Source organism: Opisthocomus hoazin, chromosome 7 (genome assembly GCF_030867145.1).
Source record: "Opisthocomus hoazin isolate bOpiHoa1 chromosome 7, bOpiHoa1.hap1, whole genome shotgun sequence".
In the NCBI taxonomy this organism is placed as follows: domain Eukaryota; kingdom Metazoa; phylum Chordata; class Aves; order Opisthocomiformes; family Opisthocomidae; genus Opisthocomus; species Opisthocomus hoazin.
This window is the reverse complement of record NC_134420.1, coordinates 25923278-25995366: the sequence shown is the minus strand read 5'-3', so window position 1 is coordinate 25995366 and position 72089 is coordinate 25923278.

The following is a 72089-nucleotide window of genomic DNA, read 5'->3' as shown; positions in this document are numbered from 1 at the left end:
TGTTTTAAAAAAATCAATTGAAATACACACAGAACTGGAAAGCTGTCAAATTAGTCAATAGCATGTCATTAGCTCAGCTTCTCATGCTAGCCTAGATCTTTATACAATTGCTTGCAGGTTGAAAGCGGCAAATGCTAGTTTTGAACTCCCCTTATTAGACAATATATTGAGTGTTATTTGTTTCTTGAATCCATTTGTTCCCTGTTGAACTTTTGCACTTTTTTCGGGACATCATGAATATTTTAATGCCTACTAAAAGATCACTGTGCACACAGCCAGTCTCCAGAGATGTCAGCTGATTTCCAGTCATCCTCTGGTTTAAACCCCAGAAATCACAATGCGCAGCAAATGTGTAAAGTTTCATTAAAAATATGGTACGAAATAAACCATATTTGGTCTGGCCAGGATGGAGTTAACTTCCCCATAGCCACCCTCATAGCACTGTGCTTTGTATTTGTAGCTAGAAAGGTGTTGATAACATACCAGTGTTTTGCCCACTGCTGAGCAGTACTCGCACAGCACCAAGGCTGTCTTTCCAACCCCTACCCCCCGCCCAAAGGCCACTAGGCTGGGGGTAGGTAAGAGGTTTGAAGGGGACATAGCCCAAACAGTTGATCCGAGCTGACTAAAAGGATATTCCATACCATATGAAGGGTTGTTCAGCAACAAAAGCTAAGCGAAAGGAGGAGAAGGGGACTTTCATTACTAAATTTGTCTTCCGGAGCAACCACTGCGCATACTGATACCCTAATTCCCAAGAAATGGCTGGCCACTGCCTGCTGATGGGAAGTACAGAATAAATATTTTTGTTTCCCTTTGCTTCTGCATGCAGCCTTAGCTTTTTCTTTATTAAACTGCTTTTATCTCGACCCATGAGTTCTTTTTCATCCTCTTTTCTACCCCCCAATCCTGCTGAGGAGGGGGCTTAATAGAGCAGCCTGGTAGGCACCTGGTGGCCATCCAAGGCCAACCTACCGCATAAGCACATTACACATTTTGTAGGAAGTATCTATTCAACCAGTATCCTGCTTTTAAACTTAATTCAGTTTAAGAGTCTTTGAAATGGTAAGAAAAATTAATCTCTAATGTAAATCCATTAGCTTCGACTTACACCAGCAATGGATTTAATCCATTGAATATAATACTTCTCTGAAGTAGATAACGAACTTTCTTCTTTGATGTTTACAGTGTTTATGTTTCCTATTTATTACCAGCAAATGCACGGTTGTGACTTAGTGAAGAAGATCCAATATTCACAATTGGGAAAAATTTGTTTTATAAAGTCCAAGACAATAGTTCTGAGAAAACTAAAGTGATTTACCCCTGCACTACTTTTGGATCTTTTTCATTAAATGACCTGCCTGTATCCAATACACAAGGTACAAAATAATATTGTTTAATATCCTGCGTACCTTATTGATTTCCTATGCAATGCTAACTTAAATCCTGTGGTGGTTTTCCATTCGCTCTAGCTGATCATCTTGTACGTTGTATAGATTTGATACTTCTGTCACATACTTTAATTGTATTTATGTGTTTATGAGTTGCCATTGTATTTAGGATTTTTAAAAATAGGAAATACTTAGCAATAAATACTTCAAAGAAAATTTATTCAGTAATTAAAACAGATTATTTTCTGAGATATTTTAACTTTGATATATCTTGGTAGTTTTATAATGAGCTTTTCTATATTTATTGTTTGAATCTGTTGAAGAACTGTGATTATGAGAATCATAGCACAAACCTGAGCAGATAGGCTGCTGATTACACACCTGTTTCTCAAATTCAGAAACAAATTGTTTTATCTTTACTTACAGAAATGTATTGCATATGCCTATATATTCATCTGTATACACAAGTATACACTTGCACACACATATATATAATATATATTTCAATGTAAATATGTAATTCTGAGGAATCAAGCCAAATTTAGAGTGACACTTTTCAGTTTTATCACAAGCAAACTACAGAAGTTTGGAGGGCTCTTTCTTTATTGATGTTCTACCTTGCAGGGTGTGGTTCATACGTGTTAATTAAACTGATATTGAAAGGTTATTTTTTTATTAAAGCTCCCAAAACAAGACCTTGCCACATGTTATCAAGCATCAGTAAGATTATGAAGTTTCTACACCTAAGATAACAGTTTGAAATTTATGAATACTTGTTGAAAAATAATAGGGACATAGCAAGTTTAGGATTATACTATCACATCTGTAGCTCTAGGTTGATTCTTTAAATGAGAAATTGCTGTAAAATTTTAACACACCTTCTTTTTAAGATTGATTTAGAAACAAACAGAAAAACCCTCTGCAACAAACAAGCAAATGATTAACCAAAAACAGAATTCAAAACAGATGCAATGCAGATAACTTTAGACAGGGACACCTTTTTATCTCCAGATAACTTTTGTCAAGAACTTTCCAAATGCAACTTTGCAGAACACTGTAAGAGGAATTCAAGTTTCTGATAAACGCCTCTTCACTGAGCTTTGATAATGATAATGGTGATATTTTTGTGGTGTACCTAATTCCCCACTAGGCATACTCTTTTGGATACTTCATTCCCAGAGACATAACTCTGTGACACTTCTTTTGACGTGAGCATCTGTAATGGTGGGTTTTGAGTTCTTAATTTTTTTCTAGGAGATTATATGAACTCAGTTTAAAACTAATTAAACACAGAACACTGAACAATTTTCATGGAATCATGGCTCCGTCATTAAAGGCTTTGGCAAGTTTTAAAATTTGACCTTAAGATGGACGTTTAGCTCATTACTGGAATTCAGAGCTGGATAGTCTTCCAAAACCTAGGCTGACCATGGCCACATTCAGTCTTTTAAAATACATAATCCATGGCATTTTAATAGCAGTCTAGAAGTTCACACACTAGATCTTCAAAGTTTCAGGTGGGGTCAGCTATTAAATGTTACTTCAAGCAGTAGCCAATTCAAGTACTCATGTCAGCTGAAGATGTGACTCACAACATCTAACTATTCTAATTTAATTAATCAAATCCATGAAAATACTAACTAGAAGCAAAGCAAACCTCCAGTTTGTGTTGTCAAGAGAATTAATAGTTAAGACTGAGATTTTTCTGAGTGCCCAGGCATCCCTACACGTTCAAATGTGTGCAATATACACTCAAAATTAGCATTAAGTTTACTTTTCTCCCAATGACCTTCAGATAATGTCCCTCTCATTTTAGCAGTTTCTGTCACATTGCAAGAACAGAAAGAACAGAAAAAAGAAGAAAACAACTTCACAGTCAGCCTCTCAGAAGCAGCCTCTGGTCACAATAAATCCCATCCTACTTATTTATGCCACTGGATTTAGACAATTCCCTCTCACCACTGAATGTTAAAAAAAATTGCCCTTATATTACCACCAGAGCAGTAAAGAGAATAACAATTATCCAGCTGCAATGTATCATTTATACACAGAAATATATACTATTTATATTACTGTGAACACAAAGAACTTCTCTTCCATAACTGCATACAATCTATATGGAGAAAATAAATAAATAAGTAAAACCCAAGCCTCCTAATGATATACAAAACCTGGAGCCAGAGGTCCTGCAGCCAAGCACAGAGACATAGATGTAACATAGCTAATCCCCAAGGACTCTGCCAAAGGGGATCCTTACATATCAAGCGTCACTATAGCCATACATTTGCCATCATTTCTGGCCTCAGCTATGGGAGGTGTTGCTGCAAGAAACAGTCATGCAGAAACATCTTTCTGGAGCAGTGTTCTGAGGCCAGAGGCAGGCAGATACCCTGTGGCTTGCTTCAGCACTCAGTTGGTCCCAGGGTCAGAGGAAGGGTGCTGGGGCAGCACAAGCAGGTGCCCCCACTGGGAAGCCCAGACTAGGGGCAAGCAGGGTGTGCGAGACCACAGCCTCACCAGCAAGGACACCAACCTGCAATACACAAGCAAGCAGAGTGGGGAAGGTCCGCAGACAGTAACCAGTGCCAGATGGTGGTTGTCAAAGCAATCTGCAGAGATGAGTCAAGTCCAAGGTCTACCTGGGGAGCCAGGTCAGCAGACCTAGTCATGACCAGTAAGAAGCACAGCCAAGCGCAACAAACCTGCCATGTAGGACCTCCCAGGGCCCTGATAAATAACTTATCCAGCCACCTGGGAAACCCACCTTGATCTGCATGAAGCTCTGTAGCTAAAGTTTTTTGTGAGCAGCACCATGGCAATGTCTTTCTGTTCTTTCCCCTTTCACTAACACTTTAAGGGGAGAAAATCCAAAAGGGATTATTAAAGACTTATTTAAAATTAATAAAGATGACTTCAACATATTATATGGTCACATATCACTGGTGTTGCAAATAATAGGCAGAATCAGCTACAGTGAGTAGAATAACACTTTAAGTAGATTGGCCCAGGAAGAACACATTGTGTACTCACAAGAAGGAGGAGGCAGCAAAGAGGGAGAAAAGAGGGTTTCCAAAAGCAATTTTATGCTCTGAGAGCCAGAAGCTGAACACTAGTCCTTGGAAAATTCATGTTTGTCTGTTCTCTTTAATAGGTTTACCGTAAGTTTTCAATGACATAATACATCATGAAATTTAAGCTGGAGTTTTTAATATCCAGTTAATGTCTAATGTTATAAGAAAAGAAAGAGAGAAGTGCAAAGTATTGTGACAGAAATATGTATTGCCCCAGTGTCCCTGGACAAGCAGGCAGCAGCACTCTGTCACTGATGTCTAACATCTAATGTATGACAGCTATTGGTAAAGGCATAGTCGGTGCTCTCTTTGTCTATATACTTACTGCAGTGCCAGCAGATGAAAAACTCTTCTTATTTATTTATTAAATGCTTTCTCTTTTTTTTTAGCTTGATGGAATAAAAAAGGCTCTACGGGAAATGAGAATTCTGTTCTTTTCTGCATATTTGTGGCATATGGATAAATAATTAAGAAAATGTTTTCTTTTATCAAAGTGAAAAAGTTAGGAATATCTCAGGACTGCAGCTTCGTAAGAGATTTTTATATAAGAGTTTGCGAAAGTGCCAGACTGAAAAGTTTCTCTTCATGGGGAAGGAATAGAAAATGACAAGTTAATTTCTGCCATTTCTATCCAAACTTCTTTAAGTCTACCTCGAAAATAAACTCAACAAGTGAAAGGACAGCTCTTCTGCCATTAATCTTTCAGGTTTTGACCTCTTTACAGAGGCTGCAAGCCAGGTTGCTAGTCACGTAATATTGTATTTTCCACTATTAGCTGAATTTGGAATACCAACTAATATTATCTACAACAGGAAAGCAACATTTAGTACTTCTAGAAATTAGTCATTATATGAATCACCAACCCTGCACTCTTGCATTCTATAAATCCAAAATAATGGCCATTTGCAGTACAAGTATATGTCAATTTGTATAACAAAGGTATCATACAGGTTTTTTTCTCTCTGTAAATACCATCACTAGTAGTCAAAGAAGTTATCTGTTTCTGCTGGATGTTTTCTGACCTCTGCCCCTTAACTTTGCGTGCTGAAAATGTCATTTTAGCAAGGCTCCCAGAACTGTTAATACTGATACAGTTGTACTGCCAACAACAACAGTAATTCTAAATCAAAAAGTCCCTACTGATAAGATTTTAGTAGTCTCTTCCAGAAGATTTGCTCTCAAAAACCATGTTTGCGATATGTAGTTAAACCTCTTCAGTATAACTAAAAGTAAATAGAAATCCATTCAGAATAATAGTTCAGTCTTACCCTTTCGCCCAGTATAGGCAAAACCTTTCCATGTGTCAGACAGATGCTGTGAGCCTTTAACTCTGTGGTGGGTAAAGTTAGCACGACATGCTTCCTTCAGTATAGGTGAGCCAGTGATGCCACCACTGAAAAATTCTGGTTATTTTACAGAGGCCAGAACACTACACTTTCCCCTTGGTGTTCAAAAATGGGAAATGAAGGATAATTCTCATGCTAAACAAAGCAGCAGACCCTTTCATGCTCACATGTTATCAAAACTTTTAACTATTTTCTATATCAGTTGAAATTTGTCAAGAAAACTCGTGTTTCTATCTTCTTTCTGTCAGAAAACTGCAGACCATTATGACTGTTTGCAACTGTTTACATCAGAAATAGGCAACAGATAAAAAACCCAAACACTTAAACACATTATTTTCTTTTTTTCTAAAACACTCAGCTGCTGCCTGGTCTTTCTGCCTAGCACTAAGTGCATTCCCAGCTAGTTCAGCAAGATAGGTCACCCCTCTTAGGCTTTCTAAGCTGACGTAACACTTAAAATTAATGAAACTAAACAAAATGAAGAAGGTGCTTCTGGTTTGCCTGTGTATTTTTCACTCCAAAAGGTGCTCTAGCTCTGAAACTTTAGTACTTCTGCAGCACCAGTAGCTTGTTCATGTAGTGTTGTTTATGCTCATCAATCCCCACAGCTCTGCTGGCCTTCAAGTTAAGTGGAGAGTGTTATGAATTTTACTGGCTTTAATTTCTAAAAGCTACATTTTGGCGCCTTTTTTTTAGTTGGCTTGCTTGTTCTCCTGGTGAAAAGCTTATTTAACAAGCACAGTAAATATCAGATAGTATTAGAGAACTGATTTGCAACAGATATATACATGTTGTTCAGAAATACCCTGGAAAACAATTGCTTGCCAAAAAAATTGCAAAGTTAGAGAAATATTTCCTTTTCTTTACTGCTTAATGCCAGTTTTGAGTGTCAGATCAAGGTGGTTACCCTGCAGCAATTTATGAGAGAGCAGCATACGTTCAGAAATGAGCCATCATTTCACAAAGACTTCTGGTGACATAAACTGTAGGATCCTCCAATTCCCAGGAACTCCCTTTGCTAGAAGAAAAGTATCAAGTTAGAAAATAGTCAGGACCAGACTATTTTGTTTTCCTTTAAATGGATGTTATATCTTGGGAGTTAAATGTGCACAATGGACTAAAGAAAATATTATTTGTGACTATATTACATGTCTATCCGTGTCACTCATTAAAAACTCCTTTCTTGTGAAGGTTAGGATGAAATAGGCACAAAGACACCCTCGCACCCCCTCAACCCCCATGCAAAAAAAATCAGATGGTAATTGGTGATATTTTTCAGCCTTTTCTAATAAATTAAATGTTTGAATTTGAAGAGCTTTTTCTTTTCTAGGTGAGCCATTTCCTGTTTGTTTATTCTGCAGTGACAGTATCTATCATTAATACAAAGAAGCGGAGCATCGGTAATATCAAATCTAACTCTTCTTTTCTTAAGATAACTAAAGTTTCCAGTATGTTCCAGTCAAATCCAAAACTGACACAGGATGTTTTGTTTTCAAATGTCAACAGATGACAGTGGCAACTTCATGACATTTCCCAAAGTTCATATAGAAAATCTCAAATCTAAAAGGAACAGTCCACAAACTGTTGAGGTATCTGAATTAGTTGTGGTTTGGCTTGTATCAGACACAAGTGGTGTTCCATTTGATTAATTTTATATGCATTTCCACGAATAGTAAAATCCCATGGGTTGCACAGCTCATAGGAAAAGACTAGAGGCACTTTCTCTGAGTAGTATCTACCTATCTCCTTTCTGAAAGAATTCTTACTTCTTTTGTTCTTTTCTTCATTCTTTCTTACTCTGCCCAAACATACTTTCTGTCTCCTGAAAATCTATTTTTTCCCTATACTTGTTAGTATTTTTGGCCTCTTACAATACTGTATATACTGCCTTGGAAGGCCTCTGCATTTTCTGGACATACCTCTTGCTTATTCTGTCTCCCTCTACCAGATCTGTGATTTCATCCAACTGTACAATTCTATATATCTTATCTGAAAAGACTGAAAATTTTGTTGAAAATAACAAACACGAATTACAGCTGGCAATAAATTATCAAGGGTTTGGTTTAGATTTATTTAAGCTTCATCACTAAACAATGCTCATTTGAGACTTGGTAGGCTATTCATTCTTTACTGAAGGTGATTTCATAGTTCGTTTTCCAACTTCCACAGAAACTAACCAACCACTAGAAGGTTTGCAACAGTATAGACCTGTTTGTGGGTCTTCCAAATTTACATTTCCATAGCAGGGTGTGTGGAAGTCCTTTAAGGTCTGGATTTCCTAATCCTAGGTCACGCCATATGAATAGTGTCTTCAGATTCACATGCTTAGGGACAGCCTGAAGCGCGTTCTCATGGATGTCTGGTCATTTGCCTCTCTGGGGCTGCAGATTCTGAGAGATCTGGGCATTATGTTGACCAGTTTTTTCAGGCTGACATAGTAAAGAAGCGAGGGGAATTTCCAAAAAACCCTTTCTTTTTTCCTGTCAGAAAAAAATCCCCAGCACATTCCCACAAGTATTTTGATTCTTGCAAATTACCATTTTTCAGTACAAACTGTGTTCCATATGAAAACTGTATTAAGTCAACTAAACAACAGATAAGGGCTACAGACTCAATTCTGTCATCAAAATAGATTTTTTTAACAAATGTAATATAGTATGACATGCCTTTTTCAACTTCACTAGCATTCTGCTTTGTTGAGTATCAAATGTAATAAAATATTCAACCTTATGATGAAAAGACAGATTGCAACACTCAGAAAACACATGGACCAAATAAAAATTTGTGCTCCAGCATGGCTTTATTCAAATGAATAATCCCAATGACTTCTGTAGTATTATGCATATAAAGATGTCTTTCACAGGCATACATGCATATGAGAAGATTTGAGAGTCTCAAATAATATGAGCTTGTCATTTTCACTTCATGTTTTAAAAAGTTAATTTCATTTAGAATTGTTAAAAAAGTGATTAGTAAAACATTTAATGACAAAATAAAAAATATTTATAAAAAAAATGCAGAGATTACATTTTTTCTGTTAGTTTGAGGAAAACATTCCTTACTTTTTACTCTCCTTTTTCCTCCACATTTAATTTCTGTTTTCAGTGAACAAAAATGGTGAAAGCAGGATGAAAATAAAATCTAAGCAATTAGAAATATGTTTTTTTTCCACGTTTTTCTTTTCTGCTAAAAAGGATATGGTAGACAACAGTTCATCTGGTCTGCGCAGTCTGTAAGGTAATAGTTACAATTCTTTATGTTCAGTAATTACCCTTAAAAAGAGACACAGTCGATATTTACAAAATTCAGTAAATGCACTGCAAGGATCAGCATTGCAGAGTATGACACAAAAGTTCCCACTGGCTTGTGCCCAAGCTTGTTAAATGTTCCCCACCTTTCTTTGCAACTTCAAATGGTATTTCTCAGACTGCAGGAAAATCATGAATAGAGTAAAACTTTTATTGAAACATAAGTGAAACTAAATGAGTGATGAAATGAAGTGTGTTGAAAATTGGGGTTGATGACAGATATTGATAAGCATTAGAGATCTGGCAGATCATCCAAAATTTATCTAAACTATATGAACAACCACATCTAAACCAGCAGAAATGATGTGTTGAAACTTTCATTAATTTTCAAAATGCCAGAGGAGCTGAAGCTTAAATGCTTTTGCTTTCAGCTGGTGCCATTAGGGTAATAGATGATTCTTTAATAAAAAATCCAAATACACAAACAAACAAGCTAAAACCCAGCAGGACTTCTCCAACACCCAACAAAATTAGTCTGCATGATGACAGTTTCTTCCTCCTTTTACACTCTCAGGCTATGTAATTTCTGAGAAGGTTTGCCTTGAGTTTCTACACAATTGCACTATCTTAATAACTTCCTGAACTTCAGAATTGTTTGCACATAAAAATAAAAATATGTTTGAAGGCAACACAAAAAACAGAGCTAAAAAGACTTTGCACAGTTCTCCTGAAATGAACATTTAATTATAGCCTTTCCAATCAAAAAGAAAAAAAAATGGTCTTCATATAGTCCCATTTAAGCATTGGTTATATTCAATGAAAATTATTTCTTTGGAAATTAGTTGACTGTCACATATAAATTAGACTTGTAATTATCTGGTTAGTCTTTCCCTGCAGCACCTTATTGCTTCCTTGACAAATAAAACTTTCCCCTCCTTATCAGGGGGGAAAATCTTGCTGTGGTGGCAGGAGGCCTAGTCTTTCCTTTCCAAATTAACATAAGAATAAGCTAGTTATCCGTAATGATGTAACTTCTTCTGAGATACTAAAAGAAGTAAAAAAATGAATAAAGGTGATCTTAAATAAAATAAAAGAACATTTTAACTGAGCTTATCAAACCTAAGGCTCAGTCTAAAAGTCTGTGGCTATCAACTTTTTTTAAGACCAAACTTGATACAATGGATTCAGAATAAAACAACTTTTCTAGAAAGTTTTATTTTGTCTTGTTTTTGTGTTATACTGTTGAAGATTTGTGAAGTTCTTCTTCATACATGTGCTAAACTGAACCAATTGCCGTGCACATTTTTAATTAACACATGAAAGCAGGCAGATATAGCTTTTTTTCTTAAATTATAAACAGTTTTACTACCATTTATCACTCCATTGGTTAGTCAATCCTTTCAGAGAACATTGGAATTGATTAATATTGGAAATCAGTCTGACCAGGTGTTGGAACCATGTCTTTTTAACAGCATCAACACAAGAAAAGTGAAGCATATTACAAACATACATTGTGGCAGCTACTTTCTTTTATCTTGCTTTACTTCTCAGTAAAGCTCACACAATGTGTATCAGTGACAAACCTAAGGGCTAAAGGAGAATGAGGCCTGAAATACTGAAACAATCAAGCCAGATACATCCAGGTTTAAAGTTTAGTAAATCTGCATCAAGTGATTATGTCCAGGTCCTGCTGGACCACCTGGAATTAAGACCATGAAATTCAAGTGCAATTTTTATTTCAGTTCTGCTGTAATTTTCTGATGAGAAAACTATCTTACCAAAACCTTGTCTCCAAAACAGGAATAATACTGTTTGATCTTTTTGTCCCTTGTTTGTCTTGACAGTGAGCTCCTTGAGGTAGAGATTAGTATTCCTTACAGGTTTACATACTTTTAATAGAGTTATGGTATTGCATTTTAACCCTTGATGTAAGAAAATAGACATCATAGAAGACACTATATACATTACAACATTTGAAACCAGACATTTTTCTAAATTTGTGTTAGTCTCTTCTCCTCTAAGAAGAGTGTATTGGTGTTGGAAGCTGGCTTGAAATGTGTTGACTCAAGAACAATCATTTTCTGTGTCTGTAAAAGTATGAAGGTAAAAATCCAATCTCAAAGGGTAAGCAGAAAAAGATGTATGCAATCCCTTCAGTATTCTGTTGCCAAATTTTTCATGGTGTCAAATATGTCATTTGCACCTACAAATATAATTTATTTAAATTATGAAGAAGAAGAAAGAAAGCAATGAGCACAGAGGGAGGCTATATAAGAATAATTTGGAGCAGTAGGAAGAAGAGATGGTTAAAGTAAGCAAGCTTGAAAAAAGAGCTGTAGAGTAAGCACCTGGATTCCATGAGTACGAACACATGTTCTTAGTTAGGGATGTCTATCTCTAGTCAAGGAAGAAACAAAAGTGCAATATAATTAAAAGATGTAAATAGAATGTCAGCCAAAGTATTATGAAGCACATGAAGCAAGCAAGCCTAAAAATGTAACGATAACTCTCTGCCCCAAAATGACCATGAAAATAAATTAGAAAATTATGTGCACGTTTAAAGAACTTTCCATGTATATATAAAACCAGACTCTGTTCATCCAGTAATAACTTGTAGAGAGAGACAGTTCTGACTTTGAAACTTTAACTCTGCCATTTCTATTGCTAATATCTAACCAGCCTTCAGGGCAGCAAAAGTAAGTGTTGCTTGAAGTTTAAAGTCAGGTGATCTTCTCATAAATTTAAGCAAACTGAGTCAAAAATACGGAACTACTTTTTTTTCTACTATAATATACTATATTCACTAAAAAATTTCAGCCCTTCCTAAATTATTTACCAAATGTTAATGCTCTAAATTATTTAGGATGAAGAGATATTTTTACAGCTCAATCTCTTTTGATGACATTTTCACTCCCACCTTTGAAGAATACCTCATAGCCCCTTGTTAGAAAGTCTCCATAGATAATGATAAAAGCTGGCTGAACTTTCCCATAATAATAAACACAACTGAATATTTGCCAAATTTTGGATTTCTAAAGTTAGGAACTGGAGAGCTAAGTGGAAGTGACTTCCTTCTCTGACAGTCTAGATCTTTAGTTTTTGCCTGTATTGAAAGTACCAAACCTGAACGTTTTATTTTGGGTTCATTTAATTACTCAGATTCTACAAAAAGTTTATTTTTCTGGGTGTCCTGGTTTCAGCTGGGTTGGGGTTAATTTTCCTCCCAGTAGCTGCTCTATTTTGGATTAGTACAAGAAGAATGTTGATAACACTGATGTTTTTAGTTGTTGCTATGAAATCAAGAATTTATTCCTGTTTCTCATACTCAACTAATGAGCAGGTGTGCAGGAGCTGGGAGGGAGCACAGCCAGACAGTTAGCCAAGCTGGCCAGTGGAAATATTCAATACCATAGACATTATGCTCAGTTTATGTATAGGAGTTCGCCGGCGGGCAGAAATCTTTCTTTCTCTCTTGTTTCTGGGAGTTTAAATCCTCTCTTGGCCAGGAGTTCAAATTTTTTTCGGGCTGTAAATCGGTCATTGGGTGGTGAGAAAAATTGTATTGCACATAGTTTTCACAGTTATCATTGTTATTATCATTACTATTTTTAGTATTAATAGTAGTATTAGATTTTCCTTTGTTTCCTTATTAAACTGTCTTTATCACTACCCACAAGTTTTCCCATTTGTCCGTTTCTTCTCCCCATCCCACTGGAGGGCAAGGGGAGGGGTGAGTGAGCATCTGTCTAGTGCATAGTTGCCAGCTGCTGGGTGAAACTACAACACTGGGGAAAAAAATCCAGTTAAACCTGAACAGATTTTTTTCCACCTGTTTTTTTTTTTTGTCAACAAAACTGAAAAGCTGGTTATTTACAAAGTCACAGTGATCAAGTTATTAAATATTGATCCAGACATCCCAATATAATTATGAAAAATATCACTTCTCTTCTTCAGTTCAGTGTAATTTTGAAGTCTTCATCAAGAGGATGAAGCAACATTTTTATGGCAATTTTATCTATTAGAGTTAAAAATCTTGGTCCTGTGAAACTTCTTAGAATTGTGGAACATTAGTTGTAGCCAAAGTGAAGGCACATTAGAGGACAGACTATTAGTGATGTGATAAAGGCGAAAAACAAATGCAGTTGGGCTTTTGCCTCTCAAATTGCTGATGTGCCTAACACCACTGCATCTGTATTACTGCTATAGAGAGTTAGAAACTCTTTTATACAGATTCCTACCAGCATTACATTTCTATTTAGTAATGTTATGAGCACAAAAAACAAACGAAGCAGACAATAATTTCAAACTATGCTGGCTTTGACGGAAAATCCATTTTAAAGCACTAAACTTCTCAGCCATTTGAATGTCAAGATGTACTGCAGATTTCTATCTGCAGTTGTACCCAGGCTACTTTCCATGGGACCATAACATAAGCTGGATCTGTGAAAAGAGCTAGGTAAAAATAACCTTCTGAAAAAATTAAAAAGAAGAGGAAAAGTATTTTATTTCATTATTGATTTGGCTATAACACTTTGTCAAAAATGACTGCATCATAAAAACTAGAGGGGCATGGAACTGAAGTGTAAGCAGAAATGAACAGCCTGGAGTGGGAACTCCTGAACGGAGGTTTTCCAGCAAAGACTGTGTACTTTGAAAATTTATTCTACAATGTTTAAGTTCAATAGCACAGGGAAAAGTTAAAAAAACCCACAAAAACAAACAAACAAAAAAACCCAACAAAACAAAACAAAACCCAAAACTCTGCAGGCTAGCTAACCTCAGCAGCCTAATTTTTCCCAAGACATTGTTATTTGCAGGCAGTATTAGATCAGGCTGAAGTAGTTTAAGAAAAACACTTATATAAGTCTTTCATTAATCTTCAAAAATAAAATTATTAGTGTAGTATATTTGCTGCCTTTTTCAATTTTAAAGATCAGCAGAACCTTTGAATTTCACTTTGTGGTACAACTCTATATATCAAAATCTGTTTTCATTCCTATTTAACATAAAAATCAATGATCTCACTTTAAGAGTGCAGGTGAAAAGGAAACATCACAGACATTTGCTTCCAGGATTTCATTTCCCTAGTATGGGCTGTCTGCCCTACAGAGATGATGTAGACTTGGAAAGTAAAAAGGTAGCTCCATATCTATATAGTTATCAAATTTATATTTAGTGGCTTTTATTTATAAAATGGTCAATGTCAGAAACATTTAAAAATGGTCCTATGAAATCTGCAAATTATGAAAGACCCTTCTTTGTAAGAAAAGTGGTTATCATGTTGCCTGTTATAGTCTTCCTGAGTCATGTCAAGTATAAAACTCAGTTGTAATATTTTTATGTATATCAGAAGTCTATGATGAAGACTGAGAAGAAACAAATGCAAGTGTTCTGAATCAGACTTCTGATTAATTTCTCTGACTGTACATAAAGAGATTAGCCTCATCAACTAGCAGAAAAGTGCCACAGGTTTGCATATTCTTTTGCTTTAAAAGCAGAACTGAAGGGCGGACTAGATTTGATGTGCACTCAAAGAGAAAAGAAACAGCTGAACTTAGCCAGGGAAGATCAGCAGCCAAACAGATTTTCAGGTTTTTGATAAGGACCGCTAACAGTTTCAAGCAATTATTCAAAAAGTAATGAGAACAATTTCACAAGTCTTTATTTGTGAAGACTGAATTGCATTAATAAATTTATTCTTAAACAAAACAGAGTTAAAGAGACACCAACAAGACTCTTTGCTTCGGACAACTTTTCTGAAAAATGAAACAATTCTCTGCTGAAGTTTTAGTAAAATGTTTATTCATTTACTTTTGAAAAGCCTCCAGTAGGACACAGTTTCACACAGATGAACACCCTCACTGTCACATCTCATTCTTTGTTCCTTACAACAATGATATCTTTCTCAATATTGTGTTTTTTTTTAAATACAGACAGAATTTTTTTCCCTGCTAACACAGCTGGCTAATGGATTCTTCAAGAAAAAGTGTGTATAAAATGTCAACAATGGATAAATACTGGAAATATTCAAAGAGACAGTCTCATAAGAGTCCTGACCTGTTAATATCTCACTCTGCATGTGAAATGCCATTACTTTTAGGAAAACAAGTTACGTGTATGTGTTCAGTTGAAAACATTGCCCTAGCAGCTTGGCTCATCCTTTGAACAAGTTTTAATTTGTCCCATTGTAAATGCGAATTTTCAACCTGAAGCAGACTGAATTGGATATTTTCACTGTGGTCTGCCGTTCGTCTTGCAGGAATATCTTTGTGCTAGATGTGTGCACATCATAGGGGTCCCAGGGGTAGTGACAGAGGAGAAAAAAAAGCTCACAAATTGGTTTGGTAGTAAACAGGAATTGCTTCTTCTCTGAAGTAGGACTCATGCCCACAGGAGAAGGATTTATCTATATACATTCATTGATACATCTAGATTATATGTTGCTGCTCAAGTGTGGATAATTTTTATCTGAGTGAGTTAGCTGACCTAGAAAAGAAAGAGGGGCAAAAAGGTTTAGTTTAAATAAATAAACAAATAACCATTTCCACACACTTTTTCTAATTCTGAGTCCCCCTTCCCCCAATCTGTCTTTTTATTTATTTACCTGTAATAACATTTACAACATGTCAACTTTTATTTCTGAAGAAGCCAACTGTTTTTCACTGGTCAGTATGAAAAGCAGAACTATGTTGGAGGTCAGTAATAAGGAGCTTTGTCGTGATAGCATGAAGGCTGCCAAGTCTGGAGTAACACAAGATTATCATCTTTATAAGGAAAAGACAACAGAATAATTTTAAAGGTTTGGCCAAAAAGACATCAGCACCCCTATAACTAGTAGCTTTATAAACTTTTGGTGATGAGCTGTCAGTACGTGCTCGGCTTTAAAAGTTGCTACAGAATGATTCAAGCATCTTTCCCAATTACATCATCAAATACCACTATAATTCTTGCATAATAAGGACACAAAATCAGTGCCTACAAAAATTACAAAAGCACATCTTTGCGGAAGCAATTCAGTGGACTGAGTTGACAGTGACACAAGGCAGTACAGCATGAGAAAAAAGGGATGAAATTGTTACATATGTTAACTGCATTATTATTCTTACTTTTTCTGCAACAATTACATCTGAATTATTAAACTTTTAAGATTTCATTTATAGTACTAATAAATTCCTGGCTTTAATTACATATTAAGTGTGCTTCCTCTTTGTCCATAAACAAGACTGAGTGCAACAAGTACCAGAGTATTTGTTAAACTATGATACAAATAAAACTGGTATCTTTGAAGTGGTGAGTTATGATTTTATGACTTCAGTTAAGTATCCTTTGTGTTACCTGCACTCTTCATACCCAATACCCAAGAAAATGGAATGAAATGTTTTGTTCAAGTAACCAGCTGGGGAAAAAAGTTGTGCCTTTTTTTTTAATCTACACTGTTCTCTTGCTTGTTACGATGTTTTCAATAGAGGCAATTAATTTTATTTCATGTTTCTGCAGTCAAACTGTAATGCAGTAAATACTAACATCTTACTGCTTTGACTTAAAGGAAAAAATGCTGAGCTGAGCAGAGGCCAGAACAAAACAGTGTGCCCAGGTGGCCAAGAAGGCCAACAGCATCCTGGCTTGTATCAGGAATAGTGTGGCCAGCAGGACTAGGGCAGTGATCGTGCCCCTGTGCTGGGCACTGATGAGGTCATACCTTGAATGCTGTGTTCAGTTTTGGGCCTCTCACTACAAGAAAGGCACTGAGGTGCTGGAGCACATCCAAAGAAGGGCAATGAAGCTGGTGAAGGCTCTAGTGAACAAGTTCTGTGAGGAGCAGCTGAGGGAACTGGGGTTGTTTAGTCTGGAGAAGAGGAGGCTGAAGGGAGACCTTATCACTCTATACAACTACCTGAAAGGAGGTTGTAGTGAGGTGGGTGTCGGTCTCTTCTCCCAAGTAGCAAGTGATGGGGTGAGAAAAAATGGCCTCAAATTGCACCAGGGGAGGTTTAGATCAGATGTTAGGAAGAATTTCTTCACCAAAAGGTTTATCAAGCATGGGAGCAGGCTGCCCAAGGAAGTGATTGAGTGACCATCACTGAAGGTATTTAAAAGACGTGTAGATGTGGTGCTTAGGGACATGGTTTAGTCATGGACTTGGCAGTGTTAGGTTTACGGTTGGACTTGATGATCTTAAAGGTCTTTCCCAACATAAGTCATTCTATGATTCTACAGTTAATGTTCTAACTTCACAGAGAGCAGCAGAGGGATATTCTGTGGTTCTCACAGTAGCACTGAGAAGTGCCTTTTGCTTCTGGGGGAGAGCTTTTCTTACAAAGACAGCAGTTTGAAGGTGTTTGCCTGACATTTTTCCTCTGTGTCCAGCACTGTGAAGTTATCGCTTCTGTCCACTTACATATCACTACTGGAGTGCTTGTGCGGCCACTGTCCATGCCACCTCGATCTCTTAGGAGGCTGTGACTGCACAGCCATGTTAGTAATCATGGTCTAGCTGGGCTGCTCGGTGGTAGAGCCAAATTTTCTCTCCCCAGACAAACGAGTTATATACAATTCCCAGCCCTGCAGCTTTGCAAGAGAGTCCCAATGGTTTATGACAGACAGCTGTTTCTGAGCTCCTGTCAGGAGGGGCTTTATAGAGCTATGTTAAATGCAAATGGTGCCTGAAGAAGAGGAGAAATGTGTTAGGAGGATATCAAAGAGTTGGAGTTATCTTTGCAATAAATATTGTGATTTTAGAAAACTGTAAGTAGGTTCTTTTCAGATTCCAGGGAATGAAAATAACAGAGAGAGGAATGCTGACTAGAGTCTAGCAATTCCAGAAAGTAAAGTATTTAATGGTGATCTTGGAAAGAGAAAAAATAGGTACTAAATATCAAGAATTTAGGTTATGCTGTAAATCACTTTACATAGAGAAAAGAGAAAAATAAAAAAATATCCAGGAAATTTTATTCTCAGTTTAGCTAATATTATTAAAAATTATATTTACTTAATAAAAATACTAAATATGTTTGTATTTATTTATATTTATTTATTTATAATTATACTGGAGTTGTTTTCATTCAGCTTTAGCCAAAATGTCCAGATGCTCAGGTCAATGGATATTGAAATTCCCAGACATGATCAAGAGGTGTATAGGCATTGCTTCTCAGAGAGAGTCAGAACTTCTTAGTCTATGTCTTGTTTCACGTCATATATTTGTGCTTCAGACAATTTGGCACTTACAAGCTTTGGGTTTGATTTATTCAGAAATAAATAATACATAGAACTGTTCTGGAAGAAAATCAAATTCTTGTCATGTTATTTAGTAAAATTTTAGTGACTACAAAGTCAGCAAGTTCGTAGAAAGTTAGTTTCCTTGAGAATTTCTAATTCCTCCCTGAGCTTGTGATGTAGGGAACAAAAGTGAATTTGGAAGAGTAGTAGGGTTTTAAGCAGAAATGTAGCAAATCTTTTACAAATATTATAATAGGAATATAGTGACTGCAGCTTCAGGAAGGCTAGAGTGCTGTCAGAATTTCACCAGTCATTCCATTTATATTATGAAATGGGGCAATACAAAGCTCATGTGATATAACACAAGAAAGATTCTCTACCAAAATATCTGGAAGAAATTCCTGAATCACCTGCTGGGGACTCCTACATCACCAACCAATACGTTTTCACATAACTGTCCCTAGCACTGAAACTTGAATCCAGCATTTTTCTTCATAAATATTCCAAAATTTAATTGCCATCATAGTGAAGAGTACACACACTAATTTTGATTTGAATTTGTTTGTCTCAACTATCAGAACTATTGGTTCCCGTAGTGCCTTTCTTTTCTAAAACAAACACTGATGCACGCCGGCACAGAGGCAGTGTGAATGAATGAATGAGCATATCCTAAGGGAAAGATGATTATTATTCATCAGCGTTCAGAGCTGCTAATTAATATTTCATGGGTATCACTCAGACTACGGATATGAAGAAAGAGTCAGTGATGGCAACATGACCCATATCAGAAATACAGATTAAAGCCCCAAGACAATTAGTATCATTATTTTAAACATATCATTCTTCACATGCTCCTTAGGACTGCTCAGAGAGATACACAATTTCTTTCTTTTTATAGCCACAATCAGATAAAAATATGGCTGTCACGTCTACAGGCAGGAAAGAGTGAAAAAAAACACCCAGGAAGATAAATAATATTTAAAAAAAATGACAGATTTTGCAGTTGATTTCCACCTCTTACGGTGATTCAGACAAATTAATATGAGATATAACCTTCGTATGAAGGCTATATATCTTTTATGGGATGAGTTTAGTAGCGTTCTATTTCTTTGTACAATTTTTGCTAGCACTCTAAACTACTCCACAAACCTTTTTTCCTAGTTACTCTTTTCTTTTTAACGTCAAAGTTTATATAAGTTTTCTCAAATTAACTCATGCAAAATTTCTTGTGCAAAATCATTTGAAAAATACACTCATGGGCACTTTTTTTTAAAAAAAATACATTATGGATTGTTTGTTCTGTTTTGTAGGTATTTGATAAAAACAAAAACTAAAAAATTGGTGTGTTTAGTGATTTTCTTACCAGGTGTGTTCTTTCAGAAAATTGGAAACTCTTAATTTTTAGAAGTGAAATAAGGCTGAAGAACGCAGAGAGAGAGAGAGAAACGAGAACATCATACAAGGGAGTCTTATTTTTTCTTCATTGATGCTCACCTGTCTAATATGCACCTCTTTCCCAGCACATTACGTTTCAAGAAAAAGAAACATCTATATCAAGATTGGCTGATTGGATTTGTTATTTTCACACATTTTCTAAAGAAAGCGTCCCTTTATGCATAGTTCTAGCCACAGTACGTTGAGAGCAGGGCCAAGTTCATTCAAAAAACTGTTTACTGGGCTTGAGTAAATTCTTCTTTATCTCTCAAAACGGCAATATGCAGGAGTTAACTAGATTGTTTTTGTCATAGAATCATAGAATTGTTTAGGTTGGAAGAGACCTTCAAGGTCATCGAGTCCAATCATTAACCTAACTGTCAATACCACCCCTAAACCAAGTCCCTAAGCTCCGCATCAATAAGTCTTTCAAATACCTGCAGCGATGGTGCCTCAACCACTTCCCTGGGCAGCCTGTTCCAATGCTTCACAACTCCTGCAGTGAAGAAATTTTTCCAAATATCCAATCTAAACCTCCCCTGGGGAAACTTGAGGCCATTTCCCCTTGTCCTACTGCATTATTTGGGAGAAGGGACTGACATTCACCTTGCTATAACCTCCTTTCACTTGTCCTTTGAAAGCATCTGAATGTTGATCAAAAAGTTAGAAAGTTGATTACTTCAATTTTGGCATGTCACTGAAAGCCTTGACAGAGTTGCATCTAGTGTATCTCAGACTCCTATTTGCCTCTGTAGCCCTGGCACCTTTGTTTATTTATACTAACAATAGTATACCGGATTCCCTTTTCTGGAAGGCTGATTTCATGGTCAACTGCTCCTACATAGTTCTGCTGCATCATGGCAAATGCAATCTGTAAGGGGATCTTATCCCTTGTGACTGAAGGAAAGTCTTTATATGAAGTGGTAAAAAGAAACAAATTTGTTTGTATAGATGCACACAGAATACATTTCTTCATCCTCAAAAGAGGCAACTTTGGATCTCAGACACTTGTGGGGGTAGACAACTCTTTAATTTTTAGAAGAAAAATTACATGAAAAGTGACATTTCAGGTGCACAAACACACACCACTCAATTCAAAGCCAGCAGTTTTGTTAGGTTTTGGGGTTTTTTTTTACAAGGACTTTAAAATGATTTCCAGTTTATAATTAATTTTTGCTGTGATTTCTCTAAGAAATTACAACTATTTGAGTTGTAAAGCAAAGGAAACAGCTGTGATTCAAGAATGATTGTGCTCTACACTATCAAAAATCAGAACTAGTACTTGCAGTAAATGTCTTTGAGCATTAGGCTAGTTCTGTCAAACATATATTGTATACAAATCTCTGCAGGAAGACTTGGACACAGTCATCCTAGCTTTGCTAGAGCAACAGCATCGATAGCAGCTAAATTTGGGGCCACACCTTAGCCACCCATTACCAAACGAAGCTCTAACACAAAATCTGTGTTATCTGACTAAAGTCTCCTCTAGTCCATTATTCATTTTATTAGAACTGAGTTGCTAAATTTTTGCTTTCAGGAGCTCATTCCAAACTCAGAAGGCAATGGTGTACAATATTTTTTAGAAACATCTAGTATCTTTTTTAGAAACATTTAGTATCTTTTAAAGTTTGCCTGTGAGAGATATTGTTCTTGCGTAATAGTAGAAATATACAAATGAATTTTTTAATCCAAGCCATGCAAATGAGCAATCTTTCACAGCCCTAAGGCCACTGTACTTTAACTAACAATTAAAAAAAACCCCACAACCACAAATGATTCTGCTAAACATATGTGAAGAGATTTGGGTGGTTTTTTTCCCCAAAGAGAGCCTGAGGGACTGGAGTCAAACTCTTAAGGTGGACGAATAGAAGGAGCAGAACATCCAAAAATCCAGTTCTGCTCAATTTTTGATTACATGGCTAAAATTCAGCCCTGAATAAAAGCTAACACTAAAAGATGGAAAGTTAAATAAACATTAAAAAGAAGGGATATTACATATCAAGTATTTCAGTCTTACACAAAATATTTATGACAATAAATGAAGACTGAAGAAAAGCTGTTTTACTAGAGAAACTTGTCATGTTTTGCGGAACACAGAGCCTGGCATCCAAAGAATATGCAAAAATTAACATATTTTAAAGTAGCAGATTGTCATTGACAATGACTAAAAATTTTAGCCAAACCAGATCTCATGGACAGAGTTCCCTTTGCTTTCAGTTCTATACTTTTGTTTTTGTTTAGAAGAAAAAAGAATATATATCAAATCCTTGCAGATCTGTAATATTATAAAGAGAAATTATTTCCAAATGAAATATCATTCACTAAGATATGTAAAATGTTTGGGGATTTGTGGGTTTGCTGGCTGGGGCTTTTTTGTTACATAAAAGCATGCAATTTTATACATTAGTAATTGAAAAGTAGCTATTAAGATAAGGGAAACTGTAGGAGGAACATGTTTCTAGACAATCAAAGTCCAACATCAAAAGACTTATTTTCTGATTTATGCACAGATGACAGAAAGAACAGAAAGAAATGAGACATTTTACCTTCTTGTCCATTCTGTTAAGAACTTCCAAATACGTTATACTTTATGTAAAGAAGAATCCGAAAAAAAATAAGATTAAGATAAGCTTTCAGACATTACTAGATGTATTAGTTCATTCTGGAGAAAAATTTTATACTCAGAATCTCACTCACAGACTCCCTTCTTCCCATGAGTGCTCTTCCCTCCTCCAGTCTCATCTTCCTAACTATTCTGCTAATTTTATAAATGAAACTCCAGACAATGTGGAGGTCTCCAAGGCAGCTATAGTTTTTTTCACGATTCACAAACACAAGAACTGCCTGAGGTCAGAAGTTGCTTTGATCTTCTTGATTCCAAGGAAGCACAATGTCATGTGAACAGAGGGGAAAATACAACTGTAGTACAGAAAACTCCTATGGGACTGCTCAGTTTTAAGTATCAGGGTTTTTAATGAACCACTGTTGGTATTTTCATGTGTGGATTTCAAACAGAAATTCATTTTATGAATGTTAAAAATGTCCATGAAACTATAAGTGTGTTTCTTTGCCATGGTAAATGGATTTCAGGGAAAAAAAACAGTGTCTTCCGTCGGGTGGGGAGGGAGATGAGAAGGAAGAAACAACCCACAAACTTTCATTTTGGGAGAATTTTGTGTCCCTGGAAAGCTGGTATGTACAAGAATTCTTACTAATATTGCTCCATCTCTCTGCCATCACACAGGCATCTGCAGAAGCCACAATATTCCCGACAATCTGGCAGTAACAAAAACAGACAAAAGTCATGCAAAAGATTTCTTGCTTGGTTTGGGAGCTAAATATGCTGTGGTTTTACTTATATTAAAATAATAATTAAGAAATCTGTTCATTTTTTCACATTGCCAGATAGTTTTGTACTAATGTAAGAAAAAGGTTTCAGCTCTACTCATCTTTCTTTCCACCTGTCACACTTTGATAAACATGATACTCCCCATGTTGTTGCCATACTTTCTGCAATGTTTATGATTTTTACCGATTCATTTAGATGGACTTTTATCTTGTTTGAACAAATTTCTCACTTTCTTGTCTACTTGCTTCCTTGTTCATATTTGCAAAATTTAGTAATATATTTTTTGGAAGTTGGCATACTAGTATATGAGAAACTCATCTATTCATTATCTTGCCGAGTGTTTCAGATGGTACATTTTTCTTTATTTATAACCTGAAATATAATTCTGAAGATGCGCAATATACTTGGGGTCATTTTCCAGTCTTGTCAAATATTTTTGCTTTATGGCCCCTTAAGCAATAAATATATGATTTTTGCAAAAAATGCTACACAGAATTCCATAGTTTGCATTACCTGAGAACTGACACTAAGTTATGGCAGTGATCACCCTCTAGCCACAAACTCCTACTTTTTCCAGGATATTCCACTTAAGTGTCTAGAAGCAAAGACATTTTATCCCTGCATAGCCAAAATCCTCCAAGAGTTGGCAGAAAGTTGAAGTAATGTCCAGTGCAATTTTGTTGGTGCGAGTTTGAGAGCTGGATTGGAATTTGCTAAGTGAATCCTTATGTTTGTTGTGGCCTGTTATTGAGTTCAGTTTTCTCCAAATGTGAGGCTAATCACTGTCATCTATATAGATGGGGAAGATCATCTTCTTCCCATACTTCCTCATCTATTCAGATGCTGAGAGCAAGACGGACTTAGGACAGGGTTAACCGTCTCAGAATCCCTAACCCTAAGCATATTTGCCTCAAGCCTGCAGGTAGCTGGGAAGTCCAATTCAGATGGATGCCAAACTCTTCCCCCACTCAGTGGGACGTCTTATTTTTCATATCCTGACGCTGCCAATACTCTCTCTTTTCTGGATAGGCTTGTAGTAGGAAAACAGTTATCTTATGTATTATTGGTTAACTAACATAATTTTCAATTTCTCTATTGCAAGCTTATGCAAAGCTCACTGCCCCTAACTGATTTATTCATAATGAGAAAACAGTGTGCATAAAGCAGATGCTAAACATAATGAGCCACAACTTTAAACCCAAACGGAATCAGTAGCACGGCTAACAGAAAATAATTGCAGTAACTTAATAAGTTTTTAAAGGTGCCATGGTGGTAGGAATTGATTCTTTCATTAATAAACTCTGCAGTGCATGAGGATAACACGGCCATCTTCTTTCCCTGAAGTATTTTGCTGCGGCAGGAGGAAAAATTTCTTTTTTTTTGGTAAAAGAACTAGAGTTACGAAATACAGGCAGGGTTTACTATCCGTTCAAAGGAAACCACTAAGCCTGTTGATAATACACCCTGTGGCACATCAGAAATGCAGTGCAGTTGGACTGCCCTATTGAGCATATCCTATTTCAGAATCGCTACTGATTGCACTTACAGCACACGAAACTGGATTTCTTCATTAGTCCCACCAGCCTATTTTGTATAATTAAGAAAAAATGTCTGTCAAGCAAGAGTATCATTTAATGTGCTATTGCTTCCCTGTTCAAGGGAATTATATACTTTTTCTTCTGTGTCTAAAAAAAGAGCTGATTTTATTAGAGATGGAGCTAACCTCCCAAGAGTAAAGTTCAGAAGAACTTAGATGCAGAGGTTCATTTGACCTTAATGTAGGGATTAGATAGAGCTGGACACAGTGGATTTCCACTTAATAATAGGAGCCAAAACTTTGAGGCTTGTTTTGCCTCATCTTTAGTCCTACTGCCTTTTAATCAAAATAAATAAATAAATAAATGAACTCCTTTTCAGCCACAGGCAGTGCACAGAAGAGAACAAAAGCAGGCTACACTTTAGCAAAACTCAGCTGGAAAGCAGAACAGAGAGAGAAGTGGGAAACCCAGGGAATGCCTGCAGACAGAAGCATTGAACTGAGCTGGGGCTGGCAGGCTGGGCGCAGGCTGCACAAGCTGAAGAGCTCCTACAGTGCTGAACCAAGGTCAGACAGGGCAAAAGTGAATACTGAAGAACAGTTCCAGCTTCACTCTTGAATAAGCTGCTCACTTTTATTCTTTCTTTGTGGCCCTTTTCCCTCTTTTTTTATTTATTTATTTTCTTTGAGTACAAGCAAATAAAGTACATGCTCTATTTCCCTCTCCTCATTCTACAGGAAATTCTAGAGATCCTGGCTCTTTCTCCTCACTTTAAGCATTCATTGACTGCTGTAGAAATACAGCTGTGCCTTTGAAGCTCAGAAAGAGTGTAATTTTAAGAAGAAATTTAAACAGATCTGGATTTTGCTGGGTGTGATGGATCTCTTGATACTTTCAGAAAGACACGGATATAGTAAAGAACTGTCTTGCAATATTTGGAATTCAAATTAAATTTCTTTTGATTTTAAAATTATCATTTGGAATATCTATGGCATTTGTTTTACAGTAAGTCCTTGACTGCTATATAGACTGTTGGCAATATTTGACCCATTTGTTTAAAAAATGTGTATAGACAGCACTATGAACTCTAATCATACTCTATCAAACAGCAAAGAAAGAAAGAAGAAAAAGAAAGCAGAGCAAAGAACAAAAGAAAAACAAAGTGAGAAGGAAAAAAAATACTTTAAATAAAGGAAGTTACAGTGATTCCAGTTTATGTATTATACATGTAATATTATTCCATGTAGATCTGTCTGGAATAAAGGTGTTCTAAATTTTTATCTGCAGAGATTTTTGCACCAGTAAGAGCAACAATTTTTGAAAAATGAGAAAAAAAGGTTTCATCTGTCTTTAAAAGGATAATCCCCATTTTCACAGCCTAGAAATTTTTGAAATGTAGAGGCAAGAAGCATGTCTGTCCACAGCTGTGAAATGAACTGTAAAGTGGGTTTTCAAAATAAGATTTTCAGACTGGCACTTAGCCATCCACTGGCTGTGGCTTCCATCTTTCTTTAAATGTTGCTTTAGCAGAGACACTGAGATCCTGAGCAATTGTGCAAAAGCCTGTATCTACCACTATCTACCACAGTGGTTTTAAAGAAAACCTGTTCAACTGTTGTTAAAAGAAAAGAACTTTCAAACTGAATACTTACATAGCACTATCCTGTGAACTTTGTACTCTATGTATCATATATGTCCATAATAAAAAAGAAAAAAAAATCTTCTTCATCCCTCCTTTCAGTGTAGCTGCAGCAATGTTTGAAATATAACAGTATCATATGTTATACAGAATGAAAATAATCATTCACTATGCATTTTGGAAGACATGTGTCTGTGGCTGGATACATATACTGTTAAGCTGGAGAGATAAAACAATGTAATAAATGATGAATTCTGAAGACAGCTCAGCATACCCGGAAATTTTAAGAGGGTCTCGATTACAATCAATGGGCAATACTGATTTCAGTTTAGGCTTCCCCCACAAGGCTGTTTAGTCTTCTCTACAACATATACATTATAAACTTTTAATAGTTTATTTTTAACAGATATGATGTCCTATAGTTTTAACCACTGTTGTCTGAACAGCAGGAGTACATGAAAGTTTGAATCCTCTAAGAATTAGGAATGGTAATCATTCTCTAGAATATAAATGAAAAAAATAAGGCATGATCTGAGGACATAGCACTTTGCAAAGCTAGAAAGTTAACTCAAATTTCTTAACAACTATCTGAAAGGAGGTTGCAGTGAGGCAGGTGGTGGTCTCTTCTCCCAGGTGACTAGTGACAGGATGAGAGGCAATGGCCTCAAGTTGCATCAGGGGAGGTTTAGATTAGATATTAGGAAAAATTTGTTCACAGAAAGAGCGGTCAGGCATTGGAACAGGCTGCCCAAGGAGGTGGTGGAGTCACCATCCCTGGAGGTGTTTAAAAAACAGATAGATGTGGCATTTCAGGATACGGTTTAGGAGGAATGGTGGTGTTGGGTGGGTGGTTGGACTCGATCTTAGAGGTCTTTTCCAATCTATGATTCTATGTTTCTATGAGCTTGAAGTCTAGCAACTTAATAGCAATAGCATCCCAAGTCTTGGAGCATTGCCATCTAATTAGAGCAGTAAGACCTACAGGAAATGGAGTATTTAATTTTTGTTTATTTTCAGAATAGTTTCATAATACTATAGGTAAAGTTTAAAGATAGCATAGTATACTCTGACATCTTCAATCTTTTCTTTTCAAAGGCGGATGCCACTGGAAGATGTCAGTAGTATTGTGTAGGAAGACATGTAATTATAAGTACAGGAACACATGATATTTTCATGGTATAATGAGATAAACTGATTTTAGTGTAATTTTCTCTTATTTGCAACTGCAACTAACTCATGACTTTATACTACCTCAGCTGACTGACATAATTGGGATCCTGCGTTCTCTATATGAAAATATATTTCTCCACATCACTGAAGCTGCAAGAAGCGGGGGATTACCATATAACACCTTTGGGCTCAAAGGAAGAAACAACAGACTGGGATACAAGTTGATACTTTTAAAGTCAGCTACCTCCTCCAGCACTGCATTCTTTTGAATAGAACACTAAGATGATTTGAGAGACCAGTAAATCCCTTTTCACTGACACCATTCCACCGAATACTGTTAGAATATAATAATTCAAGGACAAGGCATTTTTCTTACAACTATTGTAAAACACATAGACACGTATTTTTCCTGTAAATGAGGGAAGCTAGTATAGTTGTAAGGGAATATGACTCCTAAGTAGTTAAAATGTTTAAAATACAATAATATGTCAGTAATCATGCTTTTATGTTTTATTTCTACAGTATCTTATTATGAAAGACAGAAATTTGGAGTTGAAAACATCCTTGTCTGGTAATGACGTAAGGCCACATGACCATAAAAATCTCTTATGGTTTAAACACTTACAAAGACTGATTCTTCCTGGGAAGGAATCTGTAAGTGTAGCACTCTGGTTAATAATGAGCAGGTGTCAGCTTGGTTTGGTTTTGAGAAAAATAATTCATGTTATGTCCTAAGCATCATACTCAGACTTTTAAAGATGGGCAATATTGCCTTGGCCAGTTTTGCTGTATGCCTTACTTTCAAGCTTGATCATTCTCCTCTTTCTGTTGGCATTCCTCCTTCTTCTGCTTTATGCTTATAAAAGTATCTGATTTTGTCTGGTATCGCAGCATACTAACTCATCTGTATGCCTCTACTGACAGCACTGCAAGAACAGCCCCATGAGCTACATCAACAATTATCGCTTCTCAGAGTTCAGGTGTGGATCACAGTTAAACAGTATGCGAGAGATGCTGGCCTGAACAATCTGATCTAGTGTGATTGCCAATGTAATGAATACTTTGGATCAGATATTAATGGATATAACAAGCTAAGCATAATGGCTAAGAGTATGGTGCCCTGAAGAACAACTGTGTCAGGCTAAAGAACTGAGATCAACATCACGATACAAGACAGTTATGATTTTGGAAATACCAGATATGAGCAAGACTCTTCAGTTAATTATTCTTAAAATTTTAGTCAAGAGGATTTATATTTGTGTAGACCACACGTTTGAAAAATGGAATATATGGAGAAGATTCAGATTACAAATTACGAAATTAACAAAGTGTCTAATTTTATAAGGAAAAATGAACCAAGTTGTTATGGGTTTGCATGGCAAGGTTTTGGTAGTGGGGGGACTATAGGGGTGGCTTCTGTGAGAATTTGCTAGAAGCTTCCCCCATATCTGATAAAGCCAGTGCCAGCCGGCTCTAAGACGGACTACTGCTGCTGGCCAAGGCCAAGCCAATCAGTGACAGGGGTAGTGCCTCTGGGATAACATATTTAAGAAGGGGAAAAAAAACCTGCAGTGAAACAACAGTCAAGACAGAGGAGTGAGATGATGTGAGAGAAACAACTCTGCAGACACCAAGGTCAGTGAAGAAGGAGGGGGAGGATGTGCTTCAGGCACCGGACCAGAGATTTCCCTTGCAACTCGTGATGAAGACCATGGTGAGGCAGGTTGTCCCCCTGAAGTCCATGGAGGTCCATGGTGAAGCAGATCTCCACCTGCAGCACGTGGAAGGGACCCCACGCTGGAGCAGGTGGACTCCTGAAGGAGGCTGTGACCCTGTGGGGAGCCTGCCCTGGAGCAGGCTCCTACCAGGACCTGCAGACCCATGGAGAGAGGAGCCCACACAGGAGCAGGTTTCCTGGCAGGGCTTGTGACCCTGTGGGAGACCCACGCTGGAGCAGCCTGCTCCTAAACGGACTGCACTCCGTGGGAAGGACCCACGCTGGGGTAGTTTGTGAAGAGCGGCATCCTGTAGGAAGGACTCCTGTTGGAGAAGTCTGTGGAGAACTGTCTCCTGTGAGAGGGACATCATGCTGGAGCAGGGGCAGAGTGTGAGGAGTCCTCCCCCTCAGGAGGAAGGAGTGGCAGAGACAACTTGTGATGAACTGACTGTAACCCCCATTCCCCATCCCCCTGTGCTGCTTGCGGGGGGAGGACATAGAGAAACGGGATTGAAGTTGAGCCCAGGAAGAAGGGAGGGGTGGGGAGAAGGTGTTTTGAGACTTAGTTTTCATTTCTTATTATCCTACTCTGATTTGATTGGTGATAAAATAAACTTCCTTTTGTCCCCAAATTCAGTCTGTTTTGTCTGTGACGGTAATTGGTGAGGGATCTCTCCCTGTCCTTATCTCAACCCTCAAGTCTTTCATCATATTTCCTCTCCCCTGTCCATTTGAGGAGCGGGAGTGATAAAGCAGTTTTGTGGGCACCTGGCATTTATCCAGGCCAAACCAAAACACAAGTATATTAGATGCAAATAACAGAAAGTTTTATTCTTCCTTTTAAAACCTAAGATGTAGAAGCTTTCAACTTCTATAAAGCTCTGTATTTATTTTATCAACATTCATACAAAAATAAACAAACCCTGACTAGACCGGAATTGGAAAGCTGTGCTTTCACAAATAATGATGAATATACATTATGTTATTGTCTGCATAAAATGCGGGGTTTGCAAATCTCTTAAGCTTTAAAAGTATTTCTTTAAAAACGTAGAATTAAAAGAAAGTTTTTACCTTATCAAACTTCTTGTTAAAGAAAGTTTTTATCTAATGAAACTTCTTGTTATTTTAGCTATACATTGCTCCTTTTCCTTTTAGTGTGCTAACATAAATTATGCCATACTACCTTGACTACTAATTCAGTATCCAGAATTGTCCTCCCATAATCCTAGGCCAATATTTCATGCTGAAAGAGGGAAATATCTGTGCGTCTGTCTCTCCCCCCCCACCCCATCCCCCAAGTACATCAAAATTAAATGAAACACCATGGCTATATCTTCCAAGGTACCTATCATGAGAGAAGAGAGAGGTATGTACATTTTTTAGCTCTTGCATTGGTCTGCCTATATCCAGAAGCACAAAATTTTATTATCTTGATCTGATCATGCATAAAATACATTTTGTATTAGACCTGGAATTATCCAATCCCATTAAAATTCTTTTGTGAAAAAAATATATGTCAATTACTGAATCCTTCCAGCAAAGCATTCCACAGGTTATGCTTAAATGCTGCATACTTTTCTGTTCTTCCCAATTATAAAAAAAATTATAAAAAAATGTCTACTGTTTTTTACTGTTTTACTTACATTAGTACAAAATTTCTTTCTTAGCTCAGAAAACACAACCACAGATATAATAGGGTACACACATCTACAAACTGCATGCTGACTGACTCTAGATGGCATATTTGCTTAGATATGTGTCACTGACCTTTTTCAGCGTTACCAACGTAGAAGCCAATCATCAGCGGTTTTCTTCACCAGATAAAGTTCACTATTGATTCAGTCCTGTTAAGAGTAATGATTTTAATTTGATTCAGTAACACATACAATGAAGTCAATACAATGGTTTATTCATAAATAAAATAATCCTTATTTGCTTGTCATAATTCTTTGATGTACTTATATATAATTTCTTAAAAACTAATTATAAAAATTCTGTTAGTATTTAAGGCAAAATGAACACAACCATCTCAAAGTTAATCACATACAAAAAAGGAAGATACTCTTGTTTACCTTTATAGAGACTTTTCTGGTTAGTTTTTTTTAAGTTTTAGTTCTGACTTCTATCGGAATAACTCATTTTAATGGAAGTACACCACCATCAAATATGAGAAAAACTATGACTGTCACAATTTAAAATTCCCCCAAGGAGACATATGGGCTGTAGACAGCAGAACATAAGCATTATTTTGAGATCAATAAGTGGAAAATGACATTACACTTTGCAACAGGCATGATTAATTTGTAAATTCACTTCCTATTGAGTATACACTTGACTTGTATATGACCCTCTCCAATCTCGTTCACCCTTTCTAATGCTTTTTTGCAGTATCCATGCCTTTGAGCAATATTCCATTTATGCACACAGACCATGTGCCAGTTGTACATATTTTTTCCTCTCTTAACAAAAACACTCTCTGAAGTTGGTGTCTACATGAACCATTCCAGTCATTTTAGTTCCAGTACAACTAAAGCCTAGACCCTATAGCAGAGCTAACCCAGCAAGCCATAAAGACCCTAAAATTCACAAACTGGCCTCTACCTTTCAGTTAAAGGACTTCTATTGGTGTCTTCAGTTAAGCAAGTTTACTATTATAATAATTTATGTAGCAAATTCTACCAAAAATTATTTTAAAAGGAAGAACTATGTGAGAAAGTAAGGTTCATTCATCAAATCAAGTGCAATTCAGTGCAGCGGAGCCCGCAGGAGTACCAGGAACTAGAAAGAAATAAAAGCACTACTGGTCCAGGTAACTCATGTATCTATGAAGCAGGTTTTTGTTTGCTTGGGTTTTATTTCTTTGTTTTTGAAATATGTCCTGGGTTCGGCCAGGACAGGGTTAATTTTCACCAGAATCCTGGAAGGGAAGCCAGGAAGGGACACAACCGGGCAGGCTGACCCAACCTGGCCAAACAGAGAAGGGTATTCCATACCATGTGCCGTCATGCTGGGTTCCGGGGGGGGGCGGGGCAGTGGGAACTCACTCATGGCTCGGGAGCGCACAGTAGCACCGGTGCGGGAGAACGGCTCTGTGGATTGTTTGTGTTGTGTTTTCTCCTTATCTGTATTGTTGTTGCTCGTGTTCCCTTTGTTTTCTGTTCTGTTAAACTGCCCTTATCCCGACCCACCAGTTTCTGCCTGTTTCTTTCCATTCTCCTCTGTACCCTGGCAGGGGGGGAAGGCGCGGCCGCATGGCGCTTTTGTTACCGGCTGCAGCCAAACCAGAACAAAATAGTGATTCATTCTTCTTGGATCAAACTAAACTTTGCAAGTACAGCTTACTTACACCCTATTTTTTTTTTTTTGCAGTTGAGCAAAAATTTCATATTAAAAAGAATCTGAGGACAGACGTTAACCAGCGTATCTGCTTTTCATACAACTTTACCCACAATTTAGCCAGAATTCACTCAAAGCAAGCAGTAGATCAAGACTCAGACTCCATTTAGTTCTCACTTCCCTAAAGAAACATCAAAATGAGCACAATCTAGATACTACAGCCCTTTACCAAGGCAAGCCACAGTTTTCATGAATATGCCTGCTGTTCTTCCTCTGCCTTTCCAAGCTATTAAACAGAAAAAATCAGGAATGAGAATACCACTGTGTGTGAAGGAAGTGAAGCATAACTGTTTAACTTGTCTCTAGAGTACCATTTATCTGGCTTCAAATTCATGTGTAAATATGAATACAAATTTATGCTGCTAAGTGCAGATTTTTCTACAAGATTGACTCGTGGACTTTGAGTGGATCAAGAAAATCAGAACCTGATCCTTCTCTTTAAGATTTGTGTCAGGGTAACTCTCGATAGGTCCCAGTCTTTGCTTGTTTCCTTCTAGAGGATGGCTTTTATTGTTCTGTCTTTTAGTGTGCGTCCGTCTTTTAGTTTGAGGTAGGATAATCTGATGAAAACTATCAACAGAGGGGACCATGCCTGGGACATACATGGTAATTTGTAGAACTAACTTGATCCAAATAATTTTTGGTTTTAAAGGGAGATAAACTTTCCATATTGTGTTGTTTTTCGAAGATGGAGGTCACAATATTTGTTTCTTGGGAAATTTGCTGCTGAGATCTTGTTTACACAATGATGCAAATTTGTTTATGCTTTTCAGCATATACAGTTACTAACTGCAGGTTTGAAACACAAAGTCTCAAGGACCTATCTAAGGGTAATCGAGAGAAAGTGCAGTCAGTCTCCACAAAACAATATACTAAATAATTCTTAGATTAGCACAGAAGTAATTTCTTCCTTGCCTAAAGGATAATTATGTTGGCAGTATTGCCCACTTGGAAGATACAATAAAACATATCAGCAAACAGATGTCATCACACAGGGTATTTCCGTACACTCCATAATTACGTCTTTGGACAAACAATGATTCTCTTAAAAGCCTACCTTATTTATCTCAGAGGTTATGCTAATGGATGCCTAATAAAATGATAGATTTCTTACTAGATATGGTGGACATTACCATGAGTTTAACACCTCTGGACAGGGGACTGCGTACTGTATCTGCGCTTCCATCTGTGATGTTTCCCAGGACTTTAGAGTATGATAAGCTGGCTTCTCTTAATTGTTGCTCAAAACAACTAGAGAAGTGCTCTCATAGTATTTAGACCCTACTACCTGGATCTCGCGAACTTGAGCTAAACTACAAAGAACAAAGAAAATAAGTTTAGTTAAGTCATAATAATAAAAAGAAAAGTTACTTGCAACTGCTACCTTGTCATCTGTCTGATTATTTAACCAAGAAACCCAGGTCTGGAGAATGAATAATGCTCAGAACATACATCAATAACTTGACAGTACTTGGAAACTAACACTCCTCAACAAAGCAGAAAGTCGCAGTGCTGATGTAATCTTCACCATTTATGAGGAAATGCCACTAAAATGTGCTAGGAAATGCAACCAAGGATCCAAGAATTCCCTTCAAAAACACAAACAGCAGATCACAAGACTCAGACTGTTTTGCTTAATACTAGAAACAAAACATGTCTCAAAAAATTGGCAAGAAAAGAATTTATGAAGATTAGTCTTCCACGAGGAAGTCTGTCTGCTTCAGATTAATCAAAGACTATTACAAGGTAATTTAGTTTATTGGATCATCCCATGTAATACATTGGTTTATAGGAATTTCAGCCTCTAACTGCATTCTCCTTTAGCTTTAGCAACAATGTATCTTGGAGCTTTTACCAGGACTCTTTCAGAAACTGCAGGAATTCCTATGTTGCATGTTCCCAAAAGGAACATACCTTCTCAAAAGGTGAATGCTATTACTGGCTTTTTCATAACAACACAGATGTAATAGATTCCAGCTAAATTGAGAATATGTATCTCAGTCCCCAGTGACAGTAGACCATTGGAAAAGAATATGGAAATCATCTTTGCAATGGTTATTAACCCTACTAAATCTCCCAAGTTTCACCTGGCACCTGATGCTGTAATGAATCCGAACAGTCAGCAGATGACTAGTTCACCAAAAACTGTCCAGAAGCTTCCGCAATGCAACTCTTTAAACCAAATATGAAATGCATCCTTAGGCAAACCCCAGTGTACAAATACACAAGCTGTAATCCTGTACCAGCCAAATAACCGTGGATTGAAAGTAGAATGGTTTGCAAGATCATCTTACAGAAGCCATGAGGAGAAGGAAATACGGTTTGCAAAGGCACCTTGCAATACATCTAGTAGACCTTCAAGGAAGTAAAAATGCTATGTTACCACAGCATGGTATATTCCTTCTAGTTCCCTGTTTATATACGAAACATGAGTTATATGTTTAATGCTATAAATGACATAAAATCACTGTATTGGAAGGCATCACTGTTAAGAAAAGAGTTTATCCCTACTGGACTACCACTTAGCAGAATATACATATAAAGAGCATTCATTCGTAAGATATCTTTAAAAAAAAATAATTGAAGTTTGCTGCCTCACTGTTATTACTAGCTGTATGTATGATTTTTCGATCACTGACTATAAGAAATATAATCAATTATGATGATTTGTTTCCTTCAGAATAGAAGTACTCCCTGAGCTGGAAATTAAGCTGAAAATCCAGTACCACTTCTGACAAAGATTACTAGGAACAAATGCACCAAGATGGGAAATGCTTAGTTTTACCAAATTTCTTTTTAGAAGCTCCCCATTTGAAAATCACATGTGGAAAAGACATAAGGACTTTAATAGCTGACATACTAAGTTAGACAAGAATCCCATCTCTACTAGTGACCTCTAACAGTTGTTTAGGAAAAGAGCCTAAGCGACAGGTGTGCCTGTGAGTACTAAAATTTTTCTTTTTAATATTTTTAAGGTTGAACTTGCTACCTTCTATTAAGGCATCCTTAAAAAACCCAATAGTAATATTGTTACATATTTTGTTTGTTATTCATAATTTTAAACATTTTATTATACCTCCTTTCGTGTTCTTGTGTACAGTTTCTCTTTACAAAAAAGCAACATCATACCTCTAATTATTTGTGTTGTTTTCTATCTTCACTTGTTTTATTATATCCAGTTTTGAGATGGGATTGGCAAAATTTTTAAAGACTGTCATAATAACATTTCCCTGTTTTGTTTGGTCTCTTCCAAACAGTTCCTAATATTCTATTTACCTTTTTTACTGTTCCCACAGACTGAGCTCACTGTTTGAAAGAACTAATCACAGTGATTCCAGGATCCTTCTCTTAAATGTTAATACCTAATTTATCTCATATCACTGTCAAAATTATTTTTCTTATGCACACTACTTAACAAAGAATTAGGAAAGGATTATAAGAAGATTATCTGTTATAGGACCAGTTTAGTAGGGACTTGCCTTGAAAACAGGTTTTGCTCTCCCAGTCAAGAACATCCTCCTTCTTTTCTTTTAAAAGGAAACCACAACAGCAAAATGCCTGCCTGGATCCAGAGGAGCTAATAATGTCACAGGTCAGACAGGCAGGGATCTTTTGTTCCAGTTTAGAGCAGGGGTGGTAATACACGGAGCGGCAGGTGCACTCTGTTAACCCCCGCCCTCCCACCACAAGAAGGGAAAAAGGAGGAAAAGGGACCGACACACATTTAATATAAAACCAACTTTACTAATAATACTAATATTAATAATAATAGGAGAAATAATGTAAAATACACAAAATTGATACTGAGTTTCCCTGAGCTGGGTGCCGGGCGCTGGTGTCCCGCCAGCAGCTGCCAGGCAGCACCAGGAAGTCCCAGACTGGACTCTGCAGTAGATGGGAACTGGACTCGGGAATGCACGCATCGGAATCTTGATCAACATCACAGGCAGGACAAGGAGCAGGCTCCTCTTCAGAAGCTGGCCATGGATAAAGAGAGCGAGACCCTCGTGATCCCCCAGCTTTAAACTCAGTATGACGTGCATGGCATGGAATACCTCCTTGATCAATATTGGGTCACCTTTTCTCTCCGACCCTCCCTGCAAGTGCGACCCCTTTACAACTCCTCACTTGCAGGACCTAAGAGATCTGTCGGTGACCTTGGCTGTTATAGTGATAATTATAAACAGGGACTTTTTTTCTGCATTCCCTTTCTATTTTTAGCTCAGTATAACTATAAACATTAGGTATTACCAGCTTTGGAGCGGACACTGTCTGTGAAATCTACAGCCAACTTCAGAAAAATGCAATTACTTAGAAGAACTTAGCTGTAAAGAAGATTCACTAAAAAAGAATCGATTCTGTTTTAACCCAAACCTGGATATCTTTAAAGAGTGGGGCATTAAAAACTAGATATAACAGAAGACTAAGACACTGCAGGAGGAAAAGGACTAGAACAGTGAGGAAAAGAATCCAGAAGCTGGAACTGCAAAAAGAAAATACAGTGGAGAAGAAAGGGGGGAAAAAAATCTTGGAAAAAAAAGAAGCCAGAAAAAACAGGAAAGTGACAAGAAACCAAGCCTCCCTCTGCCTTTGTTTTTTCACAGGCCTCACAAGGCTTGGGGAGTCAGCAAAATGTTTTACACACTGAGCACAGGTGTATCCATGGGCTGAAGGTGTGTATTGCGAGTTGAGGAGTAAGCAAAGTGAATAAAGGGAGGGCCACAGAATTGCTGCTGAAAGTCTAGTTTCAAATTGCTTAATGGATTATATATTTGGGCAATACTTCTCATCCCACTTTATTTACTCTCTTTTTTTTTCACACTCTCTTTTGGTTTTCTGAAAGGGTGTTTGAGGGAACTTTAAATAAGTTATATTTGTCAGGTTGCTTGTATTGAGTGTTACAGAGAAAGTGAGAGAACTACAGTTTGATCTTTCTTTATAGACAGTGTTCCACATACTTCCCGAAGCACCATTGCCACCTAGATACCATAAAATTCTGTTTTAAGATTATTATTGCTGAATGTTCTTGGTACGCAGATGAGAGTTTCTGGTTAAACAGGGTGTTGCCTTCTCTTTACAAAAATCCCCAAACATAGATATATTATTAAAAATAAAAGCCATGGCATCTATGAAAGTTATATGTTCCCATAGTAAGAACAAGAAGGAAAGTATTTGATAAAGAGTTTATGGTGTTTGTTTTTCAATTAAATTAAAAGACGAAAATAAAAACAAATTATATGACTTGTTTAGAGCTATTTTTTAAAAAACAAAGCAAAATGAAAATAAAGGAAGTTCTCCATACAATTTGAATTTTTTCATGATATATAAGTTATTTATTGAAGTTCTGTGGCTGGCGTAACTGAGAATAGTCAGAAACAATACCCTGGAGATCCTCCCCCCACAGAAAAATGATAGTAATGGTGGGGATTTATTAGGTGTTGGGGACTATTTTGCTTATTTTCTTAAACATAGTTGTAGAAAACAAATGAATCTATTATTAATCAGAGGCGGCCTTTGTCAAGATACTTTCATGGAATTTAAAGCAAGTTATTTCAGTTACAAATTATTTGATTCACATATTACAACTGGAGTATCTAAATGCAGCTGTTGAAAGTGTGTGCTTTTTCTTTTTAACAGTATTACTCAGGATAAGGGAAGAATCCCCATTCACAGATAAAAGTGGATTAACCTTACACCCTTTGTCTGTCCACTGTGATTTCCATGTCACACAGGAGGACTGCTAAATTAAAGCAATTTTGTGAGTCACTTCATGGTTGAATAGTTAAAGTAGAAATAAGTATACTGTTGCTAAACAAATAATTTTCTGCTATGAGGCACAGAACAGTTCAGTGGTATTATAGGACACTCAGTTTCTCCATGACAAGAAAAGAAAATTATGTAAGCTGTATTTAGCAAATGATTTATGTACCCAACTAAAATTAATTTAATAGTACTCAGCTTCATAAGATACAACCAGGCTGTTTCCAAAGACTGGAATAAGTGCTGAGTAAGAATTTTGTTTGGTTGGTTTGGTTTGTTTGGTTGTAGTTTAGCAATATTGCCACAAGACATAGATTATTCATAAATAAATAAGATACCTGCACAAAATACCTGTTAGCAAAAGTTATTCCCAGCCATTGAGAGTCTCCATTATTCTCATCTCTAAAGAAAATTTTCAAAAGTGAACTTTTAGGCATAATATTTTTTCTCTCAGTTTATTGAATGTTTTAACTGCATGGAGTTTCGCACACCATATTTTCCTATCACTAAATGTACTTGCATTAAACTGTCAAAAAATTAATCCAATTTTTTCTTCTTATGTGCAGCTGCGTCTTTCACATTTCACTAAATCCAAATCCGTAGATTAGACAGGTTACATCTTAGCTGAGCTAACCTTTTACCTTATAAAATATATACGATGACATGACTGGCTGGGTAGACAAAGGCAGAGCCGTGGAAGTTTTCTACCTAGACTTCAGCAAGGCTTTCGACTCAGTTTCCCATGATATCCTCCTAGGGAAGCTGAGGAAGTGTGGGCTGGATGAGTGGTCGGTGAAGTGGATAGAGAACTGACTGAATGGCAGAACTCAGAGGGTTGTCGTCAGCGGCGCTGAGTATAGTTGGAGGCTGGTAACAAGTGGTGTCCCCCAGGGGTCAGTACTGGGCCCAGTCTTGTTTAACTTCTTCATCAACGACCTGGATGAAGAGTTAGAATGTACCCTCATCAAGTTTGCTGATGACACCAAACTGGGAGGTGTGGTAGATACACCAGAAGGCTGTGCTGCCATTCAGTGTGACCTGGATAGGCTGGAAAGCTGGGCAGAGAGGAACCTGATGAGGTTCAGCAAAGGCAAATGCAGGGTCCTGCACCTGGGGAGGAACAACCTCATGCACCAGTACAGGCTTGGGGTGGACCTGCTGGAGAGCAGCTCTGTTGAGAGGGACCTGGGTGTCCTGGTGGACGACAGGTTAACCATGAGCCAGCAGTGTGCCCTGGCTGCCAAGAAAGCCAATGGGATCCTGGGGTGCATCAAGAAGAGTGTGGCCAGCAGGACGAGGGAGGTTCTCCTTCCCCTCTACACTGCCCTAATGAGGCCTCATCTAGAGTACTGTGTCGAGTTCTGGGCTCCCCAGTTCAAGAAAGATGAAGAGCTACTGGAGAGAGTCCAGTGGAGGGCTACAAGGATGATGAGGGGACTGGAACATCTCCCCTACGAGAAGAGGCTGAGGGAGCTGGGCTTGTTTAGCCTGAAGAAGAGAAGGCTGCGAGGGGACCTAATAAATGCTTATAAATATCTGAAGGGTGGGTGTCAGGAGGATGGGGCCGAGTTCTTTTCAGTGGTGCCCAGTGACAGGACAAGGGGCAATGGGCACAAACTGAGGCACAGGAGGTTCCGTCTGAACATGAGGAAGAACTTCTTCCCTCTGAGGGTGACAGAGCACTGGAACAGGCTGCCCAGGGAGGTTGTGGAGTCTCCTTCTCTGGAAATATTCAAGACCCGGCTGGACAAGGTCCTGTGCAGCCTGCTGTAGGTGACCCTGCTTTGGCAGGAGGGTTGGACTAGATGAGCCACAGAGGTCCCTTCCAACCCCTACTATTCTGTGATTCTGTAATTCTGTGATAATGATTTGAACTGTTTTGTAGTGGCTTTTGGAAGCCTTTGCACATTATTGAAGCAATGTAAGGAAATCGAGATAATATTGCATTTTTACCACAAAGGATAAATGGACAATATATTTTGTAACACTAAGAGAATAATCTTACAAAGAGTATCTTCTTTTAACAATTGTTATGTATAACATTGGAATAATACAATAGTCACATGGATCTATGTGAACATTTTACTACAAGACAAATTACTTATATCTATGGCCAGACACAGTCCCATCTTGCAAAGTATTCCACCATCCTTGGATTTGTTAATGGATCAATTCCCACATTTCAAAGCCTGATAAGCTGTGCTGTACTTTATATTCCTCTGAATAACCCACATCTCTGCAGAAGATACCTCTACTTACATTTTATGTCTCAGCACGTCTCTTCCTAACTTTGTATCATGACATTCTTCTGTCATTCCCTATGGTTCAGCCATGATGACTTCCCTTTGCATCCTAGGAAATTTATTTTGTTTTATTTTATTTTTCCTACCTTACTCCATAGCTTATCTATCCTTAAGTGATTAAACTCATACGTAGCCTTTCAAAGAACTTTCCTTCCTTTTCCAGTCTCTGCCTGGATAGGCAATTCTTCTCAGCCATCCTGGTATTGTTTCATGAACAGTCTTTTCCGTCTTCTGATCTGAAAATTTCTTACAACTTCCAAAATTTTTCCAACCCTTACGGTGGGGTATACTTCTGTATGGTTCCTCTCAAGTTTAAGCGCTTCTGTGCCCAGCTTTGTAAACAACATTCAAAAGTTCAATGCATGATAGAAACTTCTGATGGTGTTATCTCTGGATCAAAACCTAGTTCTTGATTGAACCTGAACAACTGTATTGGAATATAAGTTGATAACACAAGGAAAATTTTGTTTTTGAAGCCTGATGAGCAATTCCATCTGCCAATTAAAAAATATGAAATATGTTCTTAATACAAACCAAAAGTGCAGTTAGAAAAGTGATCAGAAAATGAGAAGAGGTATATTGGTCCTTTAGTACGTGAATAAAAGTTAGCCCAGTATACTAGAGAAGAAGGTACGTTCACACCATTATGTAATAGTAAGAAAAAAGATCTATTATGGAGTTATACTTTTCTACGAAGAATTTCAAATAATTGCAGATGAAATGAAGGATTGTAAATATACGACCTTTTCTATGTTTCTATGAAGGGTCTAAGATGTAGATATAAAAACGAGAGTTCTGAATGATGATTTTAGTGCCCAGACTCTTTCAACCTAAGATCCTAATTAAATTTTGAAAGTATCTCTCTCCATAAATTTAAATTCTTCACAGTTCTTAATATAGCCACACAACTACAACTCGGTGCCATGACGAATCTGTTTGTAGCTTTCAGGTACCGTTTCCTCCTACAATGTGACCTGTCCATTTCTTCCTTCTGAGTTTTGGTATTTTCATGTTTGTGTCCAAGCACATTACATTTACGTATAGCCTAACTTACATTAATGCATTTATAGAGTAGCAGAGACTGGAATCTTCACAAAATAAAGTCTTTGTGCAATGAAGGACTACGAGAAGAACGTCTCTGATAAACATACAGAGCCAAATGCCATCATTTTCATGGCTTGATTACAAAGATTAATCGCCATGTCTTCTTTACTTCAGCATAAATTTTACAGATTTCTTTTAATTTAGCCAGTCGTTAGGACTAGAAAAGATCAGACTTGAAAGATCAGAGTATCTATTTGTCTTTTTTGTGGCAGAAAGATCTTAGCTTATGGTCATGACCAGCCACATTGTAATACATTCAAATTTGTATGTTCTGAATGTCAGGTATTTGCTACATTTACCATGCACACTTTGAACCTGGCCTTCTGCAAATTTCTAGCTTCAAATAATGAAAAATATCTAGAATATGTTTTAATTTCATCTCTCGTATTTAATTGATATTCCCAAACCATAATAACATATGACTTGTGCATTGGAATGAGGTACAACAATAGCAGGTTTTCTTATGGAAACACTCCTTGCCAGAGAATGTCAATGTCTTACTAACTACAGGAACACTGTAAATAGAGTCTGCCTGGCACAACTTTATGTATAAAATTAGCATATCTTAAAATTCACATGCAGATACAGAAGCATAAGTCTATTTGTTTTGGTTTACTTCTTGAGGGGTTGTGTTTTCTTCAGATCTAAGCAACAACTCACAGATGATGGTCTGGCCACATTTTACTCAACTTTTGGCTTTGCAAACAATTGTGTGATGAGCAAGCGAAATCAGAACCTTCAACATTTAAAAAAGACGGGAGCACATGTAGGTGTCTGTGCTGTCGTTTGTAACTGCAGGACTAGTAGAAGAGCTCTTCAGACTACAGAAATTAAAAACTGAGGGATAAGACACATATATAAAATCCTTCGTCTATAAAAGGGCTATATGCAAATTCTCTTTCTCTCAAAAGGTGAGAGGACAAAATATCAGCTGATACCTGCAATGAATAGACTGTCTACAAAGAAAGGTTGAAATACAAGCAAACCCTGCAAGCAGTGTCCTCAGGTTTTTTCTTACGCATTACTGGATGTCCTCAGTACTGAAGGACCTACAGACAAGGACTGTCATTCTCAGAAAAGGACTTTTAAAATTCTTTCTTCAGAAAATTATCTGACCACTTTTTTTCCATTAAGAAAGGCTCATGGTTTTCTTCACTTTCAGTATGAGTTTAGTTTATATCCCATAGATCTCTTAGAATCTCTAAAAGTGCTAGCAGAACCTGCTGTCAGAAAACTGGGACATAAGAAAACTTCCTCTCTGATATGACGGCTGCAAGGGATCTTCTGAGGGTACCGATTCCCAGCTAAGATGCTGAGAAGAAAATGAAAAGAAGCACAGCCTCCATGCTTAGGTACTATGTTTGTCCAGGCATTTCAGTTCTCCTTGGGTAAATGAATCATTGGCTATATGGAACACACACTACTAGATTAAAAAAAATAAGTTGAAAAATGCATGGAGATAGACATCTCTTTTTCCCATAAGCAGCAGAGTTATATTCATGGAATTTCCCACATAGTCATGAGGCATGCTTACCTCTCCAGAAAATATAGTAGAAGGCACATGAAATTTACTAATATTCATTGTCAGATATAGTCTCAGTATATATGAATGTCCTATTCTGGATTGTATACTAATGAAGGCAATGGCTATATAGATGAAAAAAAAAGCATATTGTCACGTTTACTTGAGTATACTCTTCCATTAATCATTGATTAGAACTTCCTTAACTAGGATTCCATACATATTGTTCTGTTTTGTAATGATCAATATTCCTGTGTTCCATAGCTTTGTCTAAGCCTTCTTTGTGTCTGTACTTTGGGACCTCAAATAAGCCCATAGCAGTAAGTTTCCAAAGTAGAAGCAAATAAAAGCACTTTTTTTTTTTAACCATAGAGCATTACTTAGTAATTTGTATTTCTTGTAATACGAAAGTAAATCCTTTATTTATCTTCTTCATATTTTTCACTGCAAGGATTTCTATCATATCATCCCTGTTTTATGTCTTTTTCAAGAAGAAGAAACCTAGTCTGCTTTGTTTTCATCCCTTCCATTCTTTTTCATATGTTTCCTAGTTCTACTGCACTTTCCTAGGAAAACACTAGGATTTTATCCTATAAGTGTTTATATGCTAGGGGGATCTTCTCAAGCTGTTATAGGAATTCTTATAATTTCAAATCTACTTCAGTCTTCACTCCTAACAAGGGTAAAAAAGAAATCTCCATTCTTTTTATTTTACCATTCCCTCTACTGTTTTAAATTTTTTTCTACCAGCATAGAGGTCTGCAGAATTGCAACCAGAGGAGCATAGATTCTGAAACTGCATAGTATATTACTTTCTTGCAAAAACATATTTTTCAGAGTTATTTCTGTCTTTCAAGAAGCATGCAATCTCTTTCAGTCAGCAACTTCGGTCTGAAAGACTACAATATTTCCTATTCTATCTAACGAAGTGAACATTATCAGGCAATAAAATGCCAAGTCTCCATCTCTTAAAAATGAATAGCATTTCAAGTTGTTTGTATTTATGATAGAGCAAACTATTAAAGACATATTTTATAAATTATATTCTTAAGAATTAGTGTTTTCAATCTATGACTAATCTAGTTAGATTTCTTTCACCTTGCATACTTTTCACTGAATTATTTTTACAATTACTTATGAAAAGCAGAATAATTTTATTTGAAACTTTTTTTTTCTTAGGTTAGAAGCAAAATACTTCGTTCACAAATTTTCCAAAAAATATAATTCTAGGTTAAATTTAATGTTTCTTTTCACTTCATCTAATGGAGTAACTCCTCTGTTATTTTTTTGTTATTCTTTTGTAATACACTTAAAAGAAAGAAGAGAAGGGTTTTACAGGTGGCTTTCCGGGTGGCAGAATGGTTATGATTCATTTTAACATGGGACTTGTATAGATTTTTATAGAAATGAGCTAATAGTGTGGAAATAAACAGAACATAGCAGGTAGGAAAGGCAGACAATGAATCACTAAGTTTATCTTTAAAAATCAGTTAGATTGTCACAGAAACTATTCTAAATATCCTTTCTCCGTTCCTCTGGACAGTTTATATAATATCAGTCTGGAATAACTTAACTACTGCTCAGACAGCCAACAGAGAGGTAAGAAAATTATGCCAATCTATTAATTATGTGTCTGGGACTGTCTAAACATGTAAAATAGCATATTGTTTTATTAGTACTATTGATTTTTCTTATTGTAGCATTACAAAGCACTAGACATCTAAAAAAACTTTGTCCCTGTCACCAAGAGCTCATCATTAAGTACACAGCACTGTCTTATATTTAATTTCCTAAACTAACTCAAAACACTCCTTATTTCATGTTGTAACAGTTTATTATTTCACACCCAGCAGGAGTTCCTATGCCTTTTTCATGATACAAAATCACAAACCACGGAAACAATGATGTAATTCTCCAAGCAGTCTGGTCATGCTGTTTCCTTCCTTGCTTACTTTCACTTTCGATGTTTAATCCTCAGCAAAAGTATTCAACATTTGCCCACTTCATAAATGCAATAGCATCTCAGCCTTGAAGAGCTTGCACGTAATTTGATCTTCAGTTGTGGCTTTCTGTAAGGAATGCAATGCAAAAGCATCTTCCTTCCCTCAAAAATTTCAAAAATATGCCAAGGAATAGGAAGAGAAATAGTAAATATAGTAAGAAAAATATTTTCTGGTGGGTTTTTTTTGTTTGTTTGTTTGGGGTTTTTTTTGTAGTCACACATATTCCTAGCTAATTGTGTAGTATGTAAGAATATGAAGCCAGATTTATATCTTCTTCTGGTCACGCCTCTGGTATTGGTGAGGCTAGAATGCAGCCAGGATTGATAAGAGAGCACTTCAAATACAGTGAGGGACATACTCCCTCCTCCAACAGTTTTTAATAGCACAACATCTGGGACTACTCAGACCTGGAAGTCTTCCAGTGAGCCATCCTCCCAATAGCAGTATTCACAAATTGTTCGAGACAGGCAGGACTCACCCTCTTCTTGCTTTACAAGCCTGATTATGCTTTCACACAAGAAGGTCTCCGGTATCACAGAGGAAATGTATATGAGATTCTGACTACAGAGAGATTGTGCACAAAGTCTCATCCAGAGCCATCTTCTCCCAAACAGTGAGGATTAGAGACCTGCCTGAGAGAATGGGCACTTACTCATACTGGGTTGCAAAGAAAGCATGTTCTTTGCCTGGAGCCATGCACTGCTATTGCCAGCAGTGAATACAAACCCACATAGGAACCAAGTAAGACTATGCTGGCCAACCACAGCTCCAACATATCCCAGCATATGCCACCAGTTCTATCAGGAGCTGTGACACACAGCCAGAGATTGTACCTGCTGATCCCTGCTGCTTTTACTCTGTCCCCAAAACCATCAGAGACTGCCTAGCAAGCCAGGCTGATTTTGAATAGACTGCACACAGACAACATGCACATAAGTGCAGCTAGATATGTAGAGAATAGATTAGCAGAAGCAGTTTATATTTTCATTGTGAAACATTCCCAGTATGTTATAGTAGAGGCTCCTTTTCTACCAGAATTTTTTAATGTTTTATTTTTTCCCTCCAGAACCAACTTTTTGTCTTCTCTGCTGACTCCCAGTCCCTAAATGGTGATAACATGAGTCTCCAAAAGGAGAACTGTCCCAAATTGACTTGTGCAGAGCTAATCTGGATTGTTCTGTAACAGCCGTCACTTCTCAGGGATAGATAGCACAGGATATATGAAAGGCACGTGGGAATCTCAATACCAGTTTGAACCTAAGTCTCCAGAAGATGGACTGGGCAGCTGGGCTAACACTCTTTGTGACAATGAAAGGGAGTTTCCTAAATACAAGGGCTTGGAGCTCAAAGTGAGCAAGTCCCTCATGAAAAGTCTACCATGAATATAAGAGTCTCCTGCTACTTATGTCCCGTTTCAGATCTTGCTTCCTTTTTAATATTCATAGCATCTCTTGTCTTCATCCTTTACAAGTGACAGCTGTTTTTACAAATTAATGGATACTTTTAAAAGCGAAAACAAGGAATCTTTGGAGGGTAAAGTGTAGTTCTTTCCAGCTCATGAATAAGGTACCAAGAGAAATCAATCACTCAATCTCTAGATGAAGAACATTGTGCTTCCCTAAAGTGAAAAGTTTTGTTTTGGGAATCTTAGCAAATTTTACCATAAATCTGCAACAGTATGTTACCAGTGGAAAGCTAAGTAGGAAAAAGGAAACGGCAAAGACTGCTCTGAAATTTTAATTTAAATAGGCAGCATCAGCATTTTCAATAAATATAAAAAAGGCAATCTCTGGATGTATTCTGTTTCAACTAACTGTGACACTGGAGGCATCAGCGTGAGAGTAAAAACTGAGATTGAGAGAAAGCTCATAGAGTTGGGACCCTTTGATGTAGTGCTTTACCAGTAGATATCTAGGTTTACTCTAAAACAAATTACCTGTAAGAGATGGTTCTACATGGTGCTACACAAAGAAACCCGACCATCTTGGTTTCAGTGAGGAAGACCTAGGCCATTATAATGGTCTTAAATATCCTACATCATAATCTCTCCACATCGGGTCACAGTGACTGAAAAACAGGTGTTTCTGCTAAATTTATTTGGTAATAAAGCAAGAACTATATCTTCAGTTTCATCTATAGGGCGTATTTCACAAACAGCAACATCATGTTTTAATACAAAATGGAAAGGAGTATTTTTAAATATGGATGCTAGCATAAACAACTTGCTACAGTTTTGTTTATGAACTTTTGCTCAATGGATCATGACATATAAAAGTTCCTAAAGCTGTGTCTCTCTTCCTTCCCATGCATTACTGTCTGTGACTATGATCACTTCTTGTACAGCGATACCAGTAAGACTGCTATTTTATTTTTCTGATTTTGTTGTCACAATTAAAAAAATTTTACCTGGACTTTAAGGATGGAAATGATTACAGGAATCCTGATGTTGTTAGTTATCTGATACCCGCTCACAGCTGAATTTTCAAAGATGAAATCAAGAGGATAAGAATTATGTTAATAAGTGATACAAGAGGAAAATTAAACTCTTGTGGTAAAAAATTATAGTAGTCTGTTGGGGTCAATGTAGCTTGAGAGTTAGCATGACTAGGCCGCTTAAGCAAAACAGTTAGCATAACTGGACAGGCCGCTGGAAAGGACAGCTAAGAATAACAATTGAGAAAGTTAGCAAAAACAAGATGTGTTCAAGGACATGGAGGCGGTCTGTTGCTATTGGTGTTAGTGCATAGTTACCAATTATAAGGGAATGTGGGACGTGTGAACAGTGTGTGATTTATGTCTGTAGCCTATCCGATGTAAGCGTAATCGTGTGTACAGATATGGGAAATGTATATAACCGCACAAGCGGGAGAATAAAGTATCCGACTGTGCATCTTACCAATGCGTGTGAGAATCGTTCCCGTCTTTTCATGGATGCTGAGACTCGACTGTAGTCAGAACAAAGGAAAGTGAAGCAGTCTGGTGCAGAATTTGGATCTAAGACTAACTACCCAGTGAACCCCAGAAGGATTCCAGACTGAAGAGGAACTGCAGCAAGTGTGATGGAAGTTAACGCACAAAACAGAGCTGGCCATTTTCCTTCCTTGTCAAGGGGAAGACCAAGAATAGCATTGGGTTTTCTGAGTGCATCAAATGCAGGATCAAAGATTGTTCTCTCGCAAAACCTTAAGAACTGTACTATAAAAAGTGTTATTCAGAGAACTCTAGAAAATGTAGAGTAGTCTTTTCTTTTAGATCATTTTAATATTGATGCAGTTTATTTGCATTAAAGATTAAAAAAATTCTCTGATAATGAAAAGAAGTAAGAGAAGTAAATAATTCTATGTTGAGGCCAAATGCTCTCACAGAGGTCATACCATGTTTAATGGACTATTTTCTTTGCTTTGAACAACCACAAATTAATATGATATTCTATCAATACAATTTTTTTTTTGGTAACTGTTGTTAACAGTAGCTTTATTTTTATATACATAAATGTACTGTCATTTGAAGCCCAGCTTGATCCTTAGTGCATTTGATGCAACTAGGTCTCCTTTCTCCTCCTTTAACTTTTTTTTTTTTATTCTTTGGGAAAAAGTCTCTTTGAAGCATCCGCTAGCTGATTTGTTAATTGACATAGATGTCTTTGCATCTGTGCCTTTCAACATGAGAAATCAGCATGACAGAGCATGCAAACATAAAGCATTAGAGTAATTGCATAGATTTTTTGTTTGTTTAAACAGAACTCTTTACCTTAGTAGAAAAAATGTATTAATTTTCTTTGATCTTGATATCATTATATTAATAAGCAAATGATTGATAATATTAATCTGATTTCCCTGACGCGTGAAATCTGTAAAATATAAGAAAAGAAGAAAATACACCACAAAAGGTAAAACAAACTCCTTCAATTCATTGCCAAAAAATATGACTTCATTAATGTTCCCACTTGGTAGATTTAACATCTTTTGTCTAACTGTCTAGTTAAAGTTAATAATAGAATGTTAAATCTATTTAGACTTTTTTATACTGAAGGAATCTAATGTGCTTTATAATTTGTATATACATTTTGATATATGCGCATGTGACAATAAAGCAAGTATTAAACTAATGCGCTACACTTCTATTACATTCCTTACTTGGAGCACAAGATGGGAAATCCATAGAGTGCAGAGCAGAGGAAATCTTTCACTGAAGTTATATTTTGCTTACCACTAGAATAATATAAACTTAATCATGTTCTATGCAATAAAAGTGACAAAATACCTACATCTTTAACTTCTGTCACTACATCTGAAGTTGTGTTTCCCTGTGGTCTCACTGTTTCTCAGAAAAACTGTAAACTGTAAAAGTGGCCAAGAGTTGCAGAGAGTAATCACCTATTGCCTGAGACACCAGTCCTTAAAAATATGTGGATTCAGTTGCTGTCATTCAGCTGAACATAGGATAAGAAATGAGTCCTTTATATTTCACTGTTTATTTTGAGGATGGTCTTGTGAACTTCCAGGGATGAGGCATATGCTGCTCACGATGGGCTCTGTTTTGCACTACATCAGTCAAAAGATCATCCATGCACACTTACTTGAGAACAGCTTTTCTATGACATAATTTTTCTGTGCAGGTATTTGCACATGCATTTGTGGCTTATGCACATTTTTTATATACTTGCAAATTATATAAAGTTGTTTTCAAGACTTGACTTCTCCTGGACAAAGCAAAGCCCTTTACAGTATTCAGTTCTTACTCATTTACTTTGCTGGCCAACCACAATATGTAAATTGGAACATCATTCTCTGATGAGTCCATATAACCCTCTGCTCTGAACAAGGCACAGAATAACAGAATTCACAGAAGTGCTAGAGAGATGAATTTTGAAAAAAACAATTAAGATAAATTAATGAAAAAATAAATAAGAATAAGCTATTTTTTCTACAGCAAATTGTGAATCTTATATGTTACGCATCTATAATCACCACTCAAAACCACAGATGCATTACTGTTCCCATTTTACAGTCTACCGTTTCTCCTCCTTTGAAACTCCAGATCCCCTCCTAACATTCCCATGGCACAAAGCATGCCTTACAGAATTACAGCTGTCATTTTTCAATGCACCACTGCAGGCTTACAGAAGACTGAAACAAACGTGTGTTGGAGGCATATGTTCATTCTTATATGATCCTTAATTGTAATTAATTGTTAGTGCTCATAAATGCTGGCTATATACTTCTAGATGCCTTTAAAAGTTCTATTTTATTTGCTTTAAGTGAAAAAGTCACTGCTGCAGTTATCATCTCTGATTACTTTATTACTTGACACTAATAAAATTAAATTGCTTGAGGAATTTTTGTATAAATCCTAGTTTTCTACAATAATTACATAGGCCAAAAGGATTACCTAAATGATTTGTTGGATAACTCTGTAGAATTTGAATAAGATTTCAAATTGTGAAGTGAGATCACTAATAGGTTAATCGTTTTCGTAAGTGTCTTTCAGGGTTTATGACACACAAATAAAGTAATTGTTTTATTGAGAATATGTACTCTTGGCTTGGAACTGAATAAAAACTGTTACTGTCTGATGGCTTTTGGATTTGCTTTTTGGAAAAAAGTCTTTGAATATCTGATTCATTACTGTAGATTTGAAACTTCATCCTACCACAGCGGTATGTTGTGGTCAGACCACTGGAAAGTTATTTGAGCCTTAGGTTCTGCTCAATTCTGCATTACTGCCAACTGTCCCACTGCAGATCATTGGTTTTAGAAGTACAGAAAAAGCAAAGAGTTCTTAACCATTGTTATGATGTCAGGAGATCTGTTTGCTAGAAACAACACTTAAACTTGTAGGTAATTGTCATAAAATTAAGTGATATATGGATTGCTCTGATTTATACTGAAAAAAACCCCAACAATTGGCGAGTTTGAAGCTCAGTGGAGCCCACATATAGTCAATACCATACTGACTGCCTCCAGAATCTTAAAATATCCGTATGTTGGCATTTCTGCAAAATATATTAGCATAGGTAGACTGAAAAAAAAATAAACAGTGTGGATGAAATATCTGCCATATCAGCAATTAAATAAATTTAGGGGTAAGAATCATGGCCTATTAAAAAAAAAAAAAATTATTTGATTTTTTGTCTTTCATTAAGCTATTTCATTATCTTGTGTGTGTATTCATAAACCCACAAATTTTAGCATAATTATAAAATCTAATAATTAAAGAAGAAATTGTCCTCACTCATCTTTCCTTCTCCCCCTCCAACTCTGCTTTCCCATTTCATGAAGATTTAAACTGCATAAATGTTCTTCCTGGATCATTTCCTAATTAAAGACCCAGAAAAGGAGCAGATCAAATAATTTAACTGGCTTATTTTTAGAGAATTATGATGGAAACTTGTACTTCTGCTAGTGAAGTAGCCTCGGTAGATAGACATAAGTCAATTTCCAAGGCTGTCAACACTTTTCCTGAGTGTTAAGTTCATTTTTAGAGTACTGTTAAATTATGAATGACTCATTTAAAAAGAAAATATGCTTCCTGTGTTTTGGATAATTACTGTAACTATTTATTTCACATAGACTAGTGTGGAGAAATGTGACTATAAGCAATTGATAGGAGGTGAAGTTCCAGGAGAGAGCTTTATTGCTTTATTGTTCATGAGTAATTAAGTAATTTATCTAGTATTATTACCTGCAATGTGAGGACACAGAGTCAGTATCAATGTCAAATTACAAAACTAACTTTGTGACTGTTGTTTCTTCTTTCATCACAGAAGGAATAATTGTTTAAGTTGAGGAGAACAAGAAGGGGTGATAGAAGACCAGGCTTTTAAAACAAATGTAGTTCATAGATGTGGAAGATGTGACAAGAAGGGAGAGCTAGAACTCTCCTGCTCAGAGGAGGTTCTGGCTGTCTTCATCCTTGGCACTCAGTAAAAATAATCAGGAGCTATTATTTTCAAGCATATCTAACACTGAAGAGATCTGGCTAAATTCAGTCAGAGTTTGCAGTGACTGCCAGGGCTGTGGGCAAATCCTTGCTCTCCTGAAGGTTTGGCTGCTGAGACTCAGAGGGCTCAGCTGAGAGAGTGTGCAGCTGGTCATGGTTTAAGCCTAGCCCACAATGGAACACCACACAGCTGCTCACTCACTGTCCCCTGGTGGGATGGGGAGAGAATCGGAAGGGCAAAAGTGAGAAAACTCATGGGTTGAGATAAAAACATTTAAACAGGTAAAGCAAAAGCCACGCAAGCAAATAAAGCAAAACAAAGAATTCATTCATTACTTCCCACTGGCAGGTAGATATTCAGCCACCTCCAGGAAAGCAGGGCTCCATCATGCGTGACAGTTACTTGGCAAGACAAATACCGTAACTCCGAAAGTCTTGTCATCCCCCCCTCCCCCCAGTCTTCTTCCCCCCCTAGCTCTATATGCTAAGCATGATGTCATCTGGTACGGAATATCCCTTTGGTCAGTTGAGATCAACTGTCCCAGCTGTGTTCCCTCCTAACTTCTTGTGCACTCCCTGCAGGCCAGTAGGAGAAGGTAATAAGTCCTTGACTGCTTAGCAACAACTAAAACATCAGTGTATTATCAACATTCTTCTCATATGAAATCCAAAACACAGCACTATGCCAGCTGCCAGGAAGAGAATTACCTCTATTGCAGCTGAAATCGAAACAGCTTACTATGTAAAGAAGGAAACCCATATTTTCTCAGAAGAAAAGATTTTTCTGAAACAAAGTCTCAGCTTTTCAAAAAGGTACTACAGAAAAGCAAGCAAGTGCAAATACTAGATACAGTTCAGAGCAGAAGATTAGGTACTGAACTCATAATTCTGAGCAGCAAGGTAGAATAAGTATCTGTCTTATTACTTCCATGTCTGTCTTTCTTTTCTTGAGCTTATCACTCTAGTGTTAATTAATAATCAACTTGGAATGAGGTAAATTAATATCTAGATCTTCTGGCAGAGGAAACAGAAGAAGGAACACTTGTATGTTTTTTTGATTTCTCTGGATAAGTCAAAGGAGTGAAGGAATGATATCTCCAAGTACTTCCTCAGGGAAAAAACAAAACAAAACAAAAAATCCCCAAAAATCATTCTGCAGTTCTGGTAGCTATAAAACTCAGTCTGGCAAAGTGAATTTAGGCAACACTTGTAATTTCCCAAAAGAATTTTGCAAAGAATTTTACATATATAAAATCACAGAACCATAGGAAGGTTCAGATTGGAAGGGATCTTCAAAGATCAGCTAGTCTAACCCCCCTGCCATGGTTGCATCAGGTTGCTCAAAGCCCAGTCCAACGTGACTTTGAATGCTTTCAATCATGGAACATCCCTCAGGAATCCCAGGCCCCGGAGGTAAGAGAAGAAGCCTACAAAGAGGACGACTTTCCCTTCGTTGAGGAGGACTGTGTGAGGGATCGCTTAAGCATGCTGGACGTCCACAAATCCATGGGCCCCGATGGAATGCACCCACGAGTGCTGAGAGAGCTGGCAGATGTCATTGCTGAGCCACTTTCCATCGTCTTTGAGAGGTCCTGGAGGACAGGATAGGTGCCCCAGGACTGGAGAAAGGCCAATGTCACTCCAATCTTCAAAAAGGGCAAGAAGGAGGACCCAGGGAACTACAGGCCGGTCAGCCTCACCTCCATCCTGGGAAAAGTGATGGAGCACCTTATCCTAGAGGCCATCATCAAGGAAGTGGAAGAAAAGAAGGTTATCAGGAGTAGTCAGCATGGATTCACCAAGGGGAAATCATGCCTGACCAAGCTAATAGCTTTCTACGATGACATGACTGGCTGGGTAGACGAAGGGAGAGCCGCAGATGTCTACCTTGACTTCAGCAAGGCTTTTGACACAGTCTCCCATGATATCCTCCTAGGGAAGCTGAGGAAGTGTGGGCTGGATGAGTGGTCGGTGAAGTGGATTGAGAACTGACTGAATGGCAGAACTCAGAGGGTTGTCGTCAGTGGCACTAAGTCTAGTTGGAGGCCGGTAACAAGTGGTGTCCCCCAGGGGTCAGTACTGGGCCCAGCCTTGTTTAACTTCTTCATCAACGACCTGGATGGAGAGTTAGCATGTACCCTCATCAAGTTTGCTGATGACACCAAACTGGGAGGTGTGGTAGATACACCGGAAGGCTGTGCTGCCATTCAGCGTGACCTGGATAGGCTGGAAAGCTGGGCAGAGAGGAACCTGATGAGGTTCAGCAAAGGCAAATGCAGGGTGCTGCACCTAGGGAGGAACAACCCCATACACCAGTACAGGCTTGGGGTGGACCTGCTGGAGAGCAGCTCTGCGGAGAGGGACCTGGGTGTCCTGGTGGACGACAGGTTAACCATGAGCCAGCAGTGTGCCCTGGCTGACAAGAAAGCCAATGGGATCCTGGGGTGCATCAAGAAGAGTGTGGCCAGTAGGTCGAAGGAGGTTCTCCTTCCCCTCTACTCTGCCCTAGTGAGGCCTCATCTGGAGTACTGTGTCCAGTTCTGGGCTCCACAGTTCAAGAAAGATGAGCTACTGGAGAGAGTCCAGTGGAGGGCTACAAGGATGATGAGGGGACTGGAACATCTCCCCTACGAGAAGAGGCTGAGGGAGCTGGGCTTGTTCAGCCTGAAGAAGAGAAGGCGGAGAGGGGACCTAATAAATGCTTATAAATATCTGAAGGGTGGGTGTCAGGAGGATGGGGCCAAGCTCTTTTCAGTGGTGCCCAGTGACAGGACAAGGGGCAATGGGCACAAACTGAGGCACAGGAGGTTCCGTCTGAACATGAGGAAGAACTTCTTCCCTCTGAGGGTGACGGAGCACTGGAACAGTCTGCCCAGGGAGGTTGTGGAGTCTCCTTCTCTGGAGATATTCAAAATCCTGCTGGACAAGGTCCTGTGCAGCCTGCTGTAGGTGACCCTGCTTTGGCAGGAGGGTTGGACTAGATGAGCCACAGAGGTCCCTTCCAACCCCTACTATTCTGTGATTCTGTGATTCTGTGATCCACAACTTGTCTGACCTACCTGTTCCAGTGTCTCACCACCCTCATAATAAAATATTTCTTCCTTATATCCTACCTAAATCCACTTTTTTTCAGTTTTGTCTAAATTTATTTAAATTAATTTAAAATACCTGAAGGAGTTGCTGCAGCCATCCTAGAAAAGGCACTTGCAGTTTGGAACACAAGTGGCCATAACACTGAAAAGTACTGAAAAGAATGCAGTTAACTTTTCTGTAGCATCAAGAAAGAAAAGCAAAACTTACTGAATATTTATCAGTAAAAAGCTATCAGTATTTCAGATGTAAGTTCCAAACAACAGCACAATCTCACTCAGCAGCCTTCTGAGGCTATAGTTTTTTATTTCCTTTAAGATTTTAAGGTTTTTTATACAAGTCTTTATTTATTCCTTTGGAATTTTTCAGTCAGCCCAGCTCTAGTTTCAAAATGCATTTTGAAGGACTTTGGTATTTCTATTTTATTCTCCTAAACATAAATATGCAAATCCTTTACCCCTCATTTTGCCGTTATGATATGAAAATTAATATGCTGTTGAAAACAGAGGAAAGAAATTGATGCAAGCTTCCAGCAGTATTTAGAATTACTTAGCTGTAGAACTTCTTCCTCTTGTATTCCTGACTCTATTATTGCACATAACTGTGAGAATACAGGGGTTTATAACTTCCTTAAATTTGAAATTTAAAACTAATTATATTGAAATGCTTTTTAATCATACAGACTTTTTTGTATAGATAAAACTGTATATTTTTTCTAGAAATTTTCTCCACAGCAATTAATTCTGTCTGCTAATTGCTGACCTTTCTAAATGTCTGTTCTATTTGAAGTAATTAATCAATATCACAGTTACATTTAGGGATTGCATTTATACCACTAAATTCCATAGTATTTTTTGCCATTGGCTTTACTGGTATTGGCTTAACATGGTAAGCTTTTTTACTGCTTAAATTTTTTTTCCCATTGACTTTACATGATAGGCATTTTCCTGGAAATGAAAGGAGAAGCAAATAACTCCTGCAAATACGGGAAGCAGACACTGATTACATACAGTCTGGTTATTTGGAAGTCCATGGGGTGGATGCCTAAGGAAAGAGGTATAAATATAACACAAACAAAAAAAAGTAACGAGTTCTAATGGCATTACTGTTAAGTAGTAGAAGTGCCAGAGTATGACAGATAGATTTGCTGAGATAACTTCTGAAAAGCAATAGAAAGAACACTCAGAAAATAGTTTGTTCTTAAAAAAAAAATTGAATAATTGAACAGTTTCACAGCCATAATGCAAGTGATTTGTAAAACTTCTAATCTATTGTAATATAACAGCCAAGAAGGTTAAAATCACATAGCATGATTCATGTAATTGCTAATATTACAGCCGAGCTATTTAAGAACAGAAATGCCACGTGAAGGAGAAAGGAAAAATAACCATACATTATACATTGTTCTCCCCTCACACACATACACATTTCCTTTGCCTCATTTCCTACACAGCTACCACTTGTAATAACTATACATGAGAGAGCTTGAACTTATTAACGAAAAAAGATCATTTTGTGATTCACTTAACTGTCCAATATCTCAGCCACACTGTGGCCATGTTGAGTAATTTTAATGAAAGATAGGGATTTCTCACTGGTTCAGATTTCACCGGTGCGAAGGTCGGTTCCTCAGGGTAGCAGTGCAGGGACATCTATCATCCTTCATACTGAGTAGTGGCCTTCTTGCCATATGAGAGCCTGCAGTTCTGTGGACGCTACAGCTTGAAGGCTAGCAGAAAGACAAAAGACAGAAAACAGCTGGCTTAATCCCAGTGCTTCATGTGTTAATATATTTCCCATAAGGCAGCAATATGAAAAACAAAGAGAAAGAATCCACACAATGGGGGCTCTTATAATCAAAATTCAAGTGATACAAACATCCCAGCTTTTCTCTGCGAAAGAGAGAAATTAGAGCTGAACAACTTCTCATTAATTAATAATAGTATTGCTATCATCTTGAGGATCTAAGAACCGTAAGAGAGGGAAGATTTGTAAAAAGCAGTAATAATTTTATTAATTTTGTCTGTTTGAAATCGTCTTTCAGATTGTTTCCCCAAATTCTCTTCTTTCTTGCAGAATACTCTGCTGTGCTATTCCTTTCCTAAGCTGTTCTCAGGACAGTTTATATTCATGTGATAATGTATTTTTAAATGAAGTCCAACATATGTGAATAATCAGGAAGACAAGTTGCCTCTGTCAGAAGTTGCCATGTCTGCTTTGCCATGCCAAAAGAGTGCATCATAATTGAAATAATGGGCAGCAGCAAGAACAGGTTCTGTGCTCTCTTAAATGTATTAATTACAATCAATAGCCAGAATATGCTCAAAGGGAATGTAGGAAAAAACTATCCTTTTAGTCTCCTTATAATTTCTGTAGCTTTACAAGGTACATCTTCAGCTTGCCTCTCATAGCAGAATTTTGCAGTGTGATCAAAAGTGTTGATGATCACACACCTACAATTTCCTCCTACTGGAAAATCCAGGACAGCATTTTAGCTGGTAACTAAGGCAGAAAGAACTGCTAATGTATGTTTACAGGCCCCATTGCTACCCAACCACCAAATTCCCCAAAAGGCTTTACAGCACTAGAATATGTTCTTCTTTGCAATTAGTCTTTACAAAATGTTATTGAAAATATTTAATAAGTGTTACTTATGAAAAAAACCTTCAAAAAAAAAGCACAGCTGAACTAATTTAATTTAAAACTGTAGAGTAAAGATACTTTGCTTTGGCCAGAGAGAAAAAAGTAGACCTGTAGCTGTTCATGACAAACTCATTGCAGTTGTTCATGAAGGAGCCTCATGAAAAATTGATTAGTATGTGCACTGACAAAATAAAACTTATGTGACTAGTATAGTCATTGTAAACCTCAAACATGACCATCATTAAATTATGAAACATAAATAATATTGCTCACTATGGCTTGTTTTCTTCCGGCACAAATCAAATACTTCAACATTGTATTTTGGGCTGAATAAAATGTTTGACTTGAAAAAAATTACATTGCAAGAAATATTGAGGCAAAAGTGCACAAAGAAGTCTCACTACTCAGTGCTTGAAATAAAAGGCAAAAAAAAAAAGAGCTAACATCTCAAAACTGACAGACTATTACAATATGAACAAAATCAAGCAACTTCAGATAGATATTAATGAAAGTGTGGTTGCAAAAGCATAATATATGTAAATAATAAACACATTTCATATATGTTATTTAACATAAAAATATATAATATTTAAGTGCACACACTTCTCTGTAACTTCCTACTCCTTCTAAGTTATCAGGGTAAACAATCATAGAATTGAAGTGGGCTCTGAGATTACAACAGAAGCCCTGAAAGTAGAGGCACAGGATGATACCAGAGGTCCAATAGATAAAACACAGAGGGCTTTAGAGATTTTAAAGCATAACAAAAGTAATTCTTATAACAAAGGGTTATCCATGGCTCAGCTGTGCTAATGAAGCCTTTAGTTACGTGTTAGAAAGGTGTACCCATACAGATGCTGAAAAGAAAAAGGACCTTGTGTTTAGGGAAAGCATACTATTGTATAGGGGTCACAAAATTTGATTTTGTTTAGAATTGTGTAACAGCATGTAAAAGCTACCCTTAACCAACAGCGTAGGCCAAGCTGTCTTTAGACATATATATAATCTGCAACAAAATATGCTAGTTGGGCAAGCACCTTTATTCAAAACTGGATATGTGCTGGTATCATGTACACATGCAAGTAGTAGCTTAGTATTAAAAAAAGGAAATGTACCTACATTGTTTGGATCCAGTCAAGCACTTGATTGGTTGTGGTTGGTATGGTTTCCTGCTCATGGTGTGTGGCTGTAATTTTGACACATTAGGGCAAAAAATACAGCTGCACAAGTATGTCAAGTTAAATTCCACTTATGCTGAGGAACAGGAGAGTTGAACCAAAATCACATTTATTCAGTGTGAGCACCCTATTGCTGCTCATTAGAGTCATTACTTTTCCTAACTTACTTCTGAAACTTCTGATACTTCTGAATGAGTATTTTAAGCACTGTATACATTTTCATATTGTGGAATGATACCTGCTTTGGAGAAGGACGATTTGCAAAGCCCTCTAGGGATATCAAATAAATATTCCTTGTGTCTTCAATCATTTTTGTTGAGCACCCAAAGTCTATTGAATCAAGTGCATTAGGTTCTATTAATCTTTGTATTTTGTGATGTAACTGCTCATTTCTTTGGTTTTTGAGAGAAATGTCCCGAAATAACTAATTTTGCAACATGCTAATTTTTTTGAATTTGCTTTTATAGTTATGTCATTTTTGTTGAAATTATTTGGCACATTGAGCTTAAATCTATGAGTAGGTTCCCCTGTACTTTAAAATTCTATTGTTATGGTGAATAAAATATTTTTTTAATCCCAACAGTTTAACAAAATTCAAATTCTGGATCACATCATTAGTGATAAGGTCCAGAACAAAATCTGTACAAAAAGATTATGGCCTTGTATATCTAAGCTCCAGATCCCTATTCAGTACCCATTCCTTTTATTAGGCTTTGGTCTTTTCTTTAAAATACTTCTTTTAAAAGTGTCAAACATTAATTAACAAGCAAAATTTCAAGATTTCAGTGACTTTTAGTTTCATGTAGAGTGCTTGCTTGGGATACGTGTGTTAGTCTGAATAATTAAAAACTTTGTAAAGAGAAGAAAGAACAGTGAATTTAAACTGAAAATACTGACCTTTGAATTAAACAAGGAAAAGAAACAATAACACCCAGACACCCAACACACACAGTGCAGATACTGAAGTTGCAAGAGACATAGCCGAAGAAAATTATTCTTGAATAACTTGTCTTCAGTTAGTTCATTCAGCTCATAGGAATGGCTTCGTACAAAGTGTTTGTTAATAGCTGTGTAAAATAGGAGATTAAATAATGAAATCTATCCCAGATACTACAAGGGAAGCAAAAAATTTAAACATACCAAATCAGTAGTGTGCTGATTTGCAGTTTGCCCAGTTTTAACAGAAAGCACAAGTCCAGTATTTCAGATTTCCCTGATCTAACCATTAGACAGTAATGCTTTAGTTAACCATAATGAAAATTATATATACGTATAGATAGATATATGCTTCAACCAGGAAAGTCCATTGCAATATTATCCACACAACTTAAGTAGTTGTATTGCCCCGGGGTGTACAGTAATGTAATATGGATAATGATAAGAACAAAGTTATACACAGTTATCTCATTTGTCTTTTTATTTCCAAGAAGGAAGAACGCTAGATGAAAGAAAAGAAAACTTATGTGAAACATGCTGGAAGTCATCAACTCAACAAGAGAAAACTCTTGGCATGAGGAAGTCTAACAAGATTATACTGTGCCTCTAGTGAGTTGTGTATGACCAGAACATATGAAACAAAATTAGTCTTTCGTATTACTAAGTTTCCTGTCACAGCTAAGAGTCATTTAAAAGACATAAACAAAAGCTATGTTACAGCTCTTGATCTGATTATTCATAAGCAGAAAAGCAGATATATTTCAAATACCCACAGTCTATTACACTGCTTTTACATGGATGATCTTATATGCCATGGAAGAGAGATGGGAGCGTTTCTAGTGTTGCTGATTTCATGGATGATCATATACTAGTCTGTACGGTTCTTAACTCCACAAAAAATACCTTGTGACTGAAAGGGATTTTCACAGGAATACAAGCTTTAATAGAGGAACAATAAATTAGAGAAGAACTGAATGTTGCAAAACTTCAGTATTCCCAACTGACTAATTTCGGAGGACTTATTTTAAGCTCCTACTACATTAGGTTTCACAATATGAACATCTGCCAGTTGAGATCAAGGGAGAGATGTCATTAGTGTACATTTAAAGGAAAATTATCTCATTAAATGCTTTGCTTCAACACTCTCTCTGACCTCTGGAAATCCCAGAAGAGCTCTTGTTCGTCAGTGTAGATCAGACCATTAGCATTCAGACCTAACTTAGAAATCTAAGAATACTATCACAGAATCAGAGAATCACAGAATGTTAGTATCATTATTTTTAAACTGTGACAGAATATGCAAATGAAATGCTAAGGTTATTTTGTTTTCTTTCAGATTGAGTTCCTGAAAGATATTAAATGACACAAATCTCTTGGAATCATGCTGCATTTTTGCAATAAGCCAAATAAGTTAGATTTTAATAAACAGCCTATGATAATGACTATCATGAACTTTTCCCTTATACGCTTCCACCATTCTCATCTTGGTGTTTCCTTCCATCTAAACCTGAAGTTCAGTTCCTTTTCTCCAAAAGCCTGGTACAGGAGATAGTGTGGACACAGCTGATTCAACTTCATCATTGGAGGTTTTCAAGACAAGACTGGATAAATCCCTGACCAACACGGGCCAGCCTCACAGTTCACTGTACCTTGAGCAAGAGTTTGGACTATAGCCCTCTCAAGCTTGCTTCCTAATTGAAATCTCCTGTGATCCTGTGAAAGACATGGTACTATCAAGCTTTGTGCAAATATCTTGGATTTAATGTGAGTACAGGTGTTCCAGTACTGAAGATGGGGGCATACTAGCTTAGATAAATCACCACCCTGTAATTACTGTCATCCGTTAGCTTGGATAAAGTGTCACATTTCTCCCTGTTTGGTCCCTAGAATACACAGACTTAATCTACCTGCCTCTTCAACTTAATTTGTTGTCCAGGAGACAAGTCAACTTAGAGCTAGTTGGAATGTTTCTGCACTGCTAGGCAGATATCCATTTATTTCTCACTCCAGTAAGGACTACCACTTTTCATAAAACTTCCTTATCATATAATTCTAAAGTAATTACTCTGTTTTCAGCTTTTAGTCCAGCACATCTCAAAAAAACAAACAAAAAAGAAGTCTTGCTTTACACCAGAGAAAGACTAGACTAGTCTTGAAAAGTGTAATTGTAATTATTTTTACTTGTTCTACTAATTGTGATAACTTCCCATCTTATGAAACAAACTATATTTTTCTATCTTGCCAGATAATTTCTGTAAGAAATTTGCACTGTAAGCAGCTTGCGGAACATATTCAGTAATCACATTTCAAAAGTTATTCTACTTCAACTGAAGTAATAGATAACAGTTTTCACAGTGCATGGAAGTGTTCTTTTCATACCATCACTGGAATAATGATATGTAATTTGCACCTATGAAAACTTACCGTACAAATTTAAAAATCATATTTTGTGAACAGTGTATCAAATTAACTTGTACTTTATTCTTTCCATTATTTTTCCCACTAATGAACTAGAATATTGAGTTAGATGAACTTTAAAATATACATTTCAACCATCAAAATAAGCACTTTTTTAAATTCTGCTTTGGGAATACGTAAAGGATTACATCGTGCTCAGTCTTGACAGCTGAACAGCAACTAAAGAGTACTGACAGGGAAATTTGGAAAAATATTCAAAACCTTATTTTGTGCAACTTACCAAATATAAACATAGAAAGCTCAGTATTAAAATCTGAAGTATATTGAAGCCATGTGGGGTTTTCTCTGTACGTGAATGTAAATGGAAAATTTTAAGTCTTGTGTCTATATGATTAGCATCAACTGTAAACCATTAGTAATTTCAATACTCTAGAAGTGTGAAAATTGTTTTTAAATAATTTTTAAATTATTGGGTCCAGTGCTACCATCTTTAGTGCACTTGAGAACAGAGTTAAAATCCAGGTGCTATTAAGACAATGAAGAACAATTTTTTACACATCTTTCCAATAGTCTAAAGAAATATAAATGACAGACTGAACTCTAGCTTGGTCACTTAATATATCACCCAAGATATAGATATTTTACTCACGTTTCAAAAGAAATGGTTAAAAAGAAACAACCAAAAAAAACCCCCAAACATCTCACTTCACCATATATTTCTAACTATGGGGATTCTTTAAAAAGAAGAAAAAGATATGGAAATGTGTCATGTTTAAAGCTAAAATGAAATGGAGAGATGCATGAATCTGATGTAGTCATAGACAGTAGAGAAGTGAAATGCAAAATGGATCTCCAAAATTAAATTCCATGACTCACAGTAAACTAATTACAATATTTTTTGCTGAAAAATAACCTTGCCATTTGTTGAGGTGTGACGGGAGCAAAGGGAGAAACATTCAAATGAAATTAAATTGCAGTTCTTTGAAACAGCACAATCTATTGGCCTAAAGTCTAGGCAACCAGCTAAGCTGAGATGAGTAAGAAGAAACCATTGCCCAAACAGGGAGTGGGGGGAGTGCTTGGGAGGATCAGGTGCACAAACTAGCACTTGTTTCTCTTCCCACTGCCTGACTCCAAAGGTGCTGCCAGCTCTTCACACCCTGCCCTGATATTAGTCCTCCAGCAAAACTGACAGCCCCTGGCATCCCTTTGATAAATAGAAAGCACCTGGTGTCCCAAGGATGGCTATTAATCTCCTCACAAGATGAAAGTAAATGGAGGACCTGAGCAATGCTTTGTAATTACTGATTCATGCCCGCCCTCCCTGAGGATAAAAGAAGTTTCAACTGTTCCTACTTCGAAGACAGATTACTTTTGATTGATACATCATCACTCTGAAATTAATAAATGTGTTGTAGCAAAAAAAAAAAAACAACACAAAAACCCCTGTTTGTTTAGGAACATTTGAAAACATGAATCTGACTACTTTCTGCCAGGCTGTATTAGTAGCTTGATGGACTGGTTAGTGGAAAACAGATTTGGGAGGTTGGCTATACTAACTGTTGTTCTCCCTGCCCCCCCCCCCCCCCTTTTTTTTTTTGTTCTCTTGCCTTATGATTTTCATTTCAGGAAGCATGAGAAATGAACATTTTGGTCCTAATAATTTCTGTTTAACACTGATCGTACTCTGCTTACTTTTCTGATGATCCGCTGCAATGTATTTGAGGGATTAATACAAAATACCAATTAATAGGCTGAATTTACTGTTATAAAGAAGATTTAATATGTAGTTTGGAAAAGCTCACCATTTCTATTTCAACTATCAAATTCTGTATTCTAGTTCAAAACACAAACGCTTACGTGCACACCATGCTTTGAGTATGGGTTTGGGCTATCTTTCTCTAGAGCACTGTGTTGAATCAGATATATATTGGTAATAATACAAGAACAGGTTCATGAGCTAAAACCTGTGGAGAAGTGTTCATTCAAAATAATTGCTCAGTAAAAAATGTCCTTACTAAACCCAAAATTATTCATAAGAAATTTCACATTTTTTGAAAGGTTTTAATTTTCATCAGAAACAATATAAGTATTTTAAAAGCACAGAAATAAATTTTATTTTCCTATAAGCTCTACAATATTTCATCAAATCTAAAAATCACAGGTAGAAGGACTACTTTACAAAAAATATGTGAATATACTGAATGCAATAATAGTTTTATTACAAAAAAAAAAAATTCTGATTGGCTTCAAGGGGCAAGTACTTCAACCATTAGCTTGAATGGCAATAAACCATAGCAAATTGCTAAAAAATAAAATAAACCACTGAACTTCTGATTCGAGTTTCATTACACAGATGTTACTTCTGTATTTTGTTAGCAGAAAATTATATTACTTTACTCCAACATATTTTCTATTATTTTCTGTCTTGTAGTATTAACTGATTGTTTTTCTTTCCATTAAGATGTAGCTATCCCAAAATAGTTTTGAGATGGCATCACTCAAGCAATTGTCCAACAGATACTTTCATAGAGAATGAGGATAGGAACAATGCTAGTATAGTAAGAAAACTTAAAAGGTCTTACAAAAATACGCCTGTTCAGTAGGGAAATTTTCTTAGGAGATTGCCAGGAGTTAGGTATACAAATATTTAATAGCCCAATGGTTAGGGCACCAGCTTGAGCATTTAAAGCCAACTCACTTTACTTCAGAGTAAGGATTGAAATTAAGTTGTCATGAATCAAATTGAAATATTTTACCCATTCAGCTACTGTCCTAATATAAAGTGGCAGAAATATGAACTTTTATAGTTGTGGAATGTGGGCTGTATTTCCTGTGTTTGTACTGACTGTGTTCACATAAGTTAATTAATACTATTTTGTCTTTTCTTTTTCTGGCATTCAGAAATTGTTTATGTTTTACCATAGCCCCAGATTTTGCTAAACCGAAGCAAACATATACATATATATATTTTCTAACTTACAACAGATATTTTTGTTATAAGTGGTCTCTGTTATATCTATATTCATAGAAGATAATTTCAAAGTGCTATCACATTCTAAAAGCAGTAGGAACCATGTTAAGCTAGCTATGTTCTTAAAGCAGTCTACAATTTTTTACTTTTAAAGATATGCTGAAGTCATAAAAAAAAATTAAGATCATACTTGTAGTTAATGCAGTTCAGCATATATGGACACTAGAGGAAAGAAAAGAATAATGAGATCCGACAGACTACAAGCTAATAGAAAAGGCATTCATCTTACCTAACTGTATAGTAATATAGCCTACTTTTTAACACATACTTAGTACTACACTCTCTTTCTAAGAGATTTAGGTGGACTTTGAGAAGATAGATTGAAAAATCAAAATGGGGAAAAGACATCTCATGAGAGTTTTTTCCACTTCCAAGATTTTTATGTTTTGTGATGAGAATAAACGCAAAGCTTTCCAAATTTGGAAGAAAATAAAAATAAAAATATCACAGCTACAATCGCATGTAACAACTGGATAATAACCTACTGATTTAAGCACTAGAAAGTTGAACTTCTGTTTCTTATATCCCAAATGATTTTATACGGATTTAAAGTTGTGTAACTGGAGAAGCGTTACAGTGACATAGATTAAATTATTGTGGGCCACAAGGTCTATTCTAGCAATTACCTGTTTGCAGTGATCACTTTATCCTCAGGCCTACACATGACACAAAAGCAGAATGGAGGGAATTGTTCGTACTTACTCAGTTCAATTGTTCTGTTGTGGCAGAAATGGTTTTAGGGTCCAAATTATGTAGGGATACCCAATATTAGAAACCATATAGATACTAAAATGAAACATTTCAGGTGTGATTCAGTACAGAGAGACCTTTATTCCTATATTACTAATGAAATGAGAACCATCTGGTACCTTAATTGTCAGGTTTTAGAGCAAAGGAACTTTAGGACAAAGGTACTTGACTCAGGCTCATCTACCCTCTTCTGCAAATTATGAAGGGCTTAGTCCATAAATTGTTCCCAGATTTAGTACCTGATGTGTCTCATATATGGACAGTAGTGCAGAGCTGACCTGTATGTCTGTCTGGCAGATATTTAATGGGTGAAAGTCTTATCCTTAGTGTATAAATACAGACTAGCTGTAGTCATAATACCAATAAGAAAAGCCTATCAGCATGATATCTAAACACTATCTGTGACTTAATGAAAACACAACTACATCCAGAAGGATTTTTATCACCCTTTATATTTTACATCCCTTATCCATTGCTTGTTAGAATAGATTTTTTGCTTTCATAAAGTATCCTTCCTTATTCTCTGCCCCTCAATTTATGTCCCCAAGAAGTCTTTATAAAGGCTGTGCCAGTGGAAGTTATGTAAGACTCTTTAGTACACTGTATAAGCTAAGTTATTTTTCTTTAGAAACATATTAGTTTACTCTTTATTCATTTATGACTTTTCCTTTCATTTTGTTACACTCAAAGCAAACTACAGAACTTAAACCTTTCAAGTATTGCTCAATCAAGGCAAGCACCCACATCCAGGATCAATAATATTACAAGGTGACAGTAAATGTAAAACACTCAAAGCCTTGTAAATATTTTAAGAATGTTTCTGAAGAATTGCAAACAGTTGATGCAAATGCTGAAAGTACTGAAAAACCATCAGAAAAAGAATTTGGGCTGTCTTTAAATAACAAGGATGTTTTCAGTCTTTGTGAAAGTGCTGAAATAGTTCTGAGTGTCTCGGATATGAATCGCTTTGTGTTGTCTTTCTTTTGGAACTTCAGGCTTTTGATATATGAGTAAAGCAAAAATGAACTGAGTGTCTTGTGCTTAGAGAAAACAAAGGAGTAAGGGAAAGCAATGATACACTGAAGGGAAACCTGAGAAATGGAAATATAAAAAGGAGACTTCTTGTTAAAGGCTGACTAAAGATGTCTTACAACAGATGAAATGACCCCTCTGCTAAAAAGGAGCATGCTGAGATTAGATAAGAGAAGAGATAAAAACTTCCTAAGCAGAAGAAATTCAGCAATAGTATTTCCAGGAAAAGACATCAACAGGGGGATGCTCACAAACGTAAAATGTTGCAGGAAACAGCACAGAGAAAACTATGTGAAATCCTACTGCTCCCAGACAGTAAAACTGTAGTAAAGAAATCCTCAAGAAGTAGGGGAAGACAATTTCTTTCCCAGGGATCAGCATGAAAGTACAGACCAGACTACTACTAGCTCTGCTAAAGTGGAGACACTTCGCTGATTGACCCATAGTGTCTTAGATCCAGTAACCATGACCTTTCATTTCTTTCATAAGATAATCCCCTGCACTTCTATAGAATGAAATACAGGACAAAAGTGAGCATCTTACAGCAAGTGTAGAGTTCCTGATTTCCCCCCTCAACCCCCCTTGTTTGCTTTGCTTACTGTACCTAATGGTTTCATACTAATTTTGTCAATCTTGAGAAATTATTCACCTAAAATTGCAGATCTAGTATGCCCCTAGGCAAGTTTCTGTGATATTTCCTTTTAGTAAAGAACTCTAATTTTGAGATTTTCACAGTTGGTATCGTTTTGGTACAGAAGGTACAGAAGAATTTTGTAACCATAGGAACTAAGTTAGAGACAAACCATCTGTCTTAACAAAAGATTTTTGTTTTTTAGTTCTGGTTATGTAGAAAAAAAATTTTGGTATATACTTATGTCTGCTTTTTGTCTTCCAATGAACTAGAAACAAAGGGGAGGGGCAGAAGCACAGCGAAAAATGAAGATACCCTTTAAAGTTAATTTCAGCCAATCTAGAAAATTGAAGCACCAGAAACTAATCCTGACCTACTATGACGTTTCAAGTGAACATTTTAAGACACATTCTAGGACTTCTATGTGATCTGAATCCTTCCTGACTTTGTTGCCTTTGCAATGTCACCCTCCCAAAGCTGTTGATTTTTTTTTTTTTTTACTTTATAATACATAATAAAGATCTCTTTTTTTTTTTTTAAGCTCTTATTTGAAGTAATGGTAAGATTCTGTGTTATTTTCCTCAAAACTCAATACTCAATATTTGCCAGTTGAATTACACAACAATAGCAAAGGTATCCCTTTCCCTTGAAACCGTATTTCCACTATTAAGCTGACCTTTAAATGTACCATTTTGTTAGGCAAACATCATTATATGAAATTAGTCACAGCTTTCTTGTTTTATGCAAGCAAATCTTGATTACTAGCCTTTCTGTAAAGCTGCGACTCAGTTTAATATTTCATGCTTCTCTGCTTATCAGCTTTAGAAACCAAAACAGTGCATTCTGCTATAAATCATTCCCACTGCTGCACTTCGTTTTAATGCACGGCAGCAAAATACTAACATAATTGGTACAATCTGTTATTTACAGATATGCTGTGAGACACAGGTGGCACCTACTTTTTATGTTGTAAGATAAAACAAGACCTCCTTCATAATTTGAGTAATGTTCTAGAAATTATAGTGATGGTAGGATAGAATTCATTCATTCTCACTCACAAACTTTGATTCTCTTATAATGACTCATATAGTCTTATAAATTTTTCTTATAAATTCTCAGATGGGACCTTACTCAATTTATATCTGAGCTAGAATGAAGGAATATTAGAATAAAACAGTAAGAGAAATGACTTTGTAAAAAGTATGCAGTTACATATTTCTGTCATTTGCTGACTTATTCTACAGAGCTGGTTTCCTCTGCTTACAAATGAAATGATAAGGAATTTCTTTTTTATTAATAGTACAAATGCTGTAGAGTAATACAAGTACACACAGGATTTCAATGACAAACTTTTATTCCCAATTTTATTAATAGTGAAACAATATGAACTACAATCAAAAACCTTCATTCCTACTGTACTTCTCAGTCCCATTTGTCTGAATTGCATGGTAGCCATCAGCATTTGCCACAGATCTATGATTAATTATAAGTACAAATGATTTGAGACTGACGTGGAGGACAATATATTGAAGTTATATCAGCAATTTCTCGCTCGGGTCAGAGCTATTTAACCAAGATGAAGGTATACTTATTATATGGAAGTAGAATTACTGGAAACTGTTTTGAAGAACACTGCAGGTAAAACACCTAGAGTCAGTAAAAGAGAGAATACATCACTGGATGAATAATTCATAACATAACAATAATTTCCAACAAATTATTTGATTTTTTTAAAATACTTTTTTTAAACCAAATTTATGGAATGCTAGCTGTCTTCTGCAGCCTTCATTATTTTTCTGAATCATATGAATTCATTGCAATAGGAATTTGATCCAACCTAGTACTCCATCAGAATTTTTCTGCAATAAAATAATTTTTAAAAAGCCTGAGACAAAGACTTTAATTTTTAAAATGGTTACAGTCCACATAGGAACTTCATTAGCAGCTAAAAGCAGTACTTACGGTAAAATCAAGGGTGAAAAAGTAACGTGAATATCAAATAAACATTTCCTTAGCGAAATGTACTAAATAAGAGAACAATCTCACTAGGGAAGTGCCACAGGTTGTTTCACTTGGCACATTTTAAGTGGCTTGGAAAAAATACTGTAATATTTTCTTGCATGAAAAGAAACCGCTAAATATTTTAGACTGTTATTTTCATCTCCAGTTTCTGGTTTTGTACTATTCTTTATTAATTTCATTTACTGTGGTTGATCTCTACAGAGAACTGTGTGGGATCCATTTACAAAGTACTTCTGCCACAGAAATGTACATAGCAGCACTCAAATACATTTTGAAGCAAGGCAGAAAAATTAGCTTTAATCCTCTTTCCCTTCTTTAAATAAGAACTTCCATGGAGAGAAATTGAAACAGAATTAATCAAGCCAAAAGAACCTCCGTCACACAAGAAAGCCAAGTGCAGGCTGGCTTTGTGATGGAGTGAGAGGGTACTGACACAAAGAGTGTTACCTGCTCCTGCTGAGGCTCCTGATGCTGCCTCTTCTGACGCCAAACCAGCTGCTACCACCACATCATCTGCTGTTGGTGCTGTTTAATGCTTTTGTATGAAGGGCCAAGAGAACACATTCTAGATTGTCTTGTGCCAAGATAAGGAATAAAGCAATTTGAGAAACCAAGTTATGTAACTACAAGTGCAGAAGACCAATAAACCCTGCCAATTACTCTTTGGCACCAAGGTCTGAGAAGAGAAATCCAAACAAAAAACCCACAGGGGCATCAATATGAAACAAGTTTGGAACTTAATGAGAGCCATGGGAAAATTTCAAGTGTATCACACCAGAGACTTTGAGTAGGATCACAGGCAGAACTTTGGTATAAACAGAAAATAAGTATTTAGTTGCAATTGCCACTGTTGAAATGACAAATAAAGCTAAAGGGAAAAGAAATTATGTAGCAGAATATATTCAGTAGTATAATTTTTGAAATCATTTACACATTTACAGCCAATGAAAGGCATGATGATTTGCTCAGACATTCAAGAGTTTATTCATTAACTCAACACCTATTAAATGACAGCACTGCAAATTACATCCCCAAGCAAATCTATACGAAGTACTCGAAGTCCTCCTTGGATTTAGAGGAAACACTGTGTATGTCAAGAAAATAGATCAGCCATTTACAAGCAAAGCCAGGCTGCCATATGAGCCTGCAAAAAGTAGAGCTCAGTTAGTGAAATCTGATGTTCTGCTGGGCTGTAGGCATCAAACTACGAAAACATCGCATTCATCTCACGCAGGTCATAAAACAACAGTCTGGTAATAAAGTAGCTATACATATGAGTTAAACTCATTGTTTTCATATGCAGTTTTATTTTTACCATTGTTTAATCTCTAAAGTGTCTTGTTCCTTAAGCTTCTTTCCATTGACACTTAGTTGCAAATATGGATGAACAACAGTACCATGCATTCTTAGTAGTTATTAACATATATAAAATTGAATCATACCAGCTATGATATTTGCCCAAAGTATTTTATGCACAGATCTATGTTATATATAACTTCAACCATTACTATTAAACTTTAAGCTGAAATGCAACTTTTATAGCACAGAGTCAAGACTTAGGAGTTCAGAGCCACAAATGACACATTATCTTTACCATAGTACCAACCACCGACAATTCATGTAGACCTTATAAAGGAAAAAATACTGTAATATTTTCTTGCATGTGTTTATGACAAAAAACTGGGAGGAGTGGTGGATACACTACCAGGCTGTGCTGCTATTCAGTGAGTACCTGGACAGGCTGGAAAGTTGGGCAGAGAGGAACCTGATGAAATTCAACAAGGGCAAGTGCAGGGTCCTGCACCTGGGGAGGAACAACCCCATGCACCAGTACAGGCTTGGGGCGGACCTGCTGGAGAGCAGCTCTGCGGAGAGGGACCTGGGTGTCCTGGTGGACGACAGGTTGACCATGAGCCAGCAGTGTGCCCTGGCTGCCAAGAGAGCCAATGGGATCCTGAGTTGCATTAGGAGGAGTGTGGCCAGTAGGTCGAGGGAGGTTCTCCTTCCCCTCTACACTGCCCTGGTGAGGCCCCATCTGGAGTACTGTGTCCAGTTCTGGGCTCCCCAGTTCAAGAAAGAGGAGGAGTTACTGGAGAGAGTCCAGAGGAGTGCTACAAGGATGGTGAGGGGACTGGAGCATCTGTCCTGTGAGGAAAGGCTGAGGGAGCTGGGCTTGTTCAGCCTGAAGAAGAGAAGGCGGAGAGGG